The sequence below is a fragment of the Parambassis ranga genome, chromosome 8, assembly GCF_900634625.1.
Source record: "Parambassis ranga chromosome 8, fParRan2.1, whole genome shotgun sequence".
In the NCBI taxonomy this organism is placed as follows: domain Eukaryota; kingdom Metazoa; phylum Chordata; class Actinopteri; family Ambassidae; genus Parambassis; species Parambassis ranga.
The window spans coordinates 15,477,218-15,549,306 of NC_041029.1; the positions used below are offsets into that span (position 1 = coordinate 15,477,218).

The window sequence follows — 72,089 nt, forward strand, 5'->3', positions numbered from 1 at the left end:
AAGTATAACGGTGTCATAGCTTCTATATGCAGCAGTATCTTTCAAACTTTGCCCATAAGTTCAAGTTAAACCACTGTTTTCTTGGCCTCGTCCACTTTTCCCACACATACTGTTATAAAAGCCTCAGACTTGCATCCACATATTATTTTTTTTTTGACTCACCCTTCCCTCCAGCCACCTGATTTAGTCTCCTTAGCCTAACTCTATGAGACACGCAGAGAAAGAACTATTACCATTCTACAAGGACCAGGGGACAAACAAGAGCAGCAGCAGGAAAGGCATCAGACTGCAGAGGCCCCTCGGTGCGTCGCCTGCTAAACTTAGAGCAGAAATGGGCCAGAGAGAAACAATCTGTGCATTTGTGTGTCTGTGTGTGTGTGTGTCTATGCCTGTGTGTGTGTTAAGTGGCATTAACTTTCATTCAGACGCTGTCTGATTGTGTCAAGATGTGAAACGGAACACCCTCCGCCGCACTGTGCCTCTTGTCCACTTTAATTTGTTCCTTCCACTGTTTTTTTTTCTTCGTCTCTTCATCTTTTAAATACGTGGAAGGGCGCAGCGGCGGCGGTGACGGGGCAGCCACACGGCAATCAAGAGTATGTTCAAGACAAATTTAGTCAAATGCTGTAATGAAGACCTGTGCTTTTTTTTAATTAAGACTCAAAAAGTACTTAAAATAAGGTCACTGTTAATTAGATGATGGTCTGACAAATGGTGCAGGCTAATTAAGCTTGTATGTGTTTGATTAAAGATAAGTAGGCTGCCACGATAAGAAATGTGATGATGAGGCATGAGGGGAGCGATGAAGGTGGGAGAGAGAGAGAGAGAGAGAGACTGGGAGCGAGGGGAGGTTTAATTGAGGTAGAGATAATAAGTGTGTGTGTGTGTGTGTGTGTGGAGCAGAGGGGAGGACTTGTCATCAATCCGTAATGTGGTTACATGTGTTGATGGCGGCTTATCGGAGGTCTTATCTTAAAAGTGTGTGTGTGTGTGTGCATCTGTGTGTGTGTGTCCCTGTATCTGTGTGTGTCCCTGCATCTGTGTGTGTGTGTGTCCCTGCCTCTGTGTGTGTGTCCCTGCCTCTGTGTGTGTGTGCATCTGTGTGTGTGTCCCTGCATCTGTGTGTGTGTGTGTGTGTGTCCTTACCTCTGTGTGTGTGTCCCTACCTCTGTGTGTGTGTGTGTCTGCATCTGTGTGTGTGTGTCCCTACCTCTGTGTGTGTGTGTGTGTCTGCATCTCTGTGTGTGTGTCTGCATCTGTGTGTGTGTGTCTGCATCTGTGTGTGTGTGTGTCCCTACCTCTGTGTGTGTGTGGGTGTGTGTCTGCATCTGTGTGTGTGCCTGCCCACTGTCTTTTTAAAGTCACCATATTTAAGTGAAGGCCAGCTGTTCCCTCTCTCTCTCTCCTCCCGCCTCACCTCCCACTCCTGCTCTCTTTTTTCTATCCCTCCATCTTCTCTGTCTCTCTCTCTCTCTCTCTCTCTGGCTCTCCATCAGGCGGTACAGCAGCAGCAGCAGCAGTCAATAGCAAAACACCCCCCCCCCCCTGCTCAAGTTCAAAGGATCCTTTATAGACAGGATAGAAATATGCATTGCCAAAAACCTCCCAGCAACAGACACCATCATCTGTATCTGGCTCTCTCCACCTTTCTAACGTTGTCTCTGCAGCTCTCTCCCTGTCTGAATATAAACTGACTGCACATATTTCAATAAAAATCAGTGATATTGCTAAACCTGGATACTTCTTATGGGCTAATGAGGACGTAAACCCTGATACTCACACGTTAGCTGTAGTAGTTTGAGTGGATATATGTAATCCACTCTGAGCCATGCTTTCATTATAGAGCTGCACATGGCACTCTTAGAGCTATAGTGTAAGACTTTCACATGGAAGTGAAGGGCTCTCGTGATAAGACCCCTCAGCTGCTACAGGCTAACAAAGTTTTAAATTAGGTGTGTGTGTGGGGACATTCCAGCACTCTCTAAATAAGCGAAGCTAGCAGTAGCATCATATAAAGTTAGCATCTGTGTTGAAACACACAATGAACGTGGCTTGTGTAGCTAAAGAACGGGCCCAGTGTGTGTATTTTATGCCTGCACGTTCATGTTCATGTGTTTTATGATGATGGTACGATGCATGCTTCCTGCTTAGCAGAGCGCCTGCCTGTGTTTTACAGCGTCATTACCAGTGTGTGTGAGTGTGTGTGAGTGCTCATGTGTGTCTACAACAACACCTCAGTGTTAGTCTGTGAGTGCAGTGTCGATTTGTCCTGACGTGTTGTGTGTGTGTGTGAGTGCTTTTGTGCTGTGTGAGGAGATGTCAGTGTTTGTGTTTAAAGCCGTGTGTGTGTGTGTGTGTGTGTGTGCATATTCCACAGCAAGATTGGAAGTGGGTCTATTTCTTTTGCAGTCACTGATGTGCCCCTGTGTGTGTAATTGAAATACCTGAGTTATTGACTCTCCCTCCCCTCCAAGTCAAATAACTGCTGCAGGAGTGTGTGAGTGCACTCATTTGGAGGCTCTGGGGCAGAGCAGGCAGCTCTGGCAGACCATGGCGTACACACACACACAGATACACACTGAAGGCAAAATTAGAGGCACAAACACACACACACATATGTATTCATATACACACACACACACATAGATACGTCTCTGTCACACACACGTTTCTGTCTTCCCCTCTCTGACAGCAGCAGTCCTCTGTGGTTGAACAACTCAGGCTTAGCCTCCTCCTGTGTAAATGGCTGGCTGACTGCCTGACACACACACACACACACACACACACACACACACACACACCTTGGTTTTCGACTGGCTTCCTGCCCCTTTCACCGCTCGCTCGCTCCGTGCAGGATCACAGCCGTCTGCCAGCCGCCTGCCCTCTTCTTCTCCATTCATCCTATTGTCACCACATTGTCCTCTGCCTCCATCCCTCCGGAGGCTTCCAAATCTCCACGCTGCCTTTTTGTACATCTCCATCTTTTTATTCTCTCTCTCTCTCTCTTATCTGCTTGGTTTTATCTCTCCATCTCTCTCTCTCTCTCTCTCCACTAACCATTCATCCTGCTGTATTGTGTTGGTGTAGTGTTGTCTGTGTACAGTAGCCAGCTCTGACGTCAGATCCACAGAGAAGACAGTGACCAGCTCGGAGGAGGACTCACAGCCTCGCTGGCCTCGCCGTCCCCTCTGGGGAATTTTAATACTCTCTAATCGATCACCTCCAGCCAGCAGGGGTGATAATGTGGCCAGACCCGAATTATTGTTGCTGTAAATAAAGAGGGCTTGGTTTTAGTCAACTCACTCCCACCAGTGTGTCCTCCCACCCTCCTCCCTACTTTTGCTCTTCTTCTAGCTTTTCTCAAAGGCTAATGAAAATTCCGCAGACCTCTGGCACTCTGAATGAGCGTGTTGGACAGTACATTAATACTGCTCTTAAGAAGAGAGTGATAGAGAGAGGAAGCCAGAGGAAATGGTGGGGTGCTCTGTGGAGGATAAAGAGGGTGAGGGTGAGGGTGAGGGGGGGAGTGCACGAGTCTGGAAATTCAATTATAACTGTGCCCTGGCAGTAATTCCAGTGGTATTAATGGGACGGCAGAGCGAGAGCAGAGATGGATAGAGATGGATGGAGAACGAGAGAGAAAGAGGCAGAGACGAGATGGAAAGTTGGGCAACAAATGGATTCGAGTTAGCCAAGAGACAAGATGTAACGGCAGTGTGTGCATCATTATTTCACACACACACGATGACGGCGTGTTACATTAGCCTCATTATTCAAATCTTCCTGTCTCACGTTTTGGCTGTTTCTGCCTCCATTGTTGCCCTCGACAACAACAGTCAGTGGATATTTTCAGGTCCTGCGTTGAGGCCCACCTGTGCTCATATCCAAATAGTGCGTGTCCAATGTGGTGTTGTGGACGTGACACGTCAACATGGCAAAGAAAGAACCCGAACCAAAGCCACAGGGAGGAGAAACACACTTAAACAGAAAGCAGCTGTGGGGATCGGCTCACTGTTTGAGCCGCCCTCAAGTGGCCATTTTAGGAACTGCATGACTGTGTGCTGGTTTCATTTTTAGCACTGTCTTGTTTTTTGTGGCTCCTATTAATCATCTCCTCTGACGTGATGATGAAGATTCTCCTGACTCATCCTGGTTTGAAGCGGCACAGCTGGACACAGCAGTAGCCACACACTAAGCTAGCAGCTAGCTCGCTAATTATTATGCCTTCTTGTGGGGAAAAGTAAAAAAAGTGATCATGTGTTTTTAACATCAGTGTTCCATTTTTTTTAAACATCACAGATATCATCACCACTCCTCAGCTTGCCACCTCGTCAGTATCGCCCTGATCTCATTAATGCAGAAACAAGGTGACGGATCAGCCCGTCAGATCCCCGGGGGGGGGGGCAGGTTAGCCTTTGATGCCGAACGAAGCGCAAAGAGAGTCGATCTCACGCCGCCTGCCTGCCCGGCCTGACTGTCAGCTCGTCTCGCTCACATGCAGCCAAAAACAAAAAAACAATTATTCCTCATTCACACAGTTGGAACATGAACACACTACTGTACATTGTGTACACAAGAGTTGGACTCGGAGTGACTCACACACACACACACACGGTAACAAGCTGCAGAACTGCAGAGTCTTGTCTAGACTAGTATTTCTCACCTCCTCCTCCTCTTCTTCTGTCCGGCTCAATATTCCGATTGCACGCTGGTGGCAGGATATCAGTGTGTACGCAGCAGTACAGTCTGACTGTACGTTCTGTATCTCTCATGCAGGCTGGGTGTGTGCCACTTTCACTGTGTATGTAAATACACAGAGTGCACACACAGGCTTCATTGAGGCTCCTTTAATAAAACAAAAACATGAAGATGATCAATGAGATCTAGGACGGCAGCTTCCAGCTCCCAGAATTTGTTCCAGCCACCCCCGTGTACAAACTCATTAAAGGAGTCATAAAGGAAACTAATGAAAATCAAGGCCGGTATCATTACAGGCCCGCCGGTGTCCTCTCGCCTTTCTCCTCTGTGAGCCAGAGAATAAAGGGCGCTAAATTAATGTTCAGACCAATAGTGATACAAAAAAAAACATATCCGCTGTCCTTTAAGTAGTCGCTGTTCTCCTCCTCTGTGTAAAGCCAACTAAATTAAAGCTCGAACCAATATTGTTACATAAGCGCTCACACTCTTTGTTCCTCTGTGTGTGTGTGTGTCTGTCATTTTTCAGGACGACAACTCCATGTTCTTTCAGTTCGGCCCCTCCATCGAGCAGCAGGCTTCAGTCATCCTGAACATAATGGAGGAATACGACTGGTACATCTTCTCCATCGTCACAACATACTACCCAGGTTACCAGGACTTTGTCACCAAGGTAACAGCACATGGCTGACACACACCGAATGTTCCAGCTCTGTACAGTAGCTGGGGAACATTCTGGACACACGAGTCTGTGACATTTCAACAACAACTTTGAAGATGTTTTAAAGGAAAATATGTGAAGAAGCCTTCAGTGGTAAACAGCTCCTTACACTATAGACGAGCAATGTAGCCTCATTGCGGCAGTAGATGTCTTAAATGGGGTAATAAATATGAAACAAGATGGAAAAATGTTTGTTTACAATCTGTTTATACGTAGGTTGTAGTGGCTCCAATCCGTCTGATAGCATTGTTAGCATTGATCCTTAGCCTCCTAAGCAGGCCTAGCTAACAAACACAACACTCATACATGATGCATGACCTGCCTGGATGTCTGGAACAGAGATTGTGTAAAGATGGACGCCATGACAGCTCCCCCTAGTGGCTGGCTGCACCATAGGTCAGAAACCTCCGCCTCCTCCATGTTAGTGGAGTTCGGATATTGCACACCTGGGCCAAGACTTCCTGTTTATATGTAACCAGCTGTTTCATTACTGCCCGAAGTTTAATCACTCTTTGTTTTTTTAATTGGCCTCCTTCAGATTCGTAGCACCATCGAGAACAGCTTTGTGGGCTGGGAACTGGAGGAAGTGCTGCTCCTCGACATGTCTGTCGATGACGGGGATTCAAAGATCCAGAACCAGCTGAAGAAGCTGCAGAGCCCCATCATCGTTCTTTACTGCACAAAGGAAGAGGCCAACACTGTCTTCGAAGTGGCCCACTCTGTGGGCATCACGGGCTACGGATACACGTGGATCGTGCCGTCGCTGGTCGCTGGAGACACCGTCGTGGTGCCTGCGGAGTTCCCCACAGGTAGGAAAAGCGAAGCTGAGTCAAAACCGGGCATTAAGATGAGATCCTGGTTTTTATCTGACTTAATCTCAGTGTGAAGAGATGTTTGCTAAGCTTCTCTGAGTTCCACGACGTTCAGCGTCTGGCTGGTGTTTATCCAGAGAGCAGTCACAGTCACACAGCAGCATCCGCTCAGGTGTTCATGTCTGCACGCTCACAGGGGGTTAAAGGACTGGGTCCTCTTAGGATGGAGTGAATGTGCACCATGCTGTCTGGTAACAAGGGTGACAGTGCAGGTCTGACAGTGTGGTGTATGGTTACCTACAGATACACTGAGACCTTCGTCCTTCCAGCAGCTCGCCTTCTGGTTGGTCCGTTTGTAGAACATTCTTCTAGAAGGCGTTTTGGTGTCTCTGAGTGTCTTTTTGGATGATTTAGCACTTCCTCTGATGATTTGATTGGACTTTCTGTTGTTCTATGTTCACTGTGATTCCAGAGAAGCATGCACCCACAGGAAGAACTTTAGAACCCTTCCAGAGCCTCCTCATGTCTCCTGGGAATTCTTTTTATTTTGGTTACACCTTTTCCCAACGTCATGTGTCTGAGAATGTCTTATTAAAGTGATTATTTGATTGAACAGAAGCTCTTGTAATCAGGCCAACCAGTTATCACAGTCAGTTTGGTTGATTTTTGGATGTTTCCACACAGGCCTGGGTGAAGTTTTATGCTTAAAGAGACACACAAAAATCAATCAACGTTAAACACTTGTAACGATGTGACTACTGTACTGTAGGCCAGTGTTATAATGATCAAACACACAGGCTAAGATGTACTTCCTGGAGCCTTTCATTTTATTTTCACTTTGCTGTTTTGGGTTTTTTTGCTGCTAGACAAACAACAACAACAAAAAACAAACAAACTGACCTTTCCCAATAAGAAGTGAGGGAGCGCTTCTCCCCCGCTCTCCTCCTACAGCATCACCACTGGAGGTCATTCTAACCTTTGAAGGTCAAACATGGAACCAAAGTAACATCTGAGTTGGGGCGCATTAACCACTCAAACTGCTCACACGCAACCTGTCAGCCTCACCTGTCAGACCGCCTCATGTAACACCACGTTCAGCTCTTCGATAAGGGGGGGGGGGGGGGGGGGGGGGGGGGGGGCAGACACTTTTAGAAAGGCCAGCTCGCAGTGGGAATTAAACCTTTCACTCTTACAGAGGGCTGGTGGAACTTTCCAGGACTTCAGGCTGTGTTTGGGGGGCAGGTAGTATATTCACGCTGGACGCATGAGGCTGATAATTTGTTTCTGTTTGGCTCGTTGAGTTACGGCGAGGGGCAGATATTACAGCGCCGCCTGTCCTCAGCAGTTTCTGGGAAATGGGACCTGAGAGCGCTCAGGTACCGTAACTCAAACTTCTCACCTCTGTTCGGTTTATTGGCAGCGATGGTTGATTTACTGTCGAAGGGAATTCGAGTGTGTGTGTGTGTGTGTGTTCTGTAAACTATGTTTTGTGTGGAATAGATGGGTGCATTTGTCTGTGAAATGTGCGATTGGTTCAGGGTTTAATTTGCATGAGGAAATAGTGGGTGAATGTAATCAAAGTGTGTGTGTGTGTGTGTGTGTGTGTGTTTACTCATTGGCTAAAACTGTGGTTGTGTTTTGTCTATTTCCAAATGAGGGTTCCAGTCTATAAAGCTTGATGTATGACCCTATCAGTTATGTAAATCACAGCCAGCTTCCTCTTGATTGATGTTGCCACGGAGATAATCGCGTCCTGCTCGCGGACGATTACAAAGCGGCGCCGGTGAAGTGGCTGCGTTGATGGACACACACGGACAGTTAACACTAAATTATCATGGCATGAATCATGCGTATGTAATGATGAATGGTAAGCTGAATGTCAGCCTCTCATTGTATGTGAGACGAGCGGAGAATGAGGCGTAATGACGGAGGACGGACTTTCACCATGAGCCTCTAATGTTGGACCTTTAAGGCTCCAGAAACACACACACATGTGCAACAACAAGCTTTTCTGCTGTTTTTACGCCATTTTCTCAAATATCAACCTCTTTAGAATATTTTACATGCATTTATTCTCAAGACAATAGGGGGCGCTGAACATTTAAATCAGTGACTACTAACTAAAGACAGACGTGTTGTTGATCATCTTGGTAGCGCCTGAATGCTGTCAGCCATTTTAACATGGAGATCTCTGGGGATTGATTCACGTTTTGAGCCAGCCTCCTAGTGATAATCAGTGGAACTGCACTTTCTGACGTTACATAGCTAGCAGAAATATTTTTTACGGAGCGGCCCTCTGATGACATGGTCAAAAAATAAATAAATTGTGGCCACGAATTAGCGTTGTTATTATTAGTTGTTGTAGTAGTATTAGAACTCATGGACAGGGGCGCACGGGAGCAGGGTGCCCAGCCAGGACGCACCCTGCACGGGCAGCAGGGAGCACTGAGCGTCCCTCTCCCTGTGCATCTTCTCTAGGGTCAAAGGTAGAGCCGATGGACAGGAAGAGGGACGCTCATTGCTCCCTGCTCCCTGCTGCCCGGGGTGGTTACCCTACTCCCCTGCGCTCTTTGAGCTCCCCAGTGCTCCAGCACATTCCCCAGAGAGGGACGCTTATTGCTCCCTGCTGCCCGGGGTGGGTGCATCCTGGCCAGGCAGCCTCCTCCCATGCGCCCCTGTCCATGAATTCTAATACTACTACTACAACTAATAATAACACCACTAATTTATGTATTTTTTGACCATGTCATCAGAGGGGCTCCGTAATATTTAGCATTTCAGAAGCTAGTTAGCCAGGATATGTGTGAGCTAGTTTTCTACTGACTGGTTTGGCTGAAAGTATAATTTCAGTGATGGCTTGTAATAAATATAATTCAGTTAGTTTGTGATAACGTGGTGACTTTTAGCCTCCTCTCATGTGACACAGACCCAGGAAGTGGCCGCTCAGGAGAGCGTCTCTTGTTTCCTCCACATGAAGCCTGTGCAGGCAGTGAAGCACGGAGCCTCCTGAACCGAGCGCAGTAACACCGTGACTGACTGACGCTGCGCCGGATGTGTGCGCCGCCGCGGCGGTTCAGGGTTCAGCAGAAGGTGCACGCTAGCTGTGGGGTTAATTTGCTTATGAGGCACAGATAATAATTTGCACCATGTGTGATGAAGAGGCGCCAGATTCTCCTGGGTAATAGCACTGATGCCTTCCTTAAGTAGCGCTCTGGGGAACCGACCCTCCTCCCACTCTGCTCCTGCTTCTGTTGCCTTCACTTCTTTGTTTTGTTTTTCTTTCTTACTATTTAAGCCTCCTCTGAAAATTTTCCCCCTGCTCCCCTCAGCTCTCCTCTGTGTTCCTCCTCTTCCTCTTTCCTCACACTAACGGCCTTTCTGTTCTCTTTGTGCCGCACAGACTGTGAGAACGTAACCACACAATCTGACATCACTGCTTATAATCCGCTGTTTCCAAAAATATCTGCTGTTACGCTCTCCAATCAGTTTGCTCACTGCTGATTCTCTGAGTATTGACAGCGATGTTCTCTGTGACACAGACAGAAAGAGCATTTTTCTGGCCACTAAAGTTAGCAGCTGCTACGATGCTGCTGCCAGTTGACATGTCTGTATTGTGACATTTGAACATGTCCGGAGAGAGGTATGAATACATGTACAGCAGCGAGATGTAGAACACACACACACACACACGTGTCTTCTTTGAATCGCTCCCATAAAATAATAAATGTGAAGTGTGTAAAAAGGAACAAGCGATGGGAGCAAGTGAGTGCAGAGAAAAAGTGTCAACAGTGTGTGACATTAGATGTGGTCCTGGAGGGCCGGAGCTGTCAGCGCTCAGGCCCCGCGAGGAGGGCAGGTTGCCAGGCTGCCTGTCTATTTCTGCCCACTGACATGGTAGTGGACCGGCTGACATGTGGTCATACACTGTCAGATAGATACAGGCCAACTGATGGACGGACGGCGAGAAGGACAGATTAAATGGCCGACAGAGAGACGGATAAATTGACTTGAAAGCTGGACATTCTTTCGCTGAGCGCCTCGTGTGACCCCACCCCCCCCTCCGGACCCCCGAGGCATCTAATTGGTCCCCAGCAGACACATCAACTGTCATCAAAGTCATAAATAGTTTGTTCGATCATTGTTTCTCATTCATTCTTTTTGCCTTGAAGCCGTCCTGCCCTGCCCACAGCACATTCTTTAGTGGAAATGAATCCAGAACAATTAAACTTCACATTGTGCTTCACTACATTCAGTCATTAGCGAGCAGCTGCTCATTTCCTGTGTAGTTCTAGGGATTTGTTGATTGTTGAACGCTGTTAAACATTTAAAATTCTTCAAATCTGATCCAATATAATCATAAAACATATAATATTACACAAACTATAAGCTAAACTACTTGGCTTAAGTGTGAGTGAGTCCAAAATAAACACAGAAGACTTCGGACTGTTAGCGCTCGCATGATAGAAGCCTGACGGCGGCGACCATGAGAAGCCAATGATTGGTCATTAAAAGCAGATAAACAGTGTGTGCCTGGCTTAGCGCTGGCCAGCCTGCGCTGCATGTCATCAGTTAATGGTGACTATTTGTCATGACTTAATCATTTCAAGATTGAATATCATAATGGATTACGTTGTCAATAACAGCAGTTTAATATGTGCGGAGCTCATTATCAAAATGTCAGCTGTGTTTGCATAATAACCTAATTTAGCCCGCGGATCAAACCTCCTCGTCACCCTTTGTGTTTATTTTGGATTAATAATGTATACGTTTAAAATGCATTGATAAAGGACATTGAGTGCAGTGTCTGATGGCGTCCCCGGTGAGTTTCCTGCGTTGTCCTCAGGCTCCACAGATTTGCAAGCAGAGAAGGACACGGTGGAGAAACTACAGGCATCCTGGCAAACTGCTGAATGGGCTGACGGAGCGGCTGGAAGGGCATCGAGATAGAGAGAGTGTGTGTGTGTGTGTGTGTGTGAGGAGAGAGACCTACAAATAAACGTTCATAAACATTTGACAGATTGTCAAAAGTGAGCAGGACTCAGGCGGACAGAAGGACAGATAAACAGACGTACTGACGGAACAAAGGCCAGCAAACAGAGACAGACAGATGGACAAACACAGCAAGGTGACAGACACGTAGTCAGGCAGGATGGGGAGTACTGTTCATCTGCTCTCAGTCATCACATAGTGTGTGCTGGATTGGACTCTGTTCAAAACATGTACACCTCACACACGCTGGTGGAATCTGTGAGTCTCCCCGCTTCTCTTTCCTCCATCTGTCTCTGATCACTCTCTGATTCGTGCATCCTTCACCTCCTCTGAGCCTCGTCTCTTCTCTGCTTCTCTGCTCCATCCAGGCCTGCTCTCCGTGTCCTACGACGAGTGGGACTACGGCCTCGAGGCCCGCGTTCGTGATGGCGTGGCGATCATCACCATGGCGACCTCCACCATGATGATGGACCGCGGGCCTCACACCCTTTTGAAGTCTGAGTGCCACGGAGCTCCCGATAAGAAGACCCCCATCTCAGGCAACCCCAACGAAGTGCTCAGGTGAGTCAAGTGTTCTGACAGCTGCACCTTACATGCTCTCTGGCCATGCTAAACCTTAAAGGGCGTCCTCGCCATGACGACACATCCTCACCGGCAAGACAAACTCTGCCATCAGCTCAGCTAGCCACAGTAGCATAAGGGGCCAGGCAATTGCTAACTGTCCTTGCTAATGCTAATTAACCAACGGGAAACTTTTGTGTGTTTATCAAGACATGGTGTTTCTGTTGCTTACCAGCAACCAGCAGCTGATACTGATGCTGCTTCCTTCAAAGGACACGTTTGTAGACCGATTGCGTCACTGCGGCGTGACGAGCGTGTCCTATTGGAAGGCTCCTTAAACTGTGGCTGACAAAGTGCTGGAAGCTGCTGGTTGCTTTCACAGCAGACTCCACAAACTGGACTTTATCAGCTGTAGAGTAAAGTCTTGAATGTAAATATGAGCTGCAGGTTGCTAGGCTACAGGAGCAGCTCGCCGGCGATAAACAGGAAATCTTGTCACAATATCTGACTGAATTTTTAGTGCAAAATGAGTCGAATGCCCCTTTAACATGACTGAAGGACTACCAGAGAGTTCTCTGGGGACTGGTTCTGTCCACAGTATTGGAATAAAGCATTTTGAGTCTTTAATCGTTAGTTTTCATACAACACTGAAATTGCAAACACACTTTGAACAACAGCAACAAAAAAAATCAATGCTTAAAAATACATGAGAGCAGGTGGTTGTGTTGTTGTAAGCGGTGCCAGTGATTACACTGAAGTCTGATTACACCAACAGAAGAGAAGCCTCACTCTGCCCTGCAGCAGTTCAGCGCGTGAACTCCGGCTCAGTGTACAGTGTAGAGGCCGTGTCTCTCAGCAGCGCTCTCGTTTGTTTAAAGCCTTTTATTTACAATTACACTAATGTGTCCGAATTAATGTGACGATGATTTATGGCTGTTAAAGAGCTGCACGCAGCAGCTTCTAATGCGCACAGGTTCAGAGATGAGCACCATCATGGCTGCAGCAGATGCTGGCACACACACACACCTTCATCCTCAGCACACTATGATCACCCCCCCCCCCACACACACACGTAATAATACCCTACACTACACACACACATGCACATAAACACCCCCTTCCTCAGGAAGAGCAGCCCCGCCCCCTCAGCTGTCCATCTCAACAGCACGCCTTTTGAACTGCTCGTGAAGCGGAGCGTTCGGTGGCGCTTTGCTCTGCGCTGCTGTCTAATTGGTCCCAATGGCGTTTCAGTCGCCGAACACTATCCCCAGTCGCGCCGTGCTCCAGAGCTCGGTGCAGCATTACATTCGGGGGCGGTTTCAACCCTCCGCCGCTCTGCGTGTCTGCAGGAGCCGGACGTGTCGGGCTCTGTGTGTTTTTATCACGCTAAAGAGGGACAGCCTGTCGGGGGAAGGCCGCGCTCGGCCTCCTCCTCTGCTGCTGCACTTCCTCCACACACGCTCACCTTCCTGGGTTGTTTATGAGAGATCTTTTTCCTTTTTTTTGGTTTTCGCTCGCGGCCTGAGCTTAACTGCATCCTGCACTGAGGCGCCCGGGCTTTGTTGTGTGTTCCAGTGTGCGTTTTAGATGTCATTTCAGCCCTGTGTCTGTGGCTTTCTGAAGCTTTGCATTTGTCTCACTGCTGCTCTCTGCTTTAAGATAACAGCTGAGTGTATGGCAGCTGCTGCTGTCCCAGAATACAGTTCCCCTGTTGTGTTCTGGTGTGCCTGACTCTGGTCTGCTATGCCCCGCTTTGTTCTTCTCCAGTCTCCTCCTGGAAACTCTGCCTCTGTCCTCTCCTGCCCTGCAGTCTTTGTGTTCTGCTTTTACACATCTGCTCTGCTCCGCTCCACTTTATTCTCTTCTGTGGAGAGTGGTTTTATCTTCTCACACCTCCTCTCCTCTGCTGATTTTCCTCTCCTCTCCACTGTTCTGCTCCACCCCAGCCATTGTGTGCACTCCAGACCTGCAGTTCTATAATCAACTTAGCTGTGTCGTTGATTAGATCAGTTGCGAGCGCTGCTAAGATCCTTCGCCCCTCGCTGCCTTAACTAAATTTGTTCAGCGATAACCTTTGTCTTCAAGTGTTCAATCAAGAGATTAGCATTTGGCCTGCAGTCTATATAGTAAACACTGAATGAAAGGCTGGTCGCCTGGCTCGCTGGGCAGGAGGGCATCCATCCAGCCAGACCGTATGACGAAGTGCTGCGGTTTTGATAACTTTTGGTCCCTAACCCCTTAAGGGCAAGGTCACCAATTTTCAGCCATATCAGGCAATTTCCCAAGGAAGAGTTCACAAAAGTGCGGGGAGTGCAAATTGGAACATGGCGTGTTTTTTTTCAAAATGGCGGACTACCTGTACGTCGTGGAATTTTCGTCCAAGAGGCTTTTTTTCTTACAGTCATAAATACATCAGTGTACCGGGTGTCAAGTCTGTAGCAGTTGCGGTGAATATTTTCACACTTTAGGGGGCGCTGCAGAGCTATGCGGCCACGGCCGCCAATGGCGGCCGTGAGCCTCCAGTGGCCACTCAAGGTTGTTTTTAATGATATAACCTGAGTGTTTGCACTACAATGATGGTTCTTGTTCCTATCGATGATGTTCACTCTTTGAAGTTCATTGTTAAGATTTCTTAATTCTGGATTAATATAAACTCCCTTATTGCACTATTCATTGAGATCATTATAAACAGATTTCGGTTTTTCAATCGACCACAGTTTAAAGCGTCAGTTAATGGGATCAGGCAGATTATGCTCGGGTAGGGTCAGGCCAGATTTTTTAGGATTGATCCAAGCAATAGATCTTTCATGTTAGCACATACGGAGCCGAGAAACCTTCTTTCATGTAGCTGCCGTCATGACCAGCTCGGACTTGCCCTTTTTAATTCCTTTACACTTAAATCGGAGGTGAATGGTGCTGTAATGACGACCATGCTGGTGTCAGTGTCAACACACTGTGATTCCTGGCAGATGCTAGTCATCTATTTTTAAGTCTGGCTGTTATTATCAATGCAACAATGCAGAGTTTTTGTCGCAGCTTCGGGATGCTGCTTCTGTGTTCCCTGGATCACAAACATGTAAATATGTAAAGCGCTTCTAGTTGAGATTTCAGCCGACTCTTGAATGAGGAAGAATGGCTGCACGGTCACGGTCATCCACTTGACTTTATAAGCCATACATTAGCATTTCCTCATTCAGCCCTTAGTGCCTCATAGACGACCACTAGAGAAGGACACGTCAGTCCACTAAGTAAATTAAGTCCACGGTCGCCAGCACTGTGACATTCCAGCTAATGCTACAGTGTGAGCCTGACAAACGCAGATAGCAGAAAGAAAGAGGAAGAAGCGCGGAGAACGAGGGAGGGATGGAAAAAGAGAAACAGAGAAACAGAGTGGCGAGCAGCAACACACAGCAGTGCGAGAATCATGAGTTTGACAACGGCCGCCCTGACCTTGCCAGGCGTGGACAGGTTCCAGATGAGCTTCAAGTTGGAAAGGTGTCAAGTGCTTTTAAGCTCTGTGGACATTTCTGAACTTCTGTCGCCTCAGTAAGGCTTTCAATAGAGTATATATGTGTGTGTGTGTGTGGGTGCAGAGTGCTCTGAAACAGTGTTTTGACCCTGTTGAGCTGAGGGATGAGTGTGTGCCAGCTCAGTGGACTGTGTGTGTGTGTGTGTGTGTGTGTCAGGTACCTGTTTGTGATGAGGCTTGATTGGAAGTAGGTCACGAAGGCTCCTGCTTCTCTCCATCTTTATTAGAGCGTCTCTCCTTCTTTCTCCTCCTTCATCTTTTCATCTGTCACCAAAACTGTTTCTCTGCTTCTCATACAAAACATATAAAAAAACAAAAGCTATTATTCTACACATCTGAGTCGGTGTAGGCTGCACAGATCGGGTGGAGGCTGACTCATCATCTACACAGTATAGAGGAGGGAATAAGAGATGGCGACTTTGTATGGCTGATGTCCTTTTTCCCTGCTAACATGTGGATAACTCCAATAGCAGATGTGTGTGAACCAAGCGGCTCAGATTTGAAACCCATGCGGAAGTGTCAACACTTGTAGTTCACGCTGCAGCCACTAGGGGCTGGCTCCAAAAGCGAGTCATTTCCCATAGACTCCCATAGTAAAATGGCCGACTTCACAGCAGAAATGAACATGTGTACAGCCTGGTACAAAAAAACACTCTGGTCTCAAATGATAGGTTCTCTTCTAGTGTCAATTGTGTGGGGGAATTTTTTTACAACTCACTCCTTTTATTTGTATTCGGACTTAAAATTCCGGATAATTGTCGGCGTTGCCGATTTGAGTGACAGACAGTTGACGTATCACAGCGCAAGTTTCCTGCTTCCACGATCGCCCGCCCCCCTAAACTCCGCTCGTGCTCCCCCTCTTTGTCCATATTTGGAGTTTTGGCGGACCTGACGCTGCCAACATGGCGGCGGTCAGAGCTTCCCGGAGCCTCACACCGAGCCTCAGAACGGCTCTTCAGAAACAAACGGGTGACGTCACGGAAGCTCTGTCCATAGTTTTTGTCACACTGTCAATGGTGTGAATGCAGGGGCCTCCGTAATATGAGCTCGTTCCCCCTGCTCCACAGCTCCTCCCGGATTTCCTTTACATCCACCAACGTGTTAGACGACATTTCTAGGATTCACGAAACAAGTTAGAAACTTGATAACAACCATTTTTCAAACATTATAATCAATGTTTCATTCCAAACATTAAATAAACCGCAGCCACATCTCGGTCATTTCCGCTCTATTAACACGATTTATTACACTGTTTACATGTTTAGTTTGTGTGTCTGAAGATGCATACATGTGCAAACACACACAACCCGCTCACACCTTAAATCTCGTTCACACTGTACACCCTGCACTCAGCAGAGCTACAGTATGTTCGCCTGCCTGAGCCGCACACTGCCATATGGGGCATGTTATCATTCTCCATATAGCTTCCTCCTCTACAAATCCAATAACTACATTGCACCACAGTAATTGCTAAGGAGTGTAATTCATGACTAATTCATGTCAGGGTTAATTTATTAAAACTGACTTATCAATATTTCACATGACTCCTCCATTATTCACAGCAGAACATGCGCTAAACCGTATCTGTGTCAGGCGGAGTTAGCATGGAGTGTGTGTGTGTGTGTGAGTTTTTCCTCATATAAAGTACAAAGAATAGATTCATTAAATTGTCTTTAAAGCTGCAGACGTGTGAGGCGGGTATCGGAGGAGGAAGTTACAGGCGTTAGCCGAGCTGCACATGTCAGACTCCGGTCAGTGTTCAGCAGGTGGAGACAGCTGCTGCCGCTGCTGCTGTTTGAATTTTAATTCACCTTCTGTACAGTACACAGCTGAGCTCCTTCACAGTGTGCCAATGGATTTTAAAGGTCTGGAAAAAAAGAGGACGTTTCAGGTTTATCATAACATGAATCAGACGTCTGTGTCCTCTGAAACAGGACGTGTGTGTGTGTGTGCGTGTTGATCTTTCCATGCATCATGTGTGGTACCAGCAACAGAAAACCTCTCATGTGTAAGACGACAACGTTCAGCGCATGTGTCTGAAAAAGCAAAAAAAAAAAAAAGAACTTGTTTAATTTGTCCGTGCATATTGCAGTAAACATTTCATATGCCAGTTCTGCAGGGCAGCAATGCTGCTTCCCTCGATGTTGTGACACGGTGTTGCCATGGCGATGCATATAGATCAGTGATATTTTTGTGTATTTGTGTACAGCCCACCCTCCGCCCTTTTGATGTGCTGTTATTCTTTATTTTTTTCCTCTTCATAATTCTATTTTCTGACCTCAAACGCTTATTATTAAAAAAATGTTTGTTTCTTTTGAGCCCTCATCACAAAGCAGGGCAGCTTCCTCACACTGAACCTCTTTGTGTGTGAATGTGTGTGAGTGTGTGTGTGTGCCCAGTGATACAGGAAGTAGGTGACAGAATGGAGAAGAGCCTTCCTGTAAACACAGTTGTCACAGCATGATGGGAGAAGAGGGGTTGTAATACCTCCCCTCCTTTTTCTTTGAATTCTACCTCTCTCTCTCTCTCTCTATCTCTCCCTCCCACCCTCTGTGAGATTACCGTTACCGTAGCAACGCGGCACATTGGCTGGGAAATCACAGTGGTTGTGGGCGCCATGGCAACACACATATGCTTGTGTTTCGCTGCATTTTTAGGATGAGAGTTGTAACAATGGCTCGCTCGCTAAAGATTAAAGGGCCCATAGCGTGGAGTCATTTGGTAAATGGCTCATGATTTATGCAGCAGATTCTGTGCACTTTGTGCCAGTGCCAGGGCTGTTAGGCCGGACACATGGGGCCGCGTGAGACTGTGCGGATCTGATGATCATCACAGAAAATATCAATATTTAATACAGGAAATAGAATAAGGAAGCCGGCATCAGAGTAATTGCTGGATTACATAAGTCACTCCATCCTGAAAGTGTCAGAGAGACAGAGAGAGAGAGAGAGAGAGAGAGAGGGGGATCATGTGTTCTGATACTGAACAAAAACGCTGGAACCCATCCAGTCCTCTCACACTCACAGGCACCTTTTCCCATTTTGTTTTCATCCATATACATATATATCAAACATATATGTGGTGAGCTGGGTTTTGAGGCAGAGTGTTGCCATGGAAACAGTCATCGAGAGAGTGAGAGAGCAAAGGGTTAAGAGATCTGTGTGTGTGTGTCTGTGTGTGTTGAATGACAGTAAAGTGAGTTCACCCGACATAAACATTCCTGTTCACACACACACACACACGCACACACACACACACACACACACACACACACACAGGCAGAGTGAGGAGTGTGTGTTGTTTAGCTGAAGGGGAGAGAAATTATTCCACCTGACAGGAGCAATGCTGCTTCCCCTCTCTCTCTCTCTCTCTCTCTCTCACACACACACACACACACAAATCACAACATGGAGATCTGACAAGCTGCCTTGTGACACCAAATACAAACCGCCTGTTCTTTTTTCAGCCCTCCCTAAAGATTTATATAAACGTCCTTCATAGAAAACAATCAGTATTTAAGTCGTTTCACATTAATACTGATATAGACGAGGATTGACAGGTTTATTGTTTGTACTGTTATAAACAAAGTCTTCACCCACCATAGGAGGACTGAGGACTTAAGCCCCTTTTCACACTAGGCAAAAAAACTGTTCTTGCTTTATTTCCATGTCATATAATTGCAATAGTTCTGTGAAGGCTCCAGTTCAGAGTGATGTAAATATGAAAAAAGAAGGAATTTTGTTGTTTCTTACATGCTTCATTATTTATTATATATATTTATTATAAATCATCATATATTGATCCATACAGTGTGTATGTTTCTTACGTGGCCGTAGCCACAAATTTAGAAATACTTAGGTCCAAAAAGTGAACTTGCTATGATCAAATATATTTAACAGTCTGTGTGTGATGATTGTTATCACCCAGCATAACAATTTTACAAAATTATACAAAATGAATTGTACAATACAGCCTGACAGGTGTCATTTTTTATATTAAAATGTGTGTGAAATATGACATATTTAATCATACACTCAACAAAAATATAAACGCAACACTTTTGTTTTTGCTCCCATGTTTCATGAGATGGACTTGAAGATCTAAACTTCATTCCAGATACACAATATTACCATTCCTCTCAAACATTGTTCACAAATCTGTCTAAATGTGTGATAGTGAGCACTTCTGCTTTGCTGAGATAATCCATCCCACCTCACAGGTGTGCCACATCAAGATGCTGATCTGACATCATGATTAGTGCACAGGTGTACCTTAAACCAGTCCCCAACCACCGGTCCCCAAAAACCGGTCCCCAACCACCGGGCCGGGGGACCGGTACCGGTCCGTGGGTCATTTGGTACCGGGCCGCACAGAACGACTGAGCAAAAAAATATATTATTCATTATCTGAGTCTGAAAGCTGTTTCATTTATAAATCGATCAGATTCATCCGCCTGTGCCTTTAAGCACCTGCAGACGCTGGTCTCGGTCACGGGATACGGCCCCAAAATTAAGCCTAAAAGCAGCAAAAATAAATAAAAAACAAACGTCTTTGGAGAGCTTCTTCGGAAAGGGGAAAGACCTAACGAGGGGACAGAAGAAGAGGAGCCTACCCCTTCAAAGAAAAAGAAACCTGCATTTAAAAGACTATATCAGGAGTCCTATTTAAAATACGGATTTATTGCAACAGGTGATTCTCACACAAGTCCGCTCTGAGTGACATGTGGCGAAGCCTTCAAAACTGCTTTGGCACTTAAGACCAAGCACCCTGCATTAAAAGACAAGCCATGGAGTTTTTTGAAAGAAGAAAACGTGAACAAGAAGGACAGAAGCAATAAATGACAGCCAAAACAAAATGACGGAGTGGACTGGACATAAGAAACACGCTTCGGGTGTCATTGTCTCCCATTATCCCCAGATGGGACCGCCTCATTGCTGAGAAAGCTCAAAGGCTCCCACTAATTAAGCATAAGAGTAAGTTGTCATTGTATGCACTTTGTTTTTATTTTATATATTTTTTTCTGTGCCGGTCCGTAAAAATATTGTTTTACATGATACCGGTCCGTGGTGCAAAAAAGGTTGGGGACCGCTGCCTTAAACTGCCCACAATAAAAGGCCACCCTGAAATGTGCAGTTTTGTCTCACAGCAAAATGCCACAGATGCCACAAGCATTGAGGGAGCGTGCAATTGGCATGCTGACAGCAGGAATGTCAACCAGATCTGTTGCTCGTGCATTGAATGTTCATTTCTCCACCATAAGCCGTCTCCAAAGGCGTTTCAGAGAATATGGCAGTACATCCAACCGGCCTCACAACCGCAGACCACGAGTAACCACACCAGCCCAGGACCTCCACATCCAGCAGGTTCACCTCCAAGATCGTCTGAGACCAGCCACTCAGACAGCTGCTGAAACAATTGGTTTGCATAACCAAACAATTTCTGCACAAACTGTCAGAAACCTCATCGGGGTCTTAACCTGACTCCAGATCGTCGCCGTAACAGACTTGAGTGGGCAAATGCTCACATTCGATGGCGTCTAGCACGTTGGAGAGGTGTTCTCTTCACGGATGAATCTCGGTTTACATTGTTCAGGGCAGATGGCAGACAGCGTGTGTGGCGTCGTGTGGGTGAGCGCTTTGCTGATGTCAATGTTGTGGATCGAGTGGCCCATGGTGGTGGTGGGGTCATGGTATGGGCAGGCATCTGTTATGGACGAAGAACACAGGTGCATTTTATTGATGGCATTTTGAATGCACAGAGATACCGTGATGAGATCCTGAGGCCCATTGTTGTGCCATACATCCATGAACATCACCTCATGTTTCAGCAAGATAATGCACGGCCCCATGTTGCAAGGATCTGTACACAATTCTTGGAAGCTGAAAATGTCCCAGTTCTTGCATGGCCAGCATACTCACCGGACATGTCACCCATTGAACATGTTTGGGATGTGCTTGACCGGTGTATACGACAGCGTGCACCAGTTCCCACTAATATCCAGCAACTTCGCACAGCCATTGAAGAGGAGTGGACCAACATTCCACAGGCCACAATAGACAATCTGATAAACTCTATGCGAAGAAGATGTGTTGCACTGCATGAGGCAAATGGTGGTCACACCAGATACTGACTGGTTCTGAGTTCCCAGACCGCCAATAAAGCAGAAACAAAATGCACATTTCAGGGTGGCCTTTTATTGTGGGCAGTTTGAGGTACACCTGTGCACTAATCATGATGTCAGATCAGCATCTTGATGTGGCACACCTGTGAGGTGGGATGGATTATCTCAGCAAAGCAGAAGTGCTCACTATCACACATTTAGACAGATTTGTGAACAATGTTTGAGAGGAATGGTAATATTGTGTATCTGGAATGAAGTTTAGATCTTCAAGTCCATCTCATGAAACATGGGAGCAAAAACAAAAGTGTTGCGTTTATATTTTTGTTGAGTGTATAAGGTCATATTTATGAATATTTCTTTGTGTTTTCTCAAATCTGGATCTTTTTTTGTCCTGTTCAGCTTCCATAAGCACTCATACCATAATACCTGGTGTAGACGTGCACCTAAACTCCTCATGTTGTCTTTCTTGACTAAACTTTTATTAGTGACAAAAGCACTTATTGCTCTGATCATCCACACATCAGCGATCAGGAAGACTAGACCTCAGTCCACAACAGAAACACCGATCTTCCAGTTTCATACTTTAAAATGTCAAATTGTCGTCACATCTGTAGACCTACATGTTAAAAAAAATCTGAAATAAATGTGTTAGTTTTGATATTTTGGTCGATGTGCTACAGAGCCTGATAAAAAGTTTCCTGAAGTTCCTTTGTCGTCCCGTCAGTGAGGATGGAGCAGGTGACATGGAGCATGCAGGATGGTTGCAGAGATAAAGTGCTGTTATCCGTTTTCCTGACTTAAAACCATCATCTGCTCTTCTGTCTGTTGAAGTGATGACTAATGTATATTCATCTATTTATGGGACATTAGCTGATAGCTGCTTCTTGGCAGAACATTGATTTATGTAACGTCAGTGGATTTGTATCTGAAAAGACAGAAAGTCTGAAAGTTGGAGTCCCTGAACAGGAATGGATGAAGGTGTTTAGAACAACTGAGACATTTTGTGAAATGGCTCGGACAAAAGATATTTCTCAGGCGGTGATAAATGCCTCAATCAGTGTGTTTCTGTGTGTCTCACCTCCACAGGTACCTGATGAATGTGACGTTTGAGGGGCGTAATCTGTCGTTCAGCGAGGACGGATACCAGATGCACCCCAAGCTGGTCATCATTCTGCTCAACAAGGAGAGACAGTGGGACAGGGTGAGACGCCGTGTGTGTGTGTGTGTGGATCTCTTATCATCAGATTTTCACTTTTTAAGCATTTGAAGCTTTAAGCTTTTTAGGCGCTACTCTGATTAGATGTTATCAACTCAGTGAAGGTGCCTTTGAGCCGTACACTGCAGCAGAGTGATGATGCACAAAAGAAGCTCATCACAGCTCATTTTAAAAGTTTGGTAAAGAATTTACAACATTTTATTTGGCAGTTTCTCATTTCGGCTGCTGATAAAATATTACAGCATCTTCCTCATTTTCACATAAGTGTCTCTATCACCTCGCAGAACTGAGGCTTCAGGTTTAGATGCACTATTTAAGGCTGCACAGCCACAATTCAAACTGTTCAGACAAACTTTATAGAAAAAACTTGAGATCCACACATTTAAACATGTTTTTGCTAACAGAACATATGATCATGTTGCCCAGTATCATCTGATCATGGGACTGATAGCTGTGAAAGTCTGTGTTTGGAGGCAGGTTAGAGCTGGTGGGGGGGGGAGCCACGCCTCCCAATCACATTGACGCGCATCACCTGAAGACGAGCTGCGGTCTGTGACTTCTGCCATCATGCACGTACCTCTCTGGTGCACGCAGAGCAGGAAGAGAGTGACAACCAGCCAATACTCCGCGCAGGGTCCACCCGGAGGATTGGCTGATGTTTTTAGTGTTTTATAGCTTCCACAGATGATTCATATTCTTCGTATTAATGCGAAACTGCCGAACTGATTGGTCGGATTGTAAAGAGAAGTTACACTAATTAAACAAAAAGTGGATCTGAATGAAATCTCCTACCCTACCTTTAAGTTTAATTTTTAATCATGGGTGGAGTTAGAAATAAAAACTACTAGTTAAGGTTAGAGGTATTAAAAACAGGGTAAATAGGGGTTTGGTAAAGATTATCTTAAAACACACAAATCCATAACATTAAACACATTTTATAAGCCGCTCCTGTTGTGCAGTCGCCATTTTCAGATAGATCCCCTTAAACACATAAACACATAGACATAGACACATGTTCCATTTGAAATGACTGAAATATCAACTTTCCTGTTGAGGACAGACTGAACCCATGGTCACATTTTTCAAGGGCAACAGATCTGTGTGACATGATTAGAGAGTGTGCGATGTCTGTGTGGGTGCAGCTGAAGGATGGAGTTGGGCTGAGCAGACTTTACAGAAACAGACTTATTTTATTGAATGAAGGTTGAAACTGTACAGATGGAAAAATAGCTGAGAAGTGTTAGGAGCACATATGGCAACAATAATCCTGAGTCACACTCTGAACCAAGCCTTAAATAAACCTGATGCGTCGCGCCACCTGCCAAGTCCCAGCATGCACCTGTGTTTCCTCCATTGTATGTGTGTCCTGCAGCCTGACTCCTTTGACTCTCTATTCTTTATTCTCAGTATTTCTCTCTTTCTTCTGCCTCTCTAATCTATATTCTGTCCTCTGATCAGAGAACAAGGTGAGTCTCTGCTGTCCTGTCTCCCCCTGGTCCCCCCCCCCCCCCCCCCCCCCCGTCTCTCTCTCTCTCCTTACTGCCTGCACCACCTCCTCCTCCTTGTCCTCCTCCTCCTCCTCCTGCTCCCTCACTCATGTTTAATTCTCATCCTGACTTCCAGCTGAACCACTTTTCTTGGATCCTAATAAGTTCCAGCTCCTGTAACCATCTCTCCACTTTGAAGTAGTGTGAAAACTCCAGTAGTGTCCAGTCCCGTTCATTCCCCTCCAGGCGGGGTTTAACCCTTTTCCCCGCCTCTATCTTTCTCTCTCTTTATATCATCTACTCTTTTTTTTTTGTCCAGTTAGAAAAAGGCTGCATTGAGCCCCGGGGATACACAGCCTTCTCTTGTCCACTCCAGGCTGCCTTGCCAAGTTTGTGCTCCCGGGAGTGCGATGTGTTTGAGTACATTTGCATATTTAATGAGTGTGCAAACCTGACTTTACATACTCACACCACAGATCCCTGCCCTGCCCTGTCTCCCATTATACTCTGTGCAATTAGCCAACGAGCCATTTCCACCCAACATTTGTTCCCTTGATGAGTGTCTCCAGGTATGGTTTTCATGTGAGAGGCATCGGGGGAAATTGACTAATTGATGATGGTTATTCAGTGGAGTAGAGCCACGAGGGCTAGAGGGCCCTCCAGACGTACAGCTGGACACTCCTCTGTAGAAGAGCCTTCATTTTGCATTTCAATGAGCTCCATCTCCAGCGTCCACTCGTCCCCTGCTGGTCTCTCCATCCTATGTCTCTCTCCTCCTCTTGATCTGAATTCTGCTCTTTCCTCTGTTTCAGACTCGTCCTTCAGGTTAACCTTGCTCTCATTCTTCTCTGGGTCTCAGTCCTCTCCTCTCCTCCTCTCCTCTCCTCTCCTCTCTTTTGTTTGTAATTCTTCCAACAGATGGAACAAAAAACACTAAAAATTGAGGCTATAAAGTTCAAATTAGTTTGCAAATCAGGGCGAGAATATGGTGATGTGATGCATATCATGATACAGAGGTTACACTTTAACAGTGTTGGGGGTAACAGATTACATGTACTGATATTCCATAATGAGAATATTAAATATGAGTGACTGTATTCCCTTACAAATGTAATTAGAATACGGTTAGATCATTAAAATCAATGGATTACACTGCAGTACGTTCACTGCTGGATAAAATAAGTCACATAAAAAACATTGTTCTTTGTTGCAAAGCTCCAAAGATCTTGGTTACAGCAGATGTCTCACTTTCTCCAGATCACTTGTCTCATTGTGTGGTTGTGTGGATATAGTGCATGTAAAATATGAGGCGTTAGTAGTTAAGAAAATGGCAAAGAAGTTTGTTAAAGATTGGAACAGTTTGTTTTGTGACATGTATTGTGAAGTTTTTATGTCAAACCAGACTGAAGAAAAAATGAAAGGGAGATGAGTAAACGAAGGCGGGGACAAAAACTCCAACCTCGTGGGTCAAAAGCTGGCCTCTCCACCTTTATTTGTGCACTGCCTGATGCCACATAACTAGATTTGTTGTTGTTGGATTTACAGGCAAACACGCAGCGAATCCAAAAACAATCACAGATGTTTCTGCAATCTGAACAAAGGAATTAATGTTTGCCTGTATCAGAGGAAAAAAGGTTTGGCTTGGAAAATCTGTCATTTGCTCTTGTTTCCCCTGAGTAGACTAGGACAGAGTGTTGAGAAGAATGATGTGTGATAGAGTGATAATCTGATGATATACTGTATATCGTGATACAGGGATTATGACCCGATGTGTCGTGATAGTTGTGATACTGTATATCGTGATACAGGGGCTATGACCCGATGCGTCGTGATAGTTGTGATACTGTATATCGTGATACAGGGGGCTTTGACCCGATGCGTCGTGATAGTTGTGATACTGTATATCGTGATACAGGGGGCTTTGACTAGGGATGTCCCGATCAGGTTTTTTTGCCCTCGAGTCCGAGTCTGAGTCATTTGATTTTGAGTATCTGCCGATACCGAGTCCCGATCCGATACTTTCTATAAAGGCACTCATTGCGGCAAAACCTGTGTGTGTGTGTGTGCGTGTGTAGGCCTGTCACGATAACGATTGGCGATTAATTGCCAAGAGAAATTATTGCAATAAGCGATAATATTGTCAACTAACATAATGATAACGACATATAATGCAAGTACACCCTTTAAAGATCAATAAACTTCAATTTCTAAAAAACTTTTAACACTGGAAAGGCCCCCAATCATCAACACTATTATTATTATTATTGTTATTATTAATGATATTAATATTATTATTATGAGTAGTGGTAGGCCTATTACCATGGCTTATCTGAGCATAGTCAATGGAGTTAAGTCAAACCAACTAGCACGTCATGAGCAACAGAGCCAAACAACACGCACTCTACCTGCTGCTGGGAGTAGGCTCACCTGTATGTGTGCACATGTGTCTGCATGTGTGTTTGTGTGCGCACGCGTTTGGTGTGTGTATGCGCATCAACGAATTTTAAAAACGCCACCATGTAGACAGAAACACATAAAATAGCAGAGATGGCACAAGAGGACTGGGCAAGAGGACTAGACTAGGTGGCGCTGCAGCGAGTGCCGCCAGTGAGAAGGCAGAGAGAGAAGAGAAGGCACTCGTACAACGCGGACTCTCTGTGATGGCACGTTGTATTCATGAGCATGTTTAGTCTCGTGGTGAATTGGGTCCAAGTGTCGAACCAGTGTTGTGCAGCTTCAGAGCTCTGTGTTGCTGTAACGTCCAAGCCCTGCAGCGCTGTGACGCACCGTGGCGACGCAGACAGCGAGCTGACCGTGGTATGCTCAGAACATCCTGTAAAAGTCACACAATGAGTTCAAAAAATAAGAACTACCTGTTGGTTTGACACATTTTAAGACAGAAGCCGCGGGCCATATTAAATCTGACGGCCGGACTTTGCACACTTTATACGCTACAACGCACCGAGTGACACCTTTTGTCATCCAGCCTCTTTGGCAGCGAGAGGGAGAGAGAGAGAAAGAGAGGAAAACAAACCAGCATGCAAATGTAATTTAACGCGGCCGAAAAACTTATCGAGCCCATTTAAAGTTATCGTGCAATTAATTGATTTATTGTTTATCGCGACAGGCCTGTGTGTGTGTGTGTGCCGTGGCGGCGTTAACTTTGACAGCCCTAATAAGTATATATCCGAGTCCTGATCGGGAGGTAATGTCCGATTCCGATCGAGTCTGAAATCACGTAATCGGGCCCGATTTCCGATCATGTGATCGGATTGGGACATCCCTAGCTTTGACCCGATGTGTCGTGATAGTTGTGATACTGTATATCGTGATACAGGGGTTATGACCCGATGCGTCGTGATAGTTGTGATATCAGGATCTTTTATTTTGAAACTGACTCGGATTCAGTTACAGTTTTTGTCATAGTAAAGTACAATTATATTTCAAAGTGATTTGCAAGAGTAGAGCTGTTTAAAGGCTGTGTATTGGCAAACGTCTGGTGATGAATTATATCAGTGTCTTATGATCCAATATATCAGGATATATTGTGATACTCTTTGCAGCAAAGATGTGTCATTTGTTTTATCCTTTTTTATCACCTTGTATTATTTATTTACCTGTTTCTTTTGTTACCTCCAGACTCCATTAAATAGTGTTTTTTTAATGCAGTCTGGGTGTCTGTTTTTTGTGTGTGTGCCTCTGCAGGTGGGTAAGTGGGAGAACGGTTCCCTATCCATGAAGTACCATGTGTGGCCTCGCTATGAACTATATGGGGGGCCAGCAAACAGGGAGGATGACCACCTGTCCATAGTGACATTGGAGGAGGCTCCGTTCGTCATTGTGGAGGACGTGGATCCGCTCAGTGGGACGTGCATGAGGAACACTGTACCCTGTCGGAAACAGATCAAAGCAGTGTGAGGATCAAATCTCGGATACACAAGATGCACCACAAATTTCCAGTGAATAAGTATTTGAATCAGGGTAAAAATCCATCGTCGCTACAGAAGCTCACACCTACTGCACTGCAGAACTGACCACAGAAAGAACTAAAGCCTAAATTCTTCCTGTAAAATGATGTTAATTAACCACGGCAGCTTAACAGAGCCGGAGGTAGAATCGTTTCACACTTCATCTGTATGAGAGCGACAGGGCCAAGAGTCACATTTAGCCAATTCAGATGGACATTTTTTTTTCATTATTAATAATTATCTATCTGTCTATCTGTGCAGCAATCAGACAAAGGAGTCAGGGATCTACATCAAGCGCTGCTGTAAAGGTTTCTGCATCGACATCCTGAAGAAGATCGCCAAGACGGTCAAATTTACCTACGACCTCTACCTGGTCACTAATGGAAAACATGGCAAAAAGATCAATGGAACCTGGAACGGCATGGTGGGAGAGGTGAGCAGAGGATGTATGAGTGTCTCTGTCACTCATTTGCTTGTTTTTTTTTATGGTATAAATTATACAACAGCCTCGTTTGTGATTTGTTGGCAGAACTTGCAAATGGAAATTGCCCCTACTTCACACTTTGCAACCCCTTTATTGATGTTACTGCTGTTTTAAAATGTGCAGTTAAGACGCTTTGCAGGAAGACATCGGCGCATTTGGCATCATGTCAAAGGAGAAATGTATCTGAGGTCAGACTCCACAGAGATAATCCTGTAGATAATGACACACACAGGAAATAGTATACACACACTTCCACTTTCATTGTTGGGGTTTATAAAATATGTTAGATGTGTTACCCCTTACCCCTAAACCTTGGCGTGATGTAGGCTTGCTGAGGTGCTAACTAGCATGTAGCTGTTGTCACTGTGGGTGTTTTCGTTTTATTGGCAAAAACCAGCTACTAAGTTGCTAAATTGTAGCGTAGATGCTAACCAAATGACAACACATCCTTTAAAGCAGACCTGGGCAAAGTACGGCCCCCGGGCCAGACCCGGCCCGCTTGTGTCTTCAATGCGGCCCGCGGAATATTTGTTGAATATTTGAGTGCACGGTACATATTAAACAATGGCAGCAAAAGTCAGCTGTTGAGCCTGGCATTACCAGTAATGTCTTCCCAACCCTCCTTGTCTCTTCCACGCTGCTGTACTGCATCATCCCATCTACTTTTTGTAGAGACACGGTCGCACTTTAAAAATGTCATCTGCTCTTAAAAAGCATAGATCTTGCCCAACTTTCAGAACTTTAGTTTTAGTTTTTAATGGTTTTCTTCTGTAAAAATATCTTCACATTACTATCTAAAGGTCCCTGGTTCGATCCCGGGTTTCGGCAAACTGCGTCCGCTTTTATGCAATTTCCCCATTGTGGGACTAATAAAGGTTTCTTAATCTTAATCTTACCGCTGTGCGGGAGTGTGTTTTAACATACAACCAACATACACTCAGAGTAGACATGGACACACACACAGAGAGTGTCCGTAATGTCACCTGGCTGTAAACATGTTTACAGAATTGACTCATTTTTGCTGCCACCCTCAAGTGGCCATTAACGGAACTACACTGTCTGACTTTGTAGTAACGTTTGCTCACTGAGAGCTTGATTTGCTGCGAAGGTGAAGAACCACTCAAAGGAGAGCTGCTCAACCTTTTTTTGAACTCTTCTATATTTAGCTTATATCCGCGCTGCCTCTCGGCTTCATTTCCTCGCTGAAATGCATTTTCATACCTTGAATTATGAGCTTTCCTTTCCGGGTCAACCTTTCTGCCCGACAGCCTCTCATGTCAGATGGGTTAAGCGCCTCACCTCAGGGTGCTGTCAGCTGTTGGAGTTCACTTTGGGCTCTAAACATTCTCTAATCGACATTGGTCCCAAGGTAAGGTCGTTGTCAGTTCTCATACTTCAATCTATGAGAGCGAGCTGCACTTCTTCTGCTGTGTATTTGTTAATGAAAGAAACAGATCAATAGTACCCTAAAGGTCACGAGGTTGGAGGCACTGGAGGTCTGCAGTGAGTCAGAAGTTTGAAATAACCTTCAGGAATCACAGATTATGCATCCACTTGAAAAACTTTTTGCCGTTCACTTTACATTAAAGTGACCCATTTAACATCTTATGTAAAGCCATTATAGTCGTCCTGCTGGTGTCTTTAGTGGGCAGCGCGCTAACTTGTAATAAACTCCATCACCCCGGCTAAAAGCGCCGTAATGTGCCGTCTTCCTTCTCACCTCCACAGATGAGCGGCCATTACAGGCGGGGGACACTTATGCATGAATGATCACGCAAACAAGAGAGTGCATGCATGTTTCTATACGTGCACACACACACACACACACACACACACTCGTAAGGTCAATTAGTTTCACACATAGTTCTGCTGTATCTAACAAAACCGACCTGTGTCCTTCTCCAGCTGGAACACAGCCAGAACTACAGTATATCTCACACGCTTAATGGACCGAGATCTTGACTGATCCTGACACACACACACACACACACACACACACACACACACACACACACACTCTCCAGGACGTGACTCAACACAGTCTTGAACACTCACCGAAAGCTTTTACACAATTTGCAGAAGACAAAAGATCAAAAAGAAAAAGAAAAAAAAATCAATGACTCCTCGGAAGAGGCCTCCACTGCGTCCTAACCCGGTTTGGTGTCAGATTTCAGGGGCTACACTGACCCCTAATACTGCTAATCTAAAATATTAAAACTAATTCACTTGATTACATGAGAGCAGATAAAGACACTAACACACACACACACACCGGCCAAGACATGTAAACACATCCTCGCTCGCTCATTCTCAATAACACCCACATGGGTCACTTTCATAACACGCAGAGAACAAGTCGTAGGAGGGAGATGGAAAGAGCGAGCGAGCAAGAGAGAGAGAGAGAGAGAGAGAGAGAGAGGGTGAGTACACTGCTGGATGGACTCTTCCCCAGGGAGATGATCGCACACACACACACACATACACACACACACACACTATCCGTACTTATATCCTGACAGAATAAACAAGATTGAAAAGTTGCACACACACACATGATGTGTAGAAGTAGATGTGTAATATTCTCCCTGCCTGAAAAGGTCCACTTCACAGGTAACAAACAAAGTCTCATCTCCCTTTATGACTCATATGTGCGCACACACACACACACACACACACACTAGCGCTGGAGCTTGGACTCACACAGTCACACACTCCTTATTAACTCAGGGAGACAGTCTCGTCCCACTTTACCCCCGCGCTGTAGGGCTGGGTGAGGATCTGGGGCTAAATATACCACCTGTGCGGAGGTACTGAGGGGAGGGGCAGCAGGTAGAGGAAGGCATTGGGGCGGCTATTTCCAGCAGCCATGACCCACTGTGGTAACCCACTTTCTTCCTCCGCCTCTTTCTGTCTTCCTCCCTCCTTCCTCTGGGTCCCCTGGTGAGCATCACGAGTGTCCAGTCCGAGAGCAGTGTGTGTGTGTGGAAAGTATGTTGGCCTCCTGTCTCTACTCCATCTTTATTGCAGTTTTCATGCATTTCTCTGCCTCATATTTAGTAAAATATGTTTTGACCATAACGTCTTCTTGGCAGAATTGTCTGATTTTAGACTAAAACCAAAGATTTCTCTTCAGATGACATCCTCTGGTGGACAAACCACAGATCAAACTTAATAGTCCCACTGCATTCTGGGTGTTGAGGGTCACAACAAGGTCTGCCATTTTCTGGTCAGAGGAGTTATTCGTTGTATGTTTCATCTCAAACTGAAACACTCAGATGGATAAATGTCACATTTAGAGCCTGAAAATAAACCAGCAGCTATTTTTATGCTTTAAACTATTCTTCTGTATGAATTCTCGTTTTTAAAGGTGTTTTTCTAGCTTGACACTCTCCCCCTCAGGGAGACGTTTCAGGATCGATTCTGCTTTTAAAGCGCTCGGTGTTCATTACTTTGCAGTTGATGGATGAATGACGGATGTTCGCCTCTCTTGTTTGTTTCCTCTTTCATGCTCAGGTGGTGACAAAGAACGCACACATGGCTGTCGGCTCATTGACCATCAACGAGGAGAGGTCGGAGGTCATCGACTTCTCCGTCCCCTTCATCGAGACGGGCATCAGCGTCATGGTCTCTCGGAGTAACGGCACAGTTTCGCCTTCGGCCTTTTTAGGTGAGGAGGGGAGGAAATAGCAGAGATGGGTCAGAGGAAGGTGATGAATCCTGACATGATCACTTAACAGATGTTGCTACAAATGTAAAATAAATGCTGCGTATCTGTTCCTGGCCATTGCTTCCAGGAGGAGAGGGCTAGCTGCTAGCTCTGGCCACACTGGACAACACTGCTTTGGTTTCAGTTCAGGACAAAGACGACAATCAGCCTCCACACACAACAACCTGACAGCCACTAATCATTAACTAGAGGTGCACATCAGCAGTGTTTAAGTACCTGCTGCCATGAAGACAGACGTTCTGCAGCCTAACTTTAAGAACACATAAAAGATTCAAAAGCCCCTCAGTGGATGTTTATTGATGGATTTTCTCTTGTAGAGTCAGCTCCGGGCTTTAGGGCCACTCTAAGGCTACGTTCAGACTGGGGAAAAAATGTGGCTTAAGCAGGATTCGGCCACATCCAGATCAATCCAGATGTGTTTTTTTCTGAGTGTGAACACCTCAAATCCAGCTGTATCCAGTTTGATTTCAATCCAACTTGGCTCAAATTGGCTCAAATGTGGCTCAGGTGTGAACGCAAATGTGGCGAGCGAATCCGGCTAGCGACATGCTACTTCCGGTTAGTGACATGCTACTTCCGGTTAGTGAGCTACTTCCAGTTCACGGGGCTCAATACGGGACAAAAAACTGCATGACGCATGCGCACACGAGGTCCTACCGCGGCGTGAACGGACTCTGTATATTACGAGGCGCCACCTAGTTTGGAGGACTGCAAACAGATACGTATCCGATTTTTTGCAATGCGATCTCAGTCTGAACGGCTATGCGGCATATATCCGACTTTTGCGTCAGTGAAAGGCGACAGACGTCACAATTCTGCGACACAGGAGCGGGCAGACGAGCGGTGTTGTTAGCAACAACCACCTGTTGCCAGGAAGAAGAGCCCGACTCCAACGCGCTCGCTCACAGATGAGGGAGATGTCGACTGTCTTGCCGTGAAAGTGATACAGAAAGATGCTCGCAGACATATTCAAAGGTTCTCGTCATTATGAAATTATGAATGATGAATGTTATGAATGAAGTCACATCACTATCCCACCACTCCTGCAGCTACTGCTCTCTTCCTTCTCAGCGTTCTTCTCAATATTATTTGGTTGTAATTATGTCGGCTACGATCGGACACGATTGTGTGATTGTGACGTCGTGTCCTTCGTGTCACTTCAGGGCCGCAGTCCGTTCACACAGGAGAGTGGTAACAGTCGCATATTATTTTGTAAACACCAAAAAAAAAAACGGATTTCACCGAAAAATCCGAATTGAGCATTAAGACCTGCAGTCTGAACATAGCCTTACAGTGTTGGCGGATCTTTATGCAGGCAGTTTAGGTTGACTTCCAGCGGATGCATTAGCGCAGTGAGTTTACTGGAGTGTATGATAATGTGGCTAACTGTTGATTTTCTCTCTCTTTTTGCTCCCTGTCTCTCTGCCCTCTTATATTTCCCACTCCTCCTCCATTTCTCTGATGCTTCCTTCCTCTTCTCAATCTGGCGCACCACATTTGCATATCTATCTTGCCCTCTCCTCTTTCTCGCTTCATTTTCTCTTTCTCTCTGCCGCCCTCGCTGTTTTTCCCTCTTCCTTCCTCTCCCTCCCTCTTTACAACCCTTTCTCCCTCTTTCTCTCTTTCTCTTGTTTCCTTATCTCCGCCCGTCCACACTCTCCCCCTCGTGTCCCTCTCCTCTCTTCCCTCTCTCGCCCTCCAGAGCCCTTCAGCGCAGATGTGTGGGTGATGATGTTCGTGATGCTGCTGCTGGTGTCAGCAGTGGCTGTGTTTGTATTCGAGTACTTCAGCCCTGTGGGCTACAACCGCTGTCTGGCTGACGGCAAAGGTGAGAGGCCTCGACTTAACACACACACACAGTCGCTGACAGTGTAGCTGTTGGGGGACGAGCCATTTGAGGATGTAGATGTAAATAATTGCAGGCTCTTTGTCTCCTGGCTGTGCTGCCGTCCTCATTTGTCTCGCTCTGGCTCAGACTGCAGCAGATGGGAGGGCATGCTCAGGTCTGATCACTACCTCTGCAACATGTGCTCAAAGTTTTCACAAAGTAAAGAAACCCATAAAATCGCATAAGGCTCAGTTTCAAGTCATAGCTGCAAACCGGCAACACAAATCATTCATAATGCAGCTCGGTTCGTGCACACCAGATCACCTTGTTGGATAAATATTGAAAAAGCTGATGTGCAGCATGACTTTTTCATTGCAAATGCACAACAAACTCGAAAAGCTCAGTTTTGTGTGACTCAAACTCTGACCTTGCAATTTCCAAATGTTGTGGAGACATCACACTTACTGAGTTGGAGAAAAAGAAAAGTTGACTCTGCAGCTTAAAGCATCTTAAGTTCAAAAATCACACCTGCTGACCTAGCATCCCTGCTAATACAGAACAATCGCTAGCCACCAATGTAGTCTAAGTCATACGAACACATCGACTTGATGTGTGGCTGCTAGCGTAGCATGCTTGCCCTTGGCAAATTACACGATTAGCTAATGGTGCAATGTGAGGTGTAAGATTAACTTGACATTAAGATGCTGAGGTTCTCTTCAGGAGTGATGAGTATGGACAGGATCGGGAACGAGCGCATCAACGGGACAAAGTCAAAGAGCCCAGATTGAGATGGGTTGGACATGTGCAGAGGAGGGATAGTGGTAATATTGGTAGAAGGATGAAGAGGAAGGCCAAAGAAGAGACGGATGGATGTGGATATTTAGAAGTTAGTTGGTGTGAAAGAAGGGGAAGTTAAACTACGTCACCAAGGTAAAACATGCCAGTTAGCTAAGCTTGCTAGTGTTATCACTGCATACGATAGTGAGCTGGGTAGCTATTTAGCATCACCCGCTAACATGCTAACTAATGCGTAACTAATGAATCCTGTCCAATAATGTGTGTAGTAGCCAACCTGATTTCTCTTATGCTCGGTTTACACTGTGTGATTTCGGGCTGTCGCAGACGAAAGACGAGCATCGTAGGAGAATCGCGGAGATATCTTTGGTCGTGGCTCTTACGTCGCACTGTGAGGCAGGTTCCACGACAGCTGTTGTCGGCGTCTTGCGACCAAAGACAAGCTGAGATAAAATTCTAGCGGTGTCAGAAATTTAGGATGACTGTCTTACAGTGTGACAGATGCTACGACCTGTCAGTCCGCATCCACGTCTTTCTCCTGCTCACATGTTGTCGTACGACGTAACCTGCGATCGCCTGCGATTCAGTGAATGGTCATCATGCAGTCTGCAACGCATCAAACTTGACGTCGTACCAAAGTTTATTAGATTCACGTCATGTAGTGTGTCATTATAAGATCGCTAAAAATCGCACAGTGTAGAAAGGCCATAAGGCAGCTAGCTAGCTGTAATTTGTGTATCCGGACAGGAAGACATTTAGTAGCTAGTTGAACAGAGCAGTATAATCATTTTGACAAAGTAATAAAAACAGTTTGTGCGTCCAAAATTGTGACAGAAGACGAACACATGAAATGCAGCATTTTTGCTGGTGAAGTATCCAAATGATGCGAAGAACATGGCAGAGGGTGATTTAGTCCTCCAGAGTGTTGGATGAGTAATGCTCCAAAGCGGAGTGCTGATACAGATCTGCTCTGCAGGCAGCGTTCTGTCTGTAATAATGCAGATGTGGATGGTGCTGTACAGGTTGCACAAACACAGACACTGCGTGCCGCCTCCACATGTAGACCATCTGTCCTCACTGACCCAATGACTTCATTCTCCTCCTCCTCCTCCTCCTCCTCTTCCTCCTCTACTGTGTTTTAATCATTTCCGCTAGGTTTCAACAAAGCTGCTGCTGCTGCTGCTGCTTACCTCACACACCGGACCAGTCATTTGCATTCATTTCCATATTTCCTAAAAATCACATGTCAGCTCTGACAGCATCGGGCTCATTTTGTCTTAGATCTTTGCCAACTGAAAAGATGAGGGGGGGGGAAAATCAATGTCTCCCACAACTCCGTCTCTGATGTGGCTATATATAGACAATGGTTATGTTTTTTTCATTCCTCTCATCCTTCATCATCTTCTGGAGAACATGCACTCCTCCCTGAAGCGCTGTTCTCTTCTGTGTGCCTCCTTGTTTTATCAGCTCGTAGCGCTGTGGGTATCATGAAGAGTGCAGATCGAAGTTTGGAGTCAGAGGATTTGATGTATCAGTGCATCAATGGCCTGACCGCGGCAGCAGCGTAAAAACCTGCAGCACCAACTTTTCCAGCAGACTTCACAGAGAGAGAGAGAGAGGGGGAGAGTTTTTGGCAGGAAGCGGGCGACGCGTCCACAAACAAAAGCTTCATACAACAATACACACCCACACGCTCTCACACACACACCCACACAGATATTATCAACCACCTGCTGATTACAACAAAACGCACCGGCGTGCTGTCAGAATATATTCCATGTACTCACATGTGTGATTGTATCTCTCACATAAGAAGTGTTGGGGAGATTTTGAATGTGTTCTCTCACGGTGATGTTTTGTCTGGCGAATGTTCCTCCACATTTGTTGTACAAAGCATCAAGTTAGAGTGAAAAACACACAAAAAAAGATGATAATGAAATGATGTAAATTCACAGAAATGTTTGTCGACTTATAACGAATCCGATGAAAATAAATTAAACATATTTTGCAGGAGAAAAGTTTGTTTTAAGAAATGCAGTGGGTAGATGTAGCTCTCAAATGGTTAAAACAAAACAAAAAACAAATCAGATATGTATGTTTATTGAATTAGATAGATAGATAGATAGATAGATAGATAGATAGATAGATAGATAGATAGATAGATAGATAGATAGATAGATAGATAGATAGATAGATAGATAGATAGATGCACTCAGCATACTACTAAGATTTATAAACAATATATAAAATTATTTACATGAAAATATGAAGATGGAGGAGTACATAAGGTTACAACTATCAGTCCAGAGTCTTAAGATAAGATAAGATAAAACTTTTAATCCCGAAGGAAATTCTTGTGCCAGAGGTATCAAGTTACATTAAATGCAGTTAAGTACAGAGTATAAGAGTATAAGTGTCACTATAATCCAAATAAGAGTACAGTACGTCTTATGTGTGACACAGAGATGAGGTGTGTCAACTAAGCAGGACTGAATGTGTGCTAGTCTATATAATGCTGCTAAACCTGTAAATTTGCAGCCAAGCCCAGTCAATATGACGCAGTAAACAATAAAGAGTTTGCTTTGCATCGTTCTGCCGAACAGAACCAGTGAGCTGCTTCAGCTCGCTCCAATACATTACATGTCACATTTCTTTTCCGGTCTCCGCTCTGTAAAGGTTAGCGTGTTTATAAAAATATTGGACAGATATTTTTTCTTGGAGAAAGAAAAAAACACATTTTTAAAAACACATCGGGTTGTGTAAAAGTGTCATGCTGATTTTTCCAAAGAGCTGACCCAGCTCCCTGTCTGTGGAATGACATTTTATTATTGCTAACGCTGGAGACACTTATTCCTCGTTTCCTGTGTCTGTGTGACGTGAGTTCTGCCACTCAGCACAGATGAACGTAGCTCTCATGAGGACGTGTCGGGTTTGCTGCCAGAAACTGAAACAGGAGGCGTTCACTCCTCTTGTGGTTCCAGCTGTCCCATCATGCACTCTTCCTGATTCGCTGCATTGTTTTTTTTTTTTAACCCTCGAGCGTGCCCCTGTCTTTCAGAACCTCACGGTCCGTCCTTCACCATCGGTAAGGCCATCTGGCTGCTGTGGGGTCTGGTCTTTAACAACTCTGTGCCGGTGCAGAACCCCAAAGGGACTACCAGTAAGATCATGGTGTCGGTGTGGGCCTTCTTCGCTGTCATCTTCTTGGCCTCCTACACTGCCAACCTGGCTGCTTTCATGATCCAGGAGGAATACGTGGACCAGGTGTCTGGTCTCTCTGACAAAAAGGTAAGGCGGAAGGTTTTCTGTTTGAAGCTGTGCCGCTCTCTCATCTGCTCCTGTGATTTGTTCTACATGCCTCTCTCTCTCTCTCTCTCTGTACTTTGACTTCAGTTCCAGAGTCCCAACGACTTCTCGCCTCCGTTTCGTTTTGGCACCGTCCCCAACGGCAGCACAGAGAGGAACATCCGCAACAACTATCCAGAAATGCACTCCTACATGACCAAGTTCCATCAGAGAAACGTCAACGAAGCCCTGCAGAGTCTCAAGGCCGGGTAAGGACTGAGAAAATAAAGCATTTTCACACCAGACTGGACATAAACATCATCACATTCATGTGTGTAATGTCCCTTATTGACAGAATGTATTTGTGGTAGATGTCTTTGCTTCAAAATTTCAGGAAAAAAATGTGGTTTGCTGGTTAATAAATGGCAAAAAAATCTGAACAGTTACAAAGAAAATTTGTTATAAAACGTTAAAATTCACCCTCATACAATGATTATGAATGCAAATAGACTAAAATAAATGTTGCCTCAGGATGTGTATCTCAGCTGTACACTTAGACATTTTAACATGGAGGTCTGTGGGGATTGACTCACTTTTGCCGCCTCCAGTGGTCATTTAAGGAACCGCATGTATTGATTCGTGGCGTTAGCTTCATTTCTGAGTCTGGAGGTTTGCAGCTCGGTGGAACCAAATATAACAAGAGCATCTAAAACACAAGTGAAAATCTTAAAAACCTAAAGGTAGGGTAGGAGATTTTGAAAACTCAGTGAGACTCAGCCAGATTTGGAAAGTAAACACACGCTCCGTTCTCTCGGAGCTCACCCCGAAGCCACGCCTCCCAATCACATGGACGCGCATCACCTGAAGACGAGCTGCGGTCTGTGACTTCGGCCATCATGCACGTACCTCTCTGGAGCGCGCAGAGCAGGAAGAGAGTGACAACCAGCCAATACTCCGCGCAGGGTCCACCCGGAGGATTGGCTGATGTTTTTAGTGTTTTATTTAGATGATTCATATTCTTCGTTTTAATGAGAAACTGCCGAACTAATCGGTTGCTATCGGACTGTAAAGAGAAGTTACACTAATTTAACAAAAAGTGCATCAGAATGAAATCTCCTACCCGACCTTTAAGTGCTAAACCTGTGATGGCACTGGTTAAAAAAAGATTCATCAAAGTGGATAAACATCACAGATTTTGAATATTTACTTATTTTTCTGAATAAACAAACACACAAGTATGAATAGTTTGTCTGGGTTCTCTTTGTGTACTTTCAGGACGTGATGTGTGATGTTTTGAGTGAAATAGTTTGATGAATCTTTATTTATAAGATCACAGAGCACAGGTCACCTTCACCCTGACCGTATGGACACTACACTGCAGCCACTCTGTGTATTGTGATAGAAAATCTGAAAAAAAAATGAGTCCCTTGTTTGTATCTGACTTCGCACAAACATATTGGCGCTGAGTAACTCCAGTAATACTTTCACTCCCCCTCTGCTGTTTCTGCAGTCTGTGTGCCAGCTCCAGCCTTTGGCAAACCGAGTGGAAGTCTATTACACTTATCAGCAGCTTAGTGCTATTTAGCAGGTTAATTGGAATGTTGTAGCGGTGATGTCTGACTCCTAAGTGCTAATTAATTGTAACCTATCTTTCTCTAATTTTTTTGTCTTTGTTCTTTAGCAAACTAGATGCTTTTATTTACGACGCCGCCGTCCTGAACTACATGGCCGGCAGGGACGAGGGGTGCAAGCTGGTGACCATCGGCAGCGGCTACATCTTCGCCACCACAGGCTACGGCATCGCCATCCAGAAGGAGTCGCTGTGGAAGAGACACGTGGACCTGGCCATCCTGCAGCTGTTTGGAGACGGTGAGCGATCGAGCCGCTTCCTCGGCTGAGGCGGCACACGAGCACGCACAGAACAGCTGTCCTGATTGTGTGAAGTACTCAGAAATGGATCCTTAGACCCACACACAGGGAAAACTAATATTCAGATTTTGCCTTGTAGCCGTCTTTGTGGTGTGAAAATCCTAAACAAACCTACTGGCAATGACCCAGTTATCAATCATTTCTGCAGGAGGCAGCGTGTCAACATGCACGATGACAGACTGGTTGTTGTGACAGTACGACCCGGTGTGCCTCCTTACCCTTAGCCCTTTGTTTCCCTCTTTTCGTGCTACAAAACAAAACAACAAACTCGACTATGAGAGTCTTTATTTGGTGGAAATCACATGACGTGGCGTCCACTGGCAGCCATTCCTTCCTCATGCTCCTCGGTCTCCACAGGAGAAAGAGCCCAGATTGAGATGGGTTGGACATGTGCAGAGGAGGGATAGTGGTTATATTGGTAGAAGGATGAAGAGGAAGGCCAAAGAGGAGACGGATGGATGTGCAAAAAAGATTTGGAAGTTAGTTGGTGTGAGAGATGCCAAGTGATGAAGTCCTCCCGGGACAAGAGGCTGGTTGTCCACATACTTTTGGCAATGCAGTGTACCATCAAAGTATAGTGAGTAGTAGTAGTAGTAGTAGTAAATCACAGAATTTGTGCTAAAAATGTTTCTCTGTTCTCTGTGATTGTTGTGTGTGTCTCGTTGACACCTCCGTCTCCCTCACACTGTGCATCCTGTACAGAGAGCAGGGGTAAAACTGAATACGAGTTGAGACGTAGCTCCTCTGTGCTTTACGATGCTGCTCGCCTTTAATGGGAGCCTGTCCAACCTCTCCGGGTTTTATTCGTTTGAAACACACTTCATTCCAGCTCCAGCTTCAGCATTAATGAGTCTCTGAACGGCCGGGAAATGAAATGAAATGCGTCCCAGACGTCCGTTCCTAACCTGCGTGCTGCGTGCTTTATGGTTTTGGAGCGAAAAAAGTCCTCGTCATAAACAAGTCAAAACGTCACAGACAACGGCTGCTCGCCGACTTTATCGACTGTAACGTTCTAATTTCACAATGTCCTGTTCTGATATACAGCTCAATTTAGAATGGGAAATGTAATGGAGGTTCAGTGTGTGTGTGTGTGTGTGTGTGTGTGTTGTAGTGAGTTTATTTGGGCACCGTCCAGCATGTTGTGAGCATCCTGAACCAAGGGCCCTCCGGGGCCCACTATACTGCGTCCCAGATAGGGGTGCCAACATCGCTCCTGGTGTATTTTGACACTTTGTGAGTGTGTGTGTGTGTGTGTGTGCACATGTGAATATGGGTCAGCCCTCTGAAAATGAGAGTGCCTGTTTGTGTATGCGGTGTGTGTGTGTGTGTGTGTGTAATCTGATTATTTTTATCAGCCTACATACAGTAGAAGTGTGCATTGTTTCTTACTTATTGATCAGTGTGTGTCCACTGTGTGTGTGTGTGAATGTGGGTCGTCGTGCAGTAACTATGTTACTACAGGAACCGAGCTCCGGCCCCGTCTCGCCCCCTCTCAGGATTTCAATGTGACTTTGCCACGCCTCACCATGCACTCCCCTCCTGGTGGCCTAGAAAGCAGCTCCGACTCACGCGGAGCGCCCGGTGGCCTGCTACGAGGCGCTGGAAGGGAGTCGGGGTAGTTTGACGCAAAGCCTGAGCAAAAAATATATCACAGCTGTCCTGAAACTGCAATTCTGATGCATTTCTGATCAACTGGTCGGAGTTCGTCTGAGTCTGGTGACCTTTTGTCCTTTAAAACACCACGTCTCAAAGTTACAAAGACTTTAAGGTGGTAAAAGATTAGAAACTGAACAAGAAGGGGAGGCAACAGGAGGCAGGAGGAGCTGCTTATGATGAAAACACTCCATCCCCATAGACTCCCATGTTAAAATGGCCACCTTTACTGCAGACATGTTTACAGTGCAGAACTTGCTGCTTCTTTGCCTGTAGTTGGAGTTTAGGCAGGTGCTGACGCTGAGTCCACCACAGGGACCTACGAGTGACGTCACAGAAGCTTCATCCATGATAGATGTTAGATTATGTTAGCACACTGGTGTGTGTGTGTGTGTGTGTGTGCACCCTCTTTGTAAGAACCACTTTGTGTTTTATGTTAAACCACTGAAGTGAGGACATTTTTGTGTGTCCTCACTTTTTTAGTAGTGGTTAGAATTAGGTGTGTGTTTGTGTGTGTGTGCGTGCGGGCGTGTGTAAAAGTAGTATAGTAGTATAGAACATTCTGTAAAATCCACATTTTAAGCTACGTGAAGATCAAACATCACTAAAATAATGATGATGTTAGAGGTCAGACCTGTCACACAGACGTCAAAATAAAAATTGAAAAACACATAAATGCTGAAGTGAAAAAGTTCACAGTGTCATTCGGTCGTTAGATGCTGATCGATGATGTCTTCATGTTGTGGATGATTAATGAAGTTAATGTCTCAACAACACACTGAACTTCTTTTGGAAATAAATGAGCTGCAGCGTGATGACTTCATGAACTCTTCATGGAGCCAGGCTGACATTTGATTGTTGAGTCACAGATGTAGTCTGGAGCTTCATGGTGTAAATAATATCCCACAGCGTGTGTGTGTGTGTGTGTGTTGTTGTAAACTTTAACTTGACTAATGGTGACATTTTGTGACTTTCCAAGCACAGAAATGGAGTATTTTCCTTTGACTTCAGACGTGAGCAGGTGTGCGATGGATTACAGTCAGAGATCTGATGCTGTAACATTAATTAACCTCCACTTTTTACAGTGTAGGGTTCTAATCAAACCTGTGTGTGCTTCAATGTCCCATAACAACCAAAACAATCACAGAAAGATCCACTTTTAAAGTTGATTTCTTACACAGAACTTTAGAAAAATGACATCGGGTTGTCCCATTAAGCGCCTGTCCGCGCCGCTGAAACATCAAAATGGCCGCAGCTCCTGTTAATGAGCGTATCAGACATGATTAGATGCTGCGTCTGAGTTTGTATGCTGCTCAGATCCTCGTTCGGAGGGCCGAGCTGCGGTTTTGCCGGAGTCGTGCTGACGTTTCGAGACAGAGGCTGAATGTATGATTAATTAACCCAACGCCTGTCCCGCCACAGTCGGCTTTGATAGAGAACAGCTTGTGATGAAACAGAAGGTGACCCACTAAAGAGAGCAGAAGCTCGGGGACCGGCATCAGACACACAGCCGACACCTACAGACACAATTATTTACAGAAAACACTGCACATAAGATTGATGTAAGCATCTGTGTGTGTGTGTGTCGCCGCGAAAGATTCAGAGCTGTGCTTTCACTTCTGACCCTCCTTCCTCCTCCCCCACCCGCCATCTTCCCCCTCTTCTTCTTCTCTTGCATCACTCTCTCCATCCCTCGTGTCCTCCGTCCTGTTATTACATCATATCCCTCCTCTCTTAATATTTTACATTCATTTTTTTATTTCAATTCCCGTCTGAATCATAAAAACTTCTCCACATTGTCATCATCCTCGGTCTCATTTCTTCTCCTCGCCGCCTCACCTCGCCTCTCCTCCCATCTGTTTTCCTCCCTCCCTCCCTCCTTCCCCTCTTCGTCCTTCCTCTCATCTCCTCTCCTTCTGTGTCTCCTGCATCCAGGTGAGATGGAGGAGCTGGAGTCCCTCTGGCTGACTGGAATCTGCCACCACGAGAAGAACGAGGTGATGTCCAGCCAGCTGGACGTGGACAACATGGCTGGCGTCTTCTACATGCTGGGTGCCGCCATGGCGCTGTCGCTCATCACCTTCATCTGCGAGCACTGGTTCTACTGGCAGCTGCGCTTCTGCTTTATGGGCGTCTGCTCCGGCAAACCGGGCTTCGTCTTCTCCATCAGCAGGGTGAGAGACACTTATCATCCATACGTCCAGGCCGTTAAAACGACCGGCGTGCGCACATGTGGCGCCCACCTGTGGTCATATCTATAAAGTGCAATGGTATATGTGTTGTTTAGGGTGGGACTCATCACCATGGTAACCAAATGAGACACATTTGCCTGTAAAAAAAAAAGGTGTTAATGATGCTGAAAGAGTTTGTTTTAGCACAAAAAATTAGTTTTAATGCCTCGGCTGATCTTTATTTCATCTTTTATTATCTTTTTTTTTTGTAAAATGTTGAGTTCATTAATTACACTACAGGCAATTTTCAACCTGATTTAACTCCCTTTACTTTCAGACTCTAATCTCCGTCATTGTAAGTGGCAGCCACTCATTCTGTACCTTATTTTATTCAAGACAGTCCAGGCTATCAAGATCTGCCATCTTTCCATGTGACAACACATGCACATACTAAGCTGAAATAATGCATCATTTCTTTAGAGGACATTGTCTGAAATCTGGAAATATTTGAGCCATGATGATCGGACGTTCTGTGACGTAGCAATCTGGCATTTATGTATGTTTTTAATGAACATAATATGTTGATCCACCTTCATTATGAGCTAATTCATGCCTGTATTGACTCAACCTTTGTGGGCTTTGATGCAAAAACATCCACAGCTATGTGAGCCTCTCTCTCTCTTTCTCCTTGTGAAGCTCAGGCCTTTGAGGTAAATATTTACAAAATGTTGAGCCGAAATCAATATTTCACTCAAAAAAAAAAAAAAAATCAGGCCAGGGTAGATTACTAGATCCCAGGAGAGCAAAGTCACCCCCGAGGTATTTGATTTGCATTCCAATTGTTTTGACATGGCTCCGGTGTAATTCACTGTGCGCCTCTGAAGGTGAACGCTGCAGGCTACGAACCACGTGGCTAATTTACAGCAGAAGAAGCTGCACGCTGCTCTCTGCCTTTTCATTTGATATGCTGTGGTGACGCCGCCACCGCCGCCGCGGCTGCTTGTGCCAAGAAGAGGGGAAAGGGAAAAAAAAAAGTTTCCCCGCTCTAATAATACGCTCCGCTGGGCAACTTTGATTGCTCTGTCACGTCGTTGCTGCTTTGTTTATGTCTGTGTGTAAAATACTTGTTGCTAAAATGTCGCTTGACTTCTGGTTTCCAAACACAGGCTGTTTTTGATTATTGCATCATTAGAATTTGTATGGAAACTGGATTACAGTCCAATTAGGCTTTGTGGAACATTCTCCCTGATTGCTCTCATTTGCAGAAATTATCTCTGTCTTTGCTGCAATGTGGCAAAATAAATGAACGCTGTGTGTCCACGAATACGGCCAGCTGATATTGATGATAAAATATTCAGGGGGAAATTTTCATTGAGCGCGCTCATTTGCATACGTAGCACAGAAGCAGGGGAACTGTGAAACGACAACAGTGGAAATTACTGTTAATTATCTCCACACAGTCCTCGGCCGCCGCGCCATATTGTCTCCCTGCTCATTTACTGTGCAGCCGCGGACATTTCTTCCTCTTCTTATTTTCTTTTTTTTCTTTCACTCAGATTGATTCTGTTTTTTTTAATTTCACAGCATAATCCAATAAAACCTTATTGTTATTGCCGCAATTAACATTTAAGCTGGGCACTGTAAAAAATGAGACATCTGTCACGGTTGGCGTGAGTCACATGGCGTCATGGACAGTTAGAGTTCCCTCCCTCGGTCGCTTTGTGAGCGTCTCCCTCCATCCCTGGCTACCTGCTGCTGCTGCTGCTGCTGCTGCTGCAGGTCCCACCTGCGACGCTGAAACTAATTAATTATATTGATTTAAAAATCCTCTAATGACTTCAGAACAGTAAATGTATTAGAGGTTAAATCGCTCTGCTTTTCACAGCCCTCACATTCATCTGCATGTAGCGCCACATGTATACTGTACTGACAGCACACACAGGCAGCTTTAACATGAAGCCTGCAGTGCGGTCAGTGCTCTGTATACAGCTGATAGTTATTGATACTATGTAGTTTGTGCTTTAACTGAGCGATCCTGTAAACATTTGATTTGTACTTAAAAGTGAGGATTGGTGTCTTGCAGCAAGCACACAGAATAAGCAGTAACATCTGTGAAAGCATCATGACCAAAGTGAAAGAAATAAGTTTAGCTCCAAGTCTGAAGAGCTGCTGTGAGAAGTTCACAGAGAGTCCAACAGAATCAGACTGTCAGAGACAGGAAGAGGGACATGTGGAAGGTTCTAGAAAGAAAACCAGTGAGAGATGAGTCTGAAGAGCTGCAGAGACACTAGTGAAGGATTGAACCAGGTCTGGACCTGAAGAGTCAGAGAAGACCGTCACTAGAGTCCTGCACAGGAATGGACTGCAGACAAGACACCTCCAAACCAGACTGGAGTCTGCTAGAGACCACCTGGAGACAGAGCACAGAGTCTGGAAGTCATTGATCAGATGAAGCTAAACTAGAGCTCTGTGCTCACAGAGATGTCGTCTTCATGTGGAGACAGAAAGGAGAGGCGTAGAACCCAAAGAACACGCTTCATACAGTCAAACATGGTGGTGGCAGTATGATGCTGTGAGGAGGATTCAGTGAGTCTGGAACTGTGGATCTTGTCAGACTGGAAGGAATCATGAACAAAGAAGTCTGAAAGCCTGAAGCACTCTGCAACTTTTACCTTTTGACAGTTGAGATGACCGTCTGGAACCTCTGAAGTAGTAACATTTCCTGCAGAGCTTTCTGTCACTTTGACTTCTCACAGCTTCGTACAGACAGTAATGGAGACGGCCACAGTTCAGTACATTTGGTGTTTTATCACTGCAGGAACTCGTCTACAGAAACGGTTCCGTTGTCACTTTTATTTTTCAGTTGCTTTGTAGGATCCTTCAAGCTCAAATGGTGATGTAAGAAAATCAATATCTCTCAACTTGATTCACAGCCTAATGAGCCAGTAAGGCTTGCTTGTCCTCTATGCTGCCCCTCAGAGGAACCTTCTCTTTAGGTATGCAGGAACTATTAGGCCAGAGCAGGCGGATCTGCAGCTTCCTTCCTGTTGGCGGTAAACAGGAGCAAAGATTTGGAGTCTCTTCGTTAGAACGACGTCACATTAGAGAATGGATTGAGTTACCTTTCCTCCTGCTGCTCTTTATGAAGGTTAAAAGTCTTCTGGACTGGACGTGTTGTATATGCATCGCTGTGAGGTGAAGACAGTGCAAGTGAGCAAACAGTAGGAAGATTCAGAGAGGATTGTGTGGCTCGATGCTGGATGATTGATATAAGCAAAGGTGCTGTAAAAACCCAGAGGACCACGCTAGTCAATACCTTTGATCAATGTGATTAGAATTCAGCTGAACAATATCCTCCGGCAGTTATTAAACACCTCAGTTTCTCCACCCCTCCACGCCGCCGGCCGCGGCTCAGTTCCCTCCCGTTTAGAGAGAGAGAGAGAAAGGCCACAGTGAGGAGCTGCACAGTGACAGAAAGATAAACTGCTCCATTTGCATTCGGTGATGTACAATACAATATTCAGATAAAAATGGATGCACAGCGGAGAGCAAACCAGCCATGACAGATGGGGACGGTAAAGGATCGGATCAATTCCGCAGCAATGATTGTACTCAGTTTTTCTGTGGATGGATTTGGAAACAAAGGGGAGGCTGCCGGGTGCCGTTAAAGAGCAAAGATCAGCTGACCTCCCATCCTGCTGAGGTCAACGCTCTGCCAAGAGGTCAGAGGTCTCACTGCTGTCAAACCTTCCCTGCTGCTAAGCTATGACTCCTCCTCCTCCTCCTTTTAACGGCTAGTTGACCCTCAGCTCTCCTCTCCCTCTTTGCTCGTTTGATGGTAATTAATTAGCAACATGGACAGCGCCTGCATTGCAGCAGAATGGCTTCATCCCTCATTCTGGTTTTATAGATAATGTTATTACTTCTTTTAATTTCACAGTCTGTTAACAGCCAAGTATGTAAAGCTTGACAGTGGCTAAAACAAAGAGAGGTTAACATAAATACAACATGACTCAGGGCTTGGACGGCGATGTTGAAGTGTAGGAAGACAACGTGCCCACCTTTTTGTCACTTCCAACCATCTTCCAGTGTTTATCTGTGTATGCCTTGTATTCCATCTGCCTGTTTATATAATTTGTCATCACTGTTTTCTTTTCGTTTGTACCTGTGTTATTGTTCTGATCAGACCCCACCTGCCAAAGATCTCACAGCCTGTTTGTAGTAGCGCTGTTGCACTTTTTGCCCCTCTGTGTGGTTTTACAGAGGTGTTTCACACCACTTCCATGGTTTGCATGTTTGATGACCTTTTCACTAAACAGAGACAGATGTCAGGGTCTGATTGGAGGATTAAATCCTGGATTACCAACCAGATTAACAGGACAGCTGTGGTTCAGGTGCTTATACACTGCTCACGAGGTTCTCTCAACCCTAAGTGGTTGCACCATTGGCGTGTGAGCTTGTGTTCAAAAGAGGAAGCAGTGTGAAGGAATGTAAAGATCTATGTAGGTAGATCTAAATAAATATGTGTATAGAAATTGTTATAATAGAGCCATAAAAACATGGCTGTTTTGGAAATTTTCTTGAAAAATGTAGCTCTAAAATCAAGTATCACTTCAAACCCGAATGCTTCAGCAATAAGGAATCCACAGAGACCGGACCGATGTACAGTTTGATAGAAGTAAACCTTGCAGTTTCAGAATCTAAGATCATCAGCATCAGGCGGTGCTCAAAAAATGATGCAAATGAGCCTGACAGCTTATGTCTTGAACCTCAGTGCTACCAGAATTACAGGTGTCTCACACAGATGATAGACATGATGGATCCTGTGGACACATATCAAGAAGCAGCTTCATAGGTACTAAGAGCAACAGAACGAAATGACAGCAGAGGCACACCTCTGATTCTGCTGCACCGTTCTCCACGGCGGATGTGTGGAGCCATGCTGCTCTTTGATCAGGCAGATCAGGATGAATGTTTATGTGCCATCTAAGCGTTCTTGCATGCAGGAGCAGGAATACTGCAGTGCATCAAATCCTTGACATTTAACAAACTACTTTGCATTGAACAGCAGCTTTTTGTCCACTCGGCGTGCCCACGTAATGTAACAGTTGCCAGATTGCTGTTGGCCCACTGTGATTGTAGTTAATTATCTGGTGTGAATGTGAATAGAAATGACTGTGGCCAGATTGTTTCAAAGAATCTTTCAGAGGTATCACAGCAACAGCTTCAAATCTGATTAGCAGCCATGTTACGTGCAGACACACAGTCGATGGAGTAGCTTTAGAGGCACAATGAGAACAGGTGGAGGGAACAGGAGCTGCACCCCAGATATACGGACGTTGAATCTTCCACCTCTTCACAGAGTAAACATCTGACATGTCTTTACATATCTCTCTCTCTCTCTCTCCACACAGGGCATCTACAGCTGCATCCACGGGGTGCAGATTGAGGAGAAGAGCAGCTCAGCACTGAACTCCCCATCAGCCACCATGAACAACACCCATTCCAACATCATGCGCCTGTTACGCACCGCCAAGAACATGGCCTCCCTGTCAGGGGTAAACGGCTCGCCGCACAGCGCCCTGGACTTCATCCGCCGAGATTCTTCTGTGTACGACATCTCTGAGCACCGGCGAAGCTTGGCTGGCCACTCGGACTGCAAGCCACCTTACCTACCAGACGACAACATGTTTAGTGACTACATCAGCGAGGTGGAGAGGACGTTTAGCAATCTCCACCTCAAGGACAGTAATTTGTATCAGGATCACTACATGCATCACCACGGATCCCAACTTGGGCTCAGCGGACCTCCTCCCAACAGGCCCCACAGTTTGGGCAGTGCGAGTTCTCTGGAAGGCGGCATGTTTGACTGCGATAGTCTGGGTGGAGGCGTGGCTCCTATTTTCACCACCCAGCCCTGCTCGGCCCTGACCCACAGGAACATGAGCAAATTCGACCTCCTGTCTGGGCAGACTCCTCCATCGGGCCAGGGCTTCAAGGGAGGCCTGCCCGATTTGTACGGGAAGTTCTCCTTCAAGGGAGGTGCCTCCAGCTCCACCTATATCCCTGGACATAGTTACTGTGGAGGGAGAGGAGAGGACGACGGGAACATACGCTCTGATGTCTCAGATATTTCCACACACACAGTAACTTATGGAAACCTGGAGGGTAACGCCAAGAAGCGCAAACAATACCGTGATAGTCTGAAAAAGAGGCCAGCCTCTGCCAAGTCCAGACGGGAGCTGGACGAGATTGAGCTGGGCTACCGTAGGAAACCCTACCACATCAGCCACCATCACTACCATGGTCACCGCTCCGCCTCCCCACCACTGCTGCCCACTGAGCGCAAGAGAGGTGGTGGAGGAGGAAACAACGATGGGAACTCTTATCTTTTCAGAGAAAAGGAGAGTGTTAGGGATTTTTATTTAGACCAGTTTCGGCCCAAAGAGGGCGTCCCTCAGTGGGAGCATGTGGACTTAACAGAAGGTCCTGGGGGTAGAGACGGCGGCGTGGGGACCTGCACCTCCCTGGTACCAGTGGATGACTTTCTAAAGAGCAAACCCAAAAAGTCAGATTCAAAAAGTGGGGGAGGATCTGGGTTGGCAGGAGGAGAGTGGGAGTGCAGGAACTGTCGGGCTAGCGGGGGAGGAGGGGGCAAGCAGATGTCCATGCATGGAGGAGGAGGGTATGGTGGTGGTATGGGCTGTGGATCCTCAGGAGGTGGAGGAAACAGCCGTCCTAGCTCTGCGACTTGCATGCGCTGCGAAGGATGTAAAAAGACAGGAAACCTCTACGACATCAGTGAGGACAACAACCACCTCTTGGAACAGATGGGGGGAGGTGGGGGAGGAGGAGGAGGAGTTATGGGTGGAGGCCCTCAGTCTCAATCTCAGGCCCAAGGGAGGAGAAAGAGCGGCGGGTTCGGCAAGCCACTTAGGCGGCAACATTCCTATGACGCATTTGTGGACCTTCAGAAAGAGGAGACAGGCGGGATGGGGAGTTTGATGGGAGGTTTAGGAGGAGGTGGAGGGATGGGTGGTGCAGGTATGGCAGGAATGCTGCCCCCACCCAGGAGTGTTAGCTTGAAGGAAAAAGAACGCTATATGGAAGGCACCAGTCCCTTCGCACACATATTTGAGCGTCACGGGGGCTCCGAGAGGGACAGGGAAAGAGACAGGGACCCGCTGTTCTATGGAGGCGAGAGTCGGAAAGGACCGGGCTCGCCGTTCGGCCTGTTCAGAGGCGGTGAAGGCCTCCACCGCCGCTCCATCGGAGAGAGAGACATGAGAGACAGGGACAGGTCTTTGATGGAAGGAGGAGGCGGGGGAGCATTCTCTTTATCCAAATCTCTTTACCCGGACCGGGTAAACCAAAACCCCTTTATACCCACCTTTGGTGATGACCAGTGTCTGATGCACGGAGCCAAACAATATTACATGAAAAAGCAACAGCAGCAGCAACAAGTTGCCAAAAACAGCCGAAGTGACTTCAGGAGCCCAATGAGCACGACGTCGTATCTGCCGGCGTCCGCCACAGCCGGGGTGATGTCCAACGTGGCACCCCGGTTCCCAAAAGAGCTCAGCCTTGGTGGGATGAACCACCACGGCTCCATGCTGGGGGTCGGACCCCCACGCCCCTTCAATGGAAGCAATGGCCATGTGTACGAGAAACTCTCCAGCATTGAGTCGGACGTGTGAAACACAAAAAAAGGGAGGAGGAGCGGACAATGACATGGAGGGGGGAGGAGGAGGAGAAGGAGGAGGATGAGGAGAGGTTCTAGTGTTAGGAGATCAGGGATGATTCTGACTGTAGACACACTGAAACCCTCGCCCATATCGATGAGAGACAAATGAGGAGCAGACTGAAATATGGGTAAAAAATCAGGACCCCCTGAGGAGGTGTGCGATGTGACCCCTCTCTCAGAAAATGGCCAAAGCGACTCTACTTCAATGTGGATTAACATTCCCCTCAAGTCCATCACTTCATCCACCAGTGTGGCAAGAAGTCAGTGTCCTTCGCAAGCAGGCGACACCTCATCCTGACGCGTGAGCCTGGTGCGATTTGACGGTTGTCTGAAGGCTCCCCGCCGAGCGCTCACGAGGTAGGACGGCGAGAGCCCATCTGCCTGTGTGTCACCGCCGAAAAGTAGACATTGTCACCGCGACACAGGAAGTGACCAGCGCTTCTCTGTCTCTCTCTCTCTGTTTTTGAAGAAAGACATCTTCACTTACTCTTCTGTTCTCTCCTCCTCCTCCTCCTCCTCCTCATCCCCACGCCCGAAAGAGCTGATCTTGTTTGCTATGAGAAATACAATCATGAATGATAATAAGATATTCTTATAGAAAAAAACAGGGTATAAGAACAACAATAATACTGATAATGTTGTGAATAACAAAGATGTTAGTGCTGATTATGATAAGACTGCTAAGTTTTTTCCTGTTTTGTGTTCTGTTGGTTAACTATTTCACTGCTGTTTTAGTATCTGTGGTTGTACTCAGCAGGAAGGTTGCTCCTCGTTCAACCGACAAGCCAGAGAGACTGACTCCTGTTATCGTTTTCTGTATTTGACTCCATGCGCATACACTTTTTTTTTTATTTATTGTGGATCTCATTTGGAGCTCCAACACACACACACACACACACACACACACTGAAAACACATGTCGGTCTGAACTTGTGTTACTGTGAACAGCGTCCGAAGCTGAAGATACTGCGAGGAAGGAAGGACGTGCCTTAACGGTCTCCAGTGGAAGTGTCCTCCAGTTCGGTCCTCACAGCAGCAGGATGGACCTGCACGGTTACTTTTTTTTTTTTTGGTCACATTTATGAGCCAAAACTGCAGTGAAGATTTACAGCGAGCTGGAGAGGCTGCAGCCGCCGCCACCTCTCCTGCTGCTGCTGCTGCTGCTGCTGCTGATGGTTTAGATACAAGATGCCGTTTAAGATCTTTTATAACTTCGTAAAAAAAACAACAAAAAATTTCGTATGTCAAGTATGGGCAGTGTTTTATGAATCAATCGTGTATTCAGGATGTCCCATTGTTCCAGATGGACCGATGCATCTCAGTTCACAACATGGCAGCCTTTAGACCACTTCTTTTATTCAGGTTACACAACAGTCACCAGGCACTTACTTTTTTTCGGCCTCTCACCGGTGTCGTGTCGCAGGCGTTTTGGGACATTGTGTATGATTAATATATGCACTGTATCGTTTGTGTAGGCGAGACGCTACAAAGGATAAACAGTGTGTAGGAGAAGTGTTGCTGCCCCATGACAACGATGCTGATCAATGCTGTCTATTTGAGAGAGGCCTCTTAAAAACGCTGACGTGGTGTCCGGAGCGGCGGCCATCTTGCGAGGAATTTGCTTTTTACTTTTACTCTTTTTAGCTGAAGAGGCCTCATTTATTGCACAGGACCTTTTTACTCAGTGTAGGTTCAGGCACTCAGTAGACATGCCTTATTATCCCGTCGACCCCCCACCCCCACCACCCCCTCCTCTGCGTTCCTGCCCCCACCCTGAGCCATCCGGTGATGACTCATCATGTTACTGTACAGAATAGAGAAGCCTCTATTAGTTATTTAAAGGTTTGATCTTCGATTAGTTGGTGTCAGAAGTTCAAGGGCTGCAGGAGATTGTTCAGGCGCGCTGGCCTGAGATGGAAGCTGCTGGAGTGTGTAGAGTGCGATCTTCTTCTATCATATACCCCAATCTAAACGCATGTAGTAGGTTAGTGTGTGTGTGTGTGTGTGCGTGTGTGTGGAGAAGCAAATCATGATTGAATGATAACAGCTGTTTTTTTTTCCTCCACTGCTGATAACTATTCATAAATTCAACAACCTCCTCCTCCTCCTCCTCCTCTTCCTCCTCCCTCGCTCCACAGATAACACTGTCAAAGCGAGACTGATCGAGTTAGCCTTAAATCAGATTCATTCCCCCTCGCCCCCCTTTTTCCTCCATGACTCTCCTAATAAATAGATTGAGATCTCTGGAATTTTTATACGCACACATTTTGAAAGTTCAGGTCAACCATTATCAGCAAGAAGGTGTACGGAGGAGACGGACGGCGGCTCAGAGGGGCCACTGCAGCCTCAGCCGACGCATGCAAAGAAGACTAAATACACAGGAAAGGTTAGGAGTCTGACAAATATTCACACACAGGGCATTCAAGCATTATCAGCCCATTAAATGGTCATTATCAGTGGCTAGTGTACTTATCTCCTCGTCCTGTTATCATCCCAGGAGGTTGTGATGTCTTCTGATGGGTCAAAAATCAAAAGTAATCCAGTTTATGTTCTGTAGTTGGCCACTTGTGGTCCAGCAAAAGTAACTCTGAGGAGGGACTGAAACTGAAAGAGAATCGACAGTGTCCTGGATGAATGTCCTCACTTTCTGTTAGCCATCAGCAGCCTGAATTGGCCTAATTTAGTCATGAATGAGTGATAACGCACCTAAAGGAACCGGCAGGTAGAGGAGAGCTTTTGATAACGGCCATTTAATCAGATGATGATGACATTCTAAGCAAATGCAACAAGACAGAAATGTTTCAAGGGGGACCCCAAAAACTGATGGACCTGACTGGGTGTTTTCAAAAGAATACTCGGATGGTGATTGGATAAACCACCTGTCAATGTCTGTCAACTTCATCCAATCAGATCACTCACTGTCAGGCATCCTTAATGCTGCTGGTAGCTCCTCAGAGGACACTGACCTCTCTGGAGAGTGTGATTAGTGAGAGTTGAGTTGCAGGAACCTGTTGTCATCTCATGGTGCGTCACTTTTTGGGGTCCCCCTGGAAACATTTCTATATTTGCTTCTGTTGTGAGTATTTACATCAGCTGTGTGGTCAAAGATGGTTTTTGGTGTTTTGGATTGTGCATTGGACTCCTTCGGGCCGCCGTCAATTAATTAATTTTTTTACAAAATGGAGGAATGGGGATATGAAAAGGAAATAAGAAGGAGAAGAAGACGGTCTTTGGAGCGCAGCATCAATCAGTGTCAGCATTAGTATGTTGGAACTTTTCCTTGTAAATATGATATTTAAAAAAACCTTTTCACTTTGTACAGTAAACAGACAGACAGGATGTAACTTTCAATATGTTTTACAACAATTTAAGAAATAACGAAAACAACGATAAAAACTCATAAAAACAAAAAAACGCAAACAAAAATATGCAAAATATAGTTAAGACACAGATATTACTAATCATAAGTGATATAATTGAACCTCTTTTTCTTTAAATCTCATGTTTACTTAATTATAATAGTTTACCGATCAGTATACTGATTATGTTAAGCTTTTTTCTTACTTTGACTCAAGTGTTGGAAATCGAGGCTAATTTTACTGTAGGTGTAGACGTTTGGTGATAAACGGGGGAAAAGTTTAGTTCTTAGGAGTCTTTGCTAAGTTTCCCTTGAATTGTGTTAGATTCTCTCTTTTTAAGATAAGCTACTCTTCATGCTTTTTGAGATCAATTCATAAATTATCTACACATTTATGTAATACAATATTACATGTATACAGAGATATTTGCATATAGAGGCAGTATTATATTGTGATCCTCCATTTTTAGGCAGCGAATCCTTGTTAAAAACATATTTGTGTTTTTGTTGCCCATATTTGATTTTATTTTTTTTTTATTTTTTTTTAATGACCTGGGCTCTAATGATGATGATTGCACACAGAATTTAGAGCCATCGTCGCCCCCCCCACCCTGACCTATCCTGTTTCCTCTCTACATTTGGGATAGACATCACTGTGGTAAAGGAAGATATAAATATATATATATACTGTATACATGCACACACACACACATGCACACACACTGGATGTTTCTCAGTATCTATTGCTGAGGTCTTCAGCATACGCGGAGCTTAAAGGAGTGTAGTGTCACTCTCACTGAAGCTGAAATGCATTGGTGCAACCCCTTATTATGAAAACATATCTTCTGTCACGTCGTTGATTTATTATTTTTTTGTGTGTGTCAGCTCACATGTTACAATAATCTTGTGTGCTTAGATTGACAAAGTGTCACATTATTTTTCTCACATGCTTCATTTTTTTTCGCCTCATTTGCAATAAACAAACAGCACAACCAAACACAAAGTGATGTTACTGTACACCCAGGCTGCCGACACTGTGCTAAACATCATCAGACCACCTCCAGCTGCTGCTTTGCTCTGCAGCCAGTGCGTTCAGGTTCAGGGCAGCGATGCAGAGGAAGCGCGGGTTGGAAGCCTTTTGTTTCCCTGGAGGCCGCTTTTTGTTGTTTTTTTGTGTTTTTGTTGGTCTGAACACGAGCATGCCACAACATATTTGTTCATGTAGGGCAACACACTGTGTCACTTTGTGTCTGTGTGTGTGGGGATATAGTTAGTGGGCTGGAGCATCCTGAAGGTGGAGGATGTAAATATCACCTCAGCTGACGTGTGTTTTTCTGTCAGGATTTCTTGACACATGGGACCAAATAACAGCGTGACGCGGTCGGCTGCAGATATCGATGTGACGTGATCGAACTGTGAAAATGTGTTTCTGTGGTTTTCGTGGAGGAAAAATTCACAGTGGTTGAGTTTAAAAAAAAAAAAAAACATTTTTTAATCAATTATACTGTGATGCTGAAGCTGTAAATTAGCAGTAAATGACTCATGCTCCTTCCTGCATATTATGTATTGATTGTGCTTTCTATTGACGCACACGGTTTTCTATTAAATCATGTACAGTTTTCTTTCTTTGCTATCATTCATAAGGGGTTGCTACTAAATGTCATTTCACAAACCTTCACTGAAGCTACACAGCCTGATTAAATTTAACTGTGGATGAAAACAAAAACACATGTAACATATAAATAGTATACATAATAATATTCTTGGCCATTCTTTTCTCTTTTTGTGGCCCTTTTCTTTGAGATAATGCCAAAATTTTTACACCGTACGACAGAAAAAACACACAAAAACAAATAATTGTACAGGTTGTGTAAATAACTGACTATTGGGGAAAATACTTACCTTCATTTTTTTTGTATGGAAGCAAAGTAATCTCAATAACGAAATTAACCACGTCATGACAAAACTGCAAAAAAGTTTAAAAAAAAAAACATCATTAAGGTACTTCTAATAAGGATAATACTGATATCTACAATTATAAGTGCTGAAATAAGACTATTCTTTCTCTTTGTACATGATGAACAAAATGAAGTGTTGAGTATTAATAATAAAAAACTATAAGTTTCACGCATGTGTCTTTTTTTTAAGCTTTTGTGTGTGTTCCAGTTTTTCTCTCTCTCTCCTTTAGCAAAGCTTTAGAGGCTGTTTTGTCGATGCTTGTTTGTGAATTGTTTTTTTAATTTGTTGCCAGCAAAACTTTTCAAAAAGTTAATTTTTTCAAACGCGGCAGCAGCATTTATTTTAATTTATTCTTATTTTATTTTGCACAGCAGTGTGGGTGTCCTGATGAACTTCTGACGGACTCAGGTGCTGTTTTATTTTATGTTTTTACAGCCAACGTTTTACAGAAATTAATATAATTTAAAGGTAGGGTAGGAGATTTGGAAAGTAAACGCACGCCCCTTTCTCTCGGCGCTCACCCCAAAGCCACGCCTCCCGATCACATGGACGCGCATCACCTGAAGATGAGCTGCGGTCTGTGACTTCGGCCATCATGCACGTACCTCTCTGGTGCGCGCAGAGCAGGAAGAGAGTGACAACCAGCCAATACTCCGCGCAGGGTCCACCCGGAGGATTGGCTGATGTTTTTAGTGTTTTATAGCTTCAGATGATTCATATTCTTCATTTTAATACGAAACTGCCGAACTAATTGGTTGCTATCGGATTGTAAAGAGAAGTTACGCTAATTTAACAAAAAGTGCATCAGAATGAAACCTCCTACCCGACCTTTAAATCAGAGCATCATGGTCTGCAGGAAATAACACTGCATGCCAGCACCTACAGTATAAGTGCTGCAGTGAAGTTCCATCCTTCACTTCATCTATGGTCCCTCCTGTCTTCCTCTTGTCTGCTCTCGTTGCTGGCATCACATTCGAAACTGCTCTGTTTGTAACATTTGTTGTGTTGTCTTTGTTTTCAGTGAAATGTGAAGTTTAAATCTTTTCTTGTTCTCCTCTTCTCTTCCTCTCTCTGTCCTCTCACTGTGGTGGACACACAGACGGCCGGCACCACTTGCATAATCTAAAATCTAACACCTCCATGGTTGCACTCACAAATACATGATCTTTCTGTCACACACACACAAGCTGTCTCTCTCCTGGCTGGCAGGAGTGTCAGGAATTCCTTGGAGAGAGGAGAGGAGAGGGCTGCCTGGGAAACCAGGGCCATATGGTGACGGTATGGTGGTTGGGTCTGGGTCTGTCCCCCTCTACAAGCCGCAGTGCTGCTGGCGCTCCGACACAGCCTCGTCCGATGGCGTCCAGCCCCCTCAGGGTTCTCCCAGGCTGCCTCTCTCCTCTTCCTCCTACTCTTCTTCCTCCTGCAGGACCTGCAGCTCGGGACTTTGTCAAAATACGACCCACCACCCCCCCTCTCACTCAGCCTGAAGCACAGAAATGTTCTCAGATATAAAAAGAAAACTGCTTTTGGGCCCATTTCACTTCACCTCTAATGTTCTTTCACATGCAGAATGGCTGCGTGAGGTCAGGAAGCTGGAGTAAATGAGGAAAACGCCGTCAAAGTGACACTCAAGAAGGTCATTTATCTTCCACAAGTCACTGCTGATAGGGTGGCGTCGCACAGGTCTCGTGAGTAAATACATTTAAATGTATGAATAATAAACAGGGTGTTGTATAAAGATGGATAGCAACTACAAGTCCCGGAGGAAATCAAGGCAAAAAACAGAGTAACGTCTGCAGAAATAAAACCTCCACCGGAGGCAGAAAAACATGCTTTTCTCACTGTGGTTTCTCTCCTGATCTCCCTGTACCACCTCGGATCAGAAGCTCCTGCACCCAGCCAGGCCTGGACGGGCTGTAAATTCTACATGTTGGCATTTTATCAAGTACGTCTTATCCACAGTGACTTAAAGATGCATTAAGAGTTTTACAGCCTCATAGTACAAAAACGAGCACGATATATCTGCAGGGGTTTGATGGGGCTGTTTATCAATACCAATGACTGAACGATTACCCCACAGGGTGCAGCACCGAGACCTTCAGCACAGCAAGATGGAGGACGGCTGATGAGTTCTGGCTGTTCAAAAGTTTTCTACTCAGTCAGGGTCTAGATCCGGCTAGAGCGGGATTCGGGCCGTATCTGGATATATCCTGATTTTTTCTGTGTGAACACTGAACACATTGGCTCAAATGTGGCTCAGGTCTGAACGCTAATACAGCTAGCGAATCCAGCTAGTGACGTGATACTTTCGGTTAGTGAAACAGAAGGAAGAAGTTCTCTAGTGTGGCTCAGTGCCCCTTCTGCTGGATCAGACTTTACTTTGCTCCCTGTAGTGTTGTCATGTCTTGAACAGCTAACCAGTGGGGTGGATGGATGGATGGAAGGATGGATGGATGGATGGATGGATGGATGGATGGATAGATGGATGCATGGATGGATGGATGGAGCTGGCCTTTTCACTGCACCTGTATTGATCTGCCTTCCTGATTGTCAGCCCACCCCAGCGATGATGATGATGATGACACCAACCTCCCCATCCCTCCATCCATCCATGGAAGCCCCCTGCCCATCCACTCAGCCACCCTCCCCAACCCTTGTAGCTCGCATTAATTTTTTAGTCACACAGGCAAGCAAGACTTATTTAATTATTAATGGAGAGAGAGGTGTGTGTGTGTGTGTGTGTGTGTGTGTGGTAGCATATAGCACAACTTAAATGTGAAACATCACGTCTGAGTTTTGTATTTTTGTTGGTGGAAAGCAACTTAGGAGCCTCCCTCCCTCCTCTTCCTCCTCCTCTTCCTCCTCCTCTCTCTGTGTCTGCCAGTCCTTCCTATATTTCCACGTATCACCTAATACATCACACTCTCTTCCTTTCTCTCCCTAAGATCACCCCCCCACCCCACCCTTTATACGGTGCGTCAGCCTGAGTTATTAGGATGGAGAGGTGGTGGAGGGGCATCACGGTAATAAAAGGAAGAGGGGCCCAGTGAGTTATAGCTGAGAGTTCACTGGATTATGGAGAGTGATTGGGGCAGCAGGATGGAGGGAGAGTGGAGGTAAAAAAGGACAGATTACAATAGCAGAGGTGCTACAGTCCATTAAAGTGAGCTTCCATTTCACTAACACAACTTAATCCTTGTAACTCGTGTCCTCAGGTGGCGCTGTTTGTTTGCCGTCCCTGTTCATTTCTACTTTTCATCAACAATTAGCAGTAACTTAGAAATATAAATATATACTTTAACACCTATTCCTGCTGTAATGGAAGGCAGCTGCTCTGTGACTGACACATGCTGATTACACAGCCTGGATCCATACAGCGGAGGGGAGGCGGCGTGCCATCAATACTCACGAGAAGCGTATAAAAATGGGGCTTATCGGCGTGAAAGCATATTTCATGATGCAGCATTTGGAGAGAGGGAGAGAAGTGAACGCAGAGATCTGGCAGGCGCTGTTGGCACGGTGTTTTACTCCTGACCTCTAAACGTCCTACTCTGCGATGGCAGACGTCCATCACATTAGACGGTCACACAGCAGAGTAATTTACCTGTGATTTGTGGGTTGATTTAATTTGAAGTTCTCTCATTTCACAGTTAGGTGGCAGCACTGTAGTGGAAACATTTTAGACTTGCAAAGAGGTAAAGGAGTCGAGCAATTAAGTGATGATGTGCACCAAAGCAGCAGTTCCTTAGATGGCCACTTGAGGGTGGATCAAAAGGTGAGTCACGCACAGACATTCATGTCAAAATTTTACAGCACAAATAAAGTGCGTTTTCTAGTATAATAAGGCTTAAAGTTGCAGAATTAAGATGGGTTTCCTTCCGTTTCCCTCCTTTGTTACGACCTGCCCCGCCCTTACTGTGTTCACCTGTGTCTTGTTACCCTGTGTGATGTTGCCACCCTGTCTCCATGCAGCGTTCCCCCCGTGTCCCTGTAGCTCCTGTAGCTCCAGTGTGTTCCAGTTGTCTCTTTGGGATTACCTTTGCCTTGGTTTGGTTGGTTTCTGTTGATCACATCAACAACAGGATTTTAATAATGGAGGCTTAAAGGTAGGGTAGGAGATTTCATTCTGATGCACTTTTTGTTAAATTAGTGTAACTTCTCTTTACAATCCGATAGCAACCGATTAGTTCGGCAGTTTCTCATTAAAGCGAAGAATATGAATCATCTGTGGAAGCTATAAAACACTAAAAACATCAGCCAATCCTCCGGGTGGACCCTGCGCGGAGTATTGGCTGGTTGTCACTCTCTTCCTGCTCTGTGCACCAGAGAGGTACGTGCATGATGGCCGAAGTCACAGACCGCAGCTCGTCTTCAGGTGATGCGCGTCCATGTGATTGGAGGCGTGGCTTCGGGGTGAGCTCCGAGAGAAAGCGGCGTGTGTTTACTTTCAAAATCTGGCTGACTCTCACTGAGTTTTCAAAATCTCCTACCCTACCTTTAAGAGCAGAAGTAGCAGAAATACTTCACTACCAAGCCAACCAATCACAGCTGTTGTGGCTTTAGGAGGTGCACGGCAAGTGTAGCTGAGGGGCTTCACAGGAGTACGCAGCTGATTCAGCACATGGGTATAAATCAGGCTGCTGCTAACATCAAACTGTAAGACACTCCTATGTACAGTATTTAATGTGTACATATATATATAAAGATAGCAGAACAGACAGGCTGAGTGTAGCAACTGTTTTAATTAACTAAAGTTTATTTGGTCCTTCAGTTTTTGTTTGTTTGTTTGTTCACACCCCTCTGTGAACGAAGCAGAGGCTGGTTAACCAGCTGCTGGGAGCAGATTAGCCAATCAGCTAGCTTCAGATAATCCAGATATGACAGTCCGGTCAATGTAAGAGAGGTTCATGTAGGTCAAACGGTTGATTTGACCTACATGACTAAATCTTAATTAATTTAATTTTAAATATGTGTTCTAATCAGGAATGGGCAGGTGTGGACTGGAGCTCGTTTCAGACAAACAAATGCAGAATATTCAGACATAACATGTGTGTCGGACATATACAGATATTCTCATGCTTATAAAAAATAATCTGTTGTTTTATTTCCTGTTAATTTGTTTACTGCAGGGAAGTTTTTCAACAATCACTCACACCTAAAGTGAAATAATTACTTCCTGATACTCAGCACAGTTTAGCACAGACTGTTACTGTTCTCTTGCACCAAGTGATTCAGAGTTAACAAAGCACATGTGTGCAGACAAAATGACAGGTGTGCTGACAGGATGAGGATGAATAATCACGATGGAGACGAGACTCGAGTACTCACGAATCAACATTTTGCATTGCATGCAGATAGAGAGAGAGAGAGGGAGAGAGGGAGAGAGGGATGGAGATAAAGAGGAGGGACAGATGGAGTGATAGAACATCAACAAGTGAGAGATCACTGAGACGCTAAAAGACAGAAGGTGAAAAGGAAGTGCTGAGGAGAAAGGGTTAAAGAGGAGAGAGGGGAGAGAGATGGTTGCCTCGGCAACAGCAGCCAGCGTTTTTCTCTCTTTCTTTATCAATCCTTCACACACACACACACACACACACTCTTCCTCCTCCTCCTCCTCCTCCTCCTTCATCTCTCCTGTGGCTCGTAGTTAAAGTTTCGCCGGCGTGTATTAATGCGTCGCTCTTCCTGGATTTCTTCACAGTGATCTGTTTGTCTGATGTGGTGGCAGCACCGAGAAGCACAAACTGTTCAAACACAGTGACGACAGCCAGTCGGCTTTATCACGCTGCATCATACACAACTGTACTACATCCATATCATTATGTGTCATATCATACTGTACAGCGTTACATCATGTTGTACTGTACTGCATCATACTGAATATGATTTACCATAAAAAGAAATATGTGTTGATGCAGCTAATAAACTGTGCTACATTTAGCATTACTCGTATTGTTAGCATTATTTCTATTATTGATATGTTTGTCTGTCACTAAATTGTCTCGTACAGTTTAAATCATCATTATATCACACATGCTGTAATGGCAGATGGCTCTGGGGCCTCTCTGTGTACATTTTTACACATTCTCCTCGTTCCTCTGTGGGTTCTCTCAGGGTGCTCTTCCTCACACAGGTACTGTAGGTTAATGAAACTCTGAAGCGACCTTAAGCATGAGTGTGATTGGTTGTTTGTCAGAGAGGTGAGCTCTCTAGCTTGTGTCCTGCCTCTCTTCCACTGGCAGCAGGGATGAGCTCCAGCCCCTGACCCTGGTCAGGACGAAACAGGTTAAGATGATGGATGGATGGATGGATGGATGCTGTAATGGCTGCCATCATATCCTGACATATGGTATTGTATCATATAATTTTATTCCATGTTGTATGACATCATATTATGTTAGATTGTATTATTACACATATACATTGCAGTATATCTATTACCTACACTAATAGATATACATGGAAATACCTGATGAAGCTGCTAGATAGTCATATGTATATGTATTGAGTGCTGTACAACCATGAGGTATCATATCATACTGTATCATATTATGTAAATATTCATGTTATTCCTGCACTATGGCTGTCCTAATGACACATAATCAGACAAAATGATGGAGCTTTAAGGTGAAACAACACAAACAACATCACACAGTAACCAGTAACTCCCCCTACTCAGTGCTCACTGTGTTACCTGTGTGTGTCCACTGTGTGTGTCCGTCGTGTGTCCCCGCTGTGTGTGTCTGCTGTGTGTGTCCCCGCTGTGTGTGTCTGCTGTGTGTCCGCTGTGTGTGTCCATTGTGTGTGTCCGTTGTGTGTGTGTCCGCTGTGTGTGTCCGTTGTGTGTGTCCGTTGTGTGTGTCCGTTGTGTCGTCACAGCGCTCATATTTGCTGCGAGCTGCAGCCAAGCTGTCAGCTTTCACTCCACTGACTCCTGTTGTGCATCAACCTGACACTGATCACGGCTCAGTCTTCCTGGCTACACCCTGTCATGCATGTATCTGTGTGGCACATCCCCACATGACAGCCGCCACAGGGGAGGGGAGGAGATCCAGTGTCTAAGGTCACTGGAACATCGCACGAGGAGTGTGTGTGTGTGTGTGAAGGCTCTGACTGCTCATGAACAGCACGTGGATGTGTTTTTCTGTCGTGTGTGAATGCGTGTGCTGTGTGTGGATTGTGTTTTTGTGTCTGTGTACCTGTGTGGGGTAGGGAACCATAAATTGCACAGGGGGACATCAGAGGAAAAGTGGCGTCATAAAGCGCAGAGCCTGCCACGGGTCACAAGGACAGAATACACATGATGATGGCACCATCAAATTTAATGGGCTCCAGGAGCAGGTGGAGGCAGGAGGAGATGCTGAGGTAGGGGGGACTGTCCAAAAGGGGGGGGACCCCTCAAGAACATCCGCCCTGATTGATGCATCACTCTTCACTTTTCTAATATGGCTGATTTGAATTATGATCTCAACATGTCCCTGAGAACCTTTGCTCCATGATTCACCTCACTCCACCTTTGCATCCACTTGTTACCTGGCACCTCCATCTTTGCACACTCTCAGTTGTGCTGCTGATGCAGCCTCCTCCCCCTCCTCTCCCCCTTCTCTTTCACACTCTCTCACCCTCCCTCCATCCCTCTCGGTATCCGTAGTGATTGGAGGCAGGGTTCGGGGGTTGCTAGGAGACGAGGAGAGTGGTGGCAGCCGGTCTCAGTGTGAGAGAGGGGAGCGATGAGGGATGTTAGGAGAGAGCGCCCCCTGCTGGCTGCTCTCTGTAACAGGCAGGGCTGTGGATCAGTCTAATGCCTTTAAGCTACCTCTCATCTTTGGTGAACAAGCAGAAGGATCAAACAGAGGTGAGTGTGTTTGAGTGTTCGACTTCTATTGTGGAGCTGCGGTGTGTATGTGTGTGTATTTTTGTTTTTGATGGCAGCACTCACTCTGGTGGACATATTGATCATGCATCAGTCATGTCCCTGTGAGCAGAACATGTTTTGCATCATCAGACTCTGTTAAGGTCACAGATTTGGAGACTTGCTGTTACAGCCGGGCTGCATCATGCTCTTTGATCTGGAGGTCTTTCAGAGACTGTTAGAGGGTCAGTGCAGCGAGCAGCAATCAAAGATCTCATTTCTCTCTGCGTCCTCAGATGCACAGGCAGACATTATCAAAGCATTGTACTGATATCGTATTTAATGTCCGTAGGACACTAATTGTGATTTTGGAAGAAGGATCAAAGGCTGTGAAATTCTATAACTGTACAAGCGCTCACTTCAAAGGGATTGATGAACTCGGGTTTCAAGCAAAAGAAATAATACGAGGCTATTTTTCTTATTCAACCTACTGCTGTAACACAAGGCCACTCTGATCTCAGCTGCATGTTTGCTGTGTGATTCTGACTCCATGTGGCCGCTGAGGGAACTGCACGTCAACGTGAGAGAGAGAGAGAGATGTTTTTATTATCATGTTCAACCCTCTCTGGTAGGTGCGCTTAAAGGGTCAAAAAGGTTTTTGAGCTTAAAAAAATATTTGCAGTTATGAAACAACCTTTTTTTTTTACATAAAGTTATAAAGGACAGATGGACCCGCTGCCTTCCTCCTGATGATTGATCTGTGTACAATCACATTAAGATTAGGATTAAGATTTACTTTATTCAACTTAATTTTAATTTGATTGTATGCATGCATTGAATGCATGCAAAAAATTGGTTTTACAGGTAACATTGATTCATATGGCAGATTTAGGATCCGCTTCACAGAGACCCAGAGCCTGAACACCCAGGAAGAAACCTTGAGCAGGACCTGGTTCATAAGGAGGAACCTTCCTGCTGACAGTCGGCCGGGTAGAGGAGGAGAAGAAGAGGGAGACAGGACAGAGAGGATGAAGGAGAGAGAGAGAGAGAGAGAGAGAAAGAAACATGCACAAACATCAGACATTACAGAGAACAAACAGGACAGGTTGTTGATGTTGTCAGGCAAGGTGAAACTATTGTGTTAATTATATTGTGATTCAAGATTTAAGAATTCATTGTCACCATTATAAATAACAGGATGACATGAGAGCATGGTGATGATGCACAGCTGTTTGTAAAGTGAATTCAAGGTGCACCACAGTGAGGTTAGGCAGGGGGAGGACCGGGGAGGAAGGAGGTTGTGTTCATTCAGCAGTCTGACTGTCTGGGGGTCGGATCATTTTACCCCCTGTACAATCAATGGTACCAAAAAAAAAACCTAATGTACAATAATTTGACCATTTTATGATACTTTTTGTTAAATTATCTCATTTAATGCATTTGGCAACATAAGCTTGTTTGTTCTGTGGTCATGCTGATTTTATATATACAGTATATAACCACTACTAAGAACATGGCCATTGGAGGAACTGCAGTATGTTGCACGGTGGTTTCATGTTCCTGCTGCTTGGATGCTGTTTCTTTGAGTATATTCACTTTAACGGTGCCACTTGTTTAATGTTGTGACTCAAATGCTAACAGCTCTAAAATGCATACATGTAAAAATAACAGATACTTCAGAGTCTTCTTGAACCTGCTTTGAACCTGTACTCTGTGTCCAAATGTTATCTAAGCGTCAGCAGTCTGCATAACAAGCAGAAAGAACTTTCTATGTAGCCTCATGGTTTCACATAAAAATGTCACTCCAGAATAGATTGTACTCGGGGTGAGCGGTGTGAACACAGAGCAGGCACTTAATCCACTGTTCCTCTCTCCATGCGCCGGGGTTGCAGAGCTAAGTTCCAGCTGAGTTTTAATTGCCTATTCACTTGCTTGAATGACATCCATCCCTGCACTGCACACATCTCAGACCTGTCGACCTTCTGTGTGCAAGAGAGAGAGAGAGAGCATGCACGCATTATCGCTGCAGCTCCCGAGTCCACACTCTGACTCAGAGTTCTGAGAAAAATGTACAGCAGACGAAGGCTCATGTGTGTGCTTGGCAAAATGCTAATAAAGCTAATCTTGAACATTGGACATAAACCTCAAACAAAGACCCACAAACATCTGGCCTCTGTCTACAGTGGGAAAGTGTGTAATCAGCATTCACCGCTGGGTTTAATTCAGTCATGATGGAAACGTTTCACTTCAGCGACGTAGCTGTGATCAATGAGTTCTAAGCTGTGGTGTTGGTGACAGTTCTGCACATAGGCAGCAACTGGCTGTGCAGGGGAGGGATGGCAGACCCATTACATGGACAGAGGAGGGGTTGGCTGATCAGGCTAGGAAGGTGGAGGCGAGGGTGGAGTAACCATGACATGGTGCAGCATTTCAACCACTTCAACATATGAACGTTTGGTTGGTGCTCCATGTAGCCAAGATGGCGCCCATTGAGGCTGAGACGTGTCATTCCACCCTTGACCTCTAGCAATGGGCAGTGTTGATGATTGATTGATCATATTGTGCATCTTTTGTTGTAAATTCACTCCAAATATCAAGTATATAATTTGAGACAAAAGCGTATTAAAGGGTATTAGCGCCACCTACTGTGATAAAGCACGGAGCCAGAATGATTGAACAGGTGTTGTGATACGTGTACAAGATAATATAATTGTGAATATCGCAGCCACTGTCAATCAAATCACTTGAGTTCAGAGTCGAGATGATAAAAATACGGTCAAACATTGGACTTTATGTCACATTTTATACTGAGAAACAGTAGATATAAGGCTGAGGCAAGCATTATTTAAAGGATCGATTTAAAAGAAATATATTTCTACTGTGAATACTTGTGTATCCATGTGCATAAATGGCATTAAGTGGGATCACTGTGTGCTTGGAGCCTCCTCTGTCGAAGATTTTGTGACCTTGTCGGTGATGGAAAGAGTCTGTGTGTCTCCCAGCAGGCGCTCCTGTTGATTGGATAGGCCTGGCTGCCTGGCTGGCTGGGCTGACTTGCCGGCCCGGAGTATCGGCGCCCCCCCCCCTTTATCTTGCCTCTCAGCATTTTTCACTTCCTCTTTAGTGGCGATACAATCGCACAAAACTGCTCGCAAATTCTGTGTGTGCACCAGTCCAACCAGAGCGTGTGTGTAAAAAAACACATAAAAAATAAATCACACATGATGAAGAAGAAGAAGAAGAAGAAGGAGGAAAAAAAAACAAATGTAGATACGTAGCTTAAAAATTATCCACAGTTAAGGCTCTGTGATGCAGTTGCTATGGCAACTATGATAGAAATAGACGTGTATCTGCAAGGGAATGAAATGTATTGAACTGTTGGTTGGAAACAGAGTGATTTTACTCCTGTGATTGACAGGTTAAGTGTGTGTGTGTGTGTGTGTGTTTGCATGTATGACACACTGCAGTATATTAAAAGTGCAGCACCGTGGATGTGTGTGTGTGTGTGTGTGGGGGGGGGGGGCATAGGGCACATCATTATGATGGTATGAGAGCGTGAGTGGGACTGTGTTGCACTCGCTGGCCCTGTGTGTGTGTGTGTGTGTGAGAGCAGATAAGCTGAGGCAGAGGCAACACAATACATGTACAAAAATGCTGTCTGTTTGTATCTCCTCGCCGTGATGAGGCTGTGAAGCAACAGACAAGAACATCAAAAATAAAATAAAAATATTAACCGTGAACTTAACGAGCAATCAATCTGCCTGTTATGCATCCATTTTTCCTCTCTCTCTCTCCCCCTCTCCTGCCTTTGTATGCTGGTGCCTTCATTAGGATAAATCGCTTGAAATAAGAACAAAGGATGCTCAGCCTAGACGCCAAAAAATATATTTTATATGTTGTAAAAAGGTAAAAAAATCACAATAAAATAAAAGAAATCAATGAAAAAGCCAAAGCTTTGGAGAGGGAGGGGAGATGGAGGGATGTGATGGAGAGGAGGTGAGGGAGGGAGGGGGGTGCAGGAATATGAGTGTGTATGCATTTTCAAGGCGGTCTTTCTGTTGCAAGAAAACACACACACACACACACACACACACACACACACACACACACAGGGAAACGAATGGCTCGAGCTGCTGATGAAGGCATGCAGATGCAATTTAGTGACGTCTGAAAGCTTCGCCTGTTTAATGGAGGCTTGTGTGAGAGCAGTGTGTTTAATTTTAGTTGGAGATAGGTGGGATCACCTCAGCGGTGTGTGAAACACACAGAGAGAGAGAGAGAGAGAGAGAGAGAGAGGGGAGAGTGAGAGAGAGAGAGTAAGAGAGAGAGAGAGAGTAAGAGAGAGAGAGAGAGAGTAAGAGAGAGAGAGGGAGAGAGAGAGAGAGAGAGAGAGAGAGGCGAGGGAAGAAGAGGGGAGGAGGGGGCGGGGGTGTGTGGACCTCGCTGGTTACGGGACCCCGATTGTGCTTCGCTCTCATCATTTTTGGAGGTGAGGACAAAAGGAAAAAGGGGAAATCGGAAGAAAGGCCCTGGATCTGAGCGTCGTGACGGGCCCCCCGACTACGCCGCCGCTGGTCGGGGTTGTCTGGACTCATATACACACACACACACAAAAAAAAAAGGCTGAAGGAAAAGCGGCGGAGGAGTCGACTCTAGTCTGGGGTTTCCTGCCACACAGCAGCGGGATTGTCACAAAACAGCCTTTCACTCTTCGAGGGGCCTTGTATTGCTACGTTTTTCCAGGTATGCGTTTTGGACTCTCTGGGTTAGCTAGCTTGACGTGCCTCTCGCTGACAAACGTTAGCTGTGTTTATTCAGTGGAAATGTCAGGCTGCGTGACGGGTTCTTTTCTGATGCGGTACACACGCCAGCTCTCTTGCTAGTATACGTTATTTATGCTAGCTAACCCATTTACTGTGAGCCTGTGAGTGGATGTCTGAGGGGGGGAAACATCTGCACCTAATCACCGCTCTGTTGTAGCTCCTCCGTGTGTGCCTTTAGCCTGCTATCCCCCTGCCTTTCCGTGCAATGTTCTGTAATGCTTCTAATGCAATAAACGCTAAATTAGCTGCCTTGCTAAGATGCTAAGTTGTTCTAGCTCAGCTTAGCAAGCAACATATGCGGCTAGCTGAGCCCTTATTTAATATTTGCAGCATTTGTGATGTTTTAGCTAACGCTAACCTTACAGAGCTAAAAAAAAAAAGGAGGCAGCACTACAAAGCTAATTGTAATGCGTATACCTTGCTATGGGCTAATGTAGCTACTGTGTTGGTACAGAAAGCCAATGGTGATGTATAACAGAGCTAGCCTGGGATCGTTATCTGCAAAAACACTGCGTATGCTTCCATCAATTAGGCAGCTATACAAATTGATTGACTTCCTGACAGACTGCAATGAGCCAGTTTTTATTATTGCTGCACTGTTCTGTGTTGTGAATGCACAGTGAGCTGCTGTGATTAATTAGTAATGTAGTTCTGACAGGGGTGGAGATCAACCAGCTTCTACCATTAAATCCAACACAAACTTGATGGACAGTGTGTTTTCACTCCTGCTGTGGTGATGAGTTGTTAACCGTTTTACAGTGTGTTTATTACTGACAGTGTAGTCTTGTGTCACGCGTGGCAATTAAAGGTACTGACCCCATAAAAAATGGCGTCATCCCGTCTTAATTATCACCCCATAATAATTAAATCCCCAGTTGGATACAGTAAAGTTAATGGTCTGATTGTGGACCGCCTCTGTCTGTTTGTTTACATGTGAAAGGAGTGTTTGTGACCTTGTCCTGTGCTTTAATCGCATGCTGCTCCTAACCCACTTTCTCTCCCAACAAACCAGTTTGTTATCAGTCAGAAGAGACAGCTTATTAAGAATGCATTGTTAAAGGGCCGGCTGAAGTAAAAAGCCTTTACAATGCGTTAAGATGGATTGATATGAGCCCTTTGTTATTGTTTGTTTGCTGAACATACCTGTAGATAGACCTGCGTAATTATTTATTTGGCATTAAAAATAGATCCACATGTAATGGGGTTAGTTAAACGCCTAGTTTCCATGTCATTTATTTTATCGATCAATACAAATATGTAAGTAATAAAACTGCAAAACATCCGAAACGCATGTCAGCTTTATTATTTGCAGTGATCCTCACATTTATATGAGACCTAACAAAGGTTATGTTTTGATGCTGTTGCATGCTAACTCAGTTTGTTTATTTATTTGTTTTTGTGTATTTTTTTCAGATTTGTGAACTCTTCTGGTCAGACGCTTGTGGAAAATGATCCTATCTGCATGGAAATACTGAAGAAATCAGAAACCAGGAGCTCAAATTGACTGAACTTGAAGTGGAATAAATGGATTTACCCTCCTCTCGGAAAATTGTTGCCATGGAAGTAGGTAGAATTAAATGACAGAAAAAAAAAACAAAACAAAAGGTAAGACGGCTAAATGCTGAAGACGCAGGGAGGCACTGAGAGGAACCTGGAATAATTACTGATAGGGAACAAATGCTTTCACAGTCCAAATGCAAAAGAAAAACGTATTAAATATAGGAGAAGTGTTACAATCTGCATCCGAGAGCCGATGAGAACATCCATGGAGTGTTGGCTTCAGCGAGCGTTCAGTGAGGGTCTGCGTTCAGACCTCTTGATTCTGTTGCCGGAGTTTTTGTCTCACACAGGTGTGAGGTGTCAGGGCCACATGTTGACGAACTGAAGGATCGCTCTGACGGAACACAAGAGTCTCAATGGTTTTATTGAGATTTTTTTTTTTTTTTTTTCACAAGATGATCTTGGATTATCATCCAGAAAAAGCTCTGCTTGCTTGAGCAGTTATTATAGCAGAGTGTATACATGTTAAGACATTTTACGGTTGGAAATGGTGATGTGGCAGTTGTCCGTTATATCGTTGCCTGCTCAGTGCCAAACTGCTTCAGCTGCGTTGGAATGACTGCTCATTTTCTTGGACTTTTCCTAAAGTAGGAATCCGCCTCGCTACTTTTTTTTGTTTGTTTTTTTGTTTTTGTTTTTTAAGAAATTCTAATTTTTAAGATCCAGCTGTTGAAACAACCCACAGAAAAGTAACATTTTTTGAAATTTGGCCTTGATAAAAGCATCACCTCCCTATCCGCTGCTCACACTACAAGAAGTGATTGTAACATCTGCTATATATATATATATATATATATATATATATACATATGTATTCCTTTG

The 72,089-nt window shown here is 45.2% G+C and overlaps 2 protein-coding genes across 3 annotated transcripts in view; both read left to right on the top strand.

Moving 5' to 3' along the window:
* Positions 1-5,236: 5,236 nt before the first annotated feature.
* grin2ba (glutamate receptor, ionotropic, N-methyl D-aspartate 2B, genome duplicate a) lies at positions 5,237-51,668 on the top strand. Its single transcript, XM_028411696.1, has 15 exons — positions 5,237-5,368; positions 5,955-6,225; positions 11,586-11,778; positions 22,515-22,629; positions 27,837-28,045; positions 28,361-28,532; positions 32,097-32,250; positions 34,013-34,138; positions 37,992-38,221; positions 38,327-38,487; positions 39,900-40,087; positions 43,736-43,974; positions 49,386-50,994; positions 51,025-51,424; positions 51,476-51,668. The coding sequence occupies exons 1-15, from the start codon at positions 5,237-5,239 to the stop codon at positions 51,666-51,668; spliced, it is 4,392 nt and encodes a 1,463-aa protein (XP_028267497.1).
* Positions 51,669-69,288: 17,620 nt separating this feature from the next.
* The window catches only part of tcf20 (transcription factor 20), a 13,603-nt gene continuing 10,802 nt past the window's right edge, over positions 69,289-72,089 (top strand). For both annotated transcript variants that reach the window (XM_028411403.1, XM_028411404.1), the window contains exons 1-2: positions 69,289-69,627; positions 71,121-72,089. The exon at positions 71,121-72,089 is cut by the window's right edge and continues 7,313 nt beyond it. The gene's annotated coding sequence lies outside the window, so the exon portion shown is untranslated. The remainder of the gene's footprint in view (positions 69,628-71,120) is intronic.

Excerpts from the sequence above, each read along its gene's own strand:
- grin2ba (XM_028411696.1), top strand. The coding sequence starts at position 5,237 with ATGTTCTTTCAGTTCGGCCCCTCCATCGAGCAGCAGGCTTCAGTCATC. Across the intron at positions 11,779-22,514 it reads AACCCCAACGAAGTGCTCAG|GTACCTGATGAATGTGACGT; the intron begins GTGAGTCAAGTG and ends TCACCTCCACAG. Across the intron at positions 28,533-32,096 it reads GGAACGGCATGGTGGGAGAG|GTGGTGACAAAGAACGCACA; the intron begins GTGAGCAGAGGA and ends TTTCATGCTCAG.